The sequence below is a fragment of the Passer domesticus genome, chromosome 2 (assembly GCF_036417665.1).
Source record: "Passer domesticus isolate bPasDom1 chromosome 2, bPasDom1.hap1, whole genome shotgun sequence".
NCBI classification, from domain to species: Eukaryota; Metazoa; Chordata; class Aves; order Passeriformes; family Passeridae; genus Passer; species Passer domesticus.
The window spans coordinates 34,659,465-34,731,553 of record NC_087475.1 but is presented as its reverse complement, the minus strand read 5'-3'; the positions used below and the strand labels follow the sequence as shown (position 1 = coordinate 34,731,553).

At 42.0% G+C, this 72,089-nt stretch overlaps 1 protein-coding gene and 3 long non-coding RNA genes across 4 annotated transcripts; 3 read left to right on the top strand and 1 right to left on the bottom strand.

Moving 5' to 3' along the window:
• Positions 1 to 18,942: 18,942 nt before the first annotated feature.
• Positions 18,943 to 23,686, top strand: LOC135295302 (uncharacterized). The gene is made up of 3 exons (XR_010357346.1): positions 18,943 to 19,345; positions 19,436 to 19,593; positions 21,562 to 23,686. It is a non-coding gene; the product is annotated as an uncharacterized LOC135295302 (long non-coding RNA).
• Positions 23,687 to 25,857: 2,171 nt separating this feature from the next.
• On the top strand, positions 25,858 to 27,686 carry LOC135295300 (uncharacterized). Its single transcript, XR_010357345.1, has 3 exons — positions 25,858 to 26,041; positions 27,104 to 27,174; positions 27,272 to 27,686. It is a non-coding gene; the product is annotated as an uncharacterized LOC135295300 (long non-coding RNA).
• A 1,920-nt stretch (positions 27,687 to 29,606) lies between these two features.
• On the top strand, positions 29,607 to 34,598 carry LOC135295299 (uncharacterized). Its single transcript, XR_010357344.1, has 3 exons — positions 29,607 to 29,872; positions 32,644 to 32,758; positions 33,051 to 34,598. It is a non-coding gene; the product is annotated as an uncharacterized LOC135295299 (long non-coding RNA).
• A 23,592-nt stretch (positions 34,599 to 58,190) lies between these two features.
• On the bottom strand, positions 58,191 to 68,288 carry SHOX (SHOX homeobox). Its single transcript, XM_064411291.1, has 5 exons — positions 67,887 to 68,288; positions 64,562 to 64,770; positions 60,074 to 60,131; positions 59,896 to 59,984; positions 58,191 to 58,436 (listed from the first exon to the last, which is right to left on the bottom strand). The coding sequence occupies exons 1-5, from the start codon at positions 68,158 to 68,160 to the stop codon at positions 58,191 to 58,193; spliced, it is 876 nt and encodes a 291-aa protein (XP_064267361.1). The 5' UTR covers positions 68,161 to 68,288.
• Positions 68,289 to 72,089: the final 3,801 nt, after the last annotated feature.

The window sequence follows — 72,089 nt, the reverse complement described above, 5'->3', positions numbered from 1 at the left end:
CTAACCTTTTAGAAAATTCACATCAATTGGAATGGACTTCAGCTCTGCTCTTTGATCCTGCTGCCACAAACTTTGTTACTTTTCTCCTTGTTACTTTTTTCCTTGTTACTTTTCAGTATTCTAATTCTAGGGATATTATAGGAAAGAAAAAGGCTGGAAGAAATTAATGGAGCTGAGAAAACGCTAGTAGAAACTAAGGAGCCCCATCAGTTGTGGTGTTCCCAGAGGTTTTATAATCTATGTCAAAAGAGCTCTACATGGGAGTGCTTTGAGATCCTTAATCTAGGAACCCGTGCTTCTTGCACCTCAACAGGCACAAGATCTGGATTTGTATCAGCTCTTGCTCTCACATTGTTTTCAGGGTGCTGAGGTGGTAGTTATATATTCTGTTTATAAGCACAGCACACACTGGAGGGTGAGTTTGGTGTTCTCTGGGAACCATCACTGCATGGCAACTCTGTGCACTTGAAAATATCCTCCCCAATTTAAGAAAGGATAGATGGTGAAATGGTTATAGTATCAGTTTTGGGGCATTGAGCGCATGCTTTGCCAAAAACTTCAGTCACTCAGATTATTCCTACACAGACTGCTAGGTCACCCCCACCTCCCTTTCCATTAAAACAAATTATAAGCTCAATTTTCACATTTTTCCCAGCTGGCAAAAGCACAAACATGGCAGTTCTGCTGAAGTAGGAGAGGAGTTCTCATGCAAGGAAGAGACCCCACCACACCTGGGAATGCACTTGGAAATTCCAGATGATGAAAATCTTGCATGCAGGGGAGTGAAAAGTGCTTTTCTCCCAAGCTATCACAGTTAGAGACAAGCTCAGGAAGGGCCAAATGTACAAGGCAAAGTATACTCAAGACTCCCCCTCAAGTTTTCATACTTTATGCACAATTCTACAGTAATAGGAATGCAGAATTACTACTGGAAACATTGTGATATCGAGAAAGTAATTTCTCATTTTCATAAGTAAATTTGGTCAATCATTTTCCCATTAAAGGTAATGCATATCTTAAGAAATGGTAAAAACACCACTGAAATCCAAGAGAACAAAATTAGGTCCGAATCACAATATTTTTAATTTGTCTAGTTTTACATTATCTTAAGTTGGTAAACAACTAAACTTTTCTTAGTTTTAAAAAATATCTATTTCTGGATTTAGATTTGGCATGCCACATTCAGTCAGTGAAACTGCTGCTAATAACAGCTAGTCTCTCATTATTTAAATAAAAGAGTTTCACCATAGTTCATAATAATAGAACAATAAAAGAAAAAAAAACTGTAAAAGTGAGATGCTGCAATTCCTTGGAGGTTATACATGCAAATTGCCCTGAATCTGAACAACACTTCAACAAGAAAAGCAATATTTTGGGACAACAGTTCTGCTTTTGTAATGAGCCTGTAAAATTCATTCCACTGAAATAGCTACAGGTATATTATACCCCATGAACTATTACAAAATTAAACTTCATAAGCAATATGCCAGTGCTTTGTGTGATGCATTTGCTAAAAGAATCATTCAATTTATCATGTTTTCCTGAAGCGTTATGAGACAAGATCTTTGAATAAAACTCATTTCATTAGGCTACCTTGTTACATTGGAAGATAAGATCTACACTTGACTAAAGACATCATTCCATCATGCCCATAATCACCCTACCTGGAGAAGTAAACATTCAGGACCTTAGAAAAATGGCATTGCACTGCTTCACTAATGGTACTAAAGGAATACATTAAAAAAAGGTCCAGATGGACATGGTGAAAAATTATCTGAAAGCAAATTCAAGTGCACAAAAAACTGTTCTGAATGTACTGGGGACAAGTGGTTTAGGCCAGGCATTCACCCCAGCCTGGGCAAATAGCATACACCAGTGCAAAATGGTTAAAAACCAGATCAAGGGTACTTCCTGCATGGTGCCCGCTTTGTTTTCCCATGCCACTTTAAAAAGGATCAAACATTTCTGTCCACCCAGTCCTCACTAGGAGGATCCTGTTAGACTACTTACCATGACACTGCATTTGCATAGCTTATTTCATTAAATACTCCTGAAGGAGATCTGAGTGCTGCTCCAAGCTGTGGCACAAATTTCCTCTGTGGCTTTGGGTTTAATTTTCAGTGCTTCAGTTTCTCAGCCTATTCAGAGGAAACAGAACTGATAATATGTCCCTTGAAGGTAGGTGCTATGTGATATTTTTGGTCATTTGATGCATTTAGATACCTGGAAACAAACAATTGAGAGGTTACGGAATTTGAAGTCTGATGCATTTTTCCATTTTTCCTTTTTTAAAGTGTTATGAGGTTCAACACTAAATATCTCCCTGCCTGCTGTTATGTGAATGAAAGGTAGCTCCAGTGAAGTCAAAGCCAAGGCAGAAGCAGAGCTCTGGCTTAACAAACTACATTTCCTGTTTCATATGTAAAGGTCCTGTGTCGGCCTCATGTCAGCTCACATGGTGTACAATACAGAAAACCTCATTTCCAAAATTTCCCTCGGGAAAGTCAGCATCCCAAAGACCTCTAATGAAACATGGGACAAGACCTACATGCAAAGCCAAGGTGTTTCCAGACAATATTTGGTTCTCCTGTGCCAGGACTCACACTGATGGCCACCCAATAGTTTGGTGAGAAAGCTGGAAATCTCTTTTTATTTTTCTGGCTTACTTTTAAGCCAGATAAATTCCTCAGTCAAGCCTGCTATGCAACTGCATGGCTGTTCTGGGCAGCCCTGAATGGAGAAGACAAAAACACATTATTGGGAAGAAAACCGGGAAAGGTTTTACATGGTTTTGTAACTTGTTCTGTTACAATCTTAAACAGGATTCTAGGTCGATAGTTGAATATGTTCAGAGAAATTTCTTCCATTGCTATTTCACATCTAAGTTGCAAGTCTCCACTTTTTTCAAAAAGCATTTATAATTATGAGGTTTTGATGAGCCATTGTTTATAAACACCACAAATTAATCTGGTAAGGAAGATTGTTTTCTATCAAAAAATTATTTCTGGATTAAAAATTAATATTAAAAATTATAATTTTCTTCAAACTTCTTTCTGCTTGCAATAAAAACAGGTATATTTCTTTTTGGATATTACTATTTTTGCCTTTCCATATTTTTGCTTTTTTCATGTTCTTCCCCTCTTCCTCCTTTATGTCCTTCTTCTTCCATTCTGACAGAAGGAGATAGAGAATGGAAAAGAAAAGGTATCCTTTTTTTTAGGGAAAAATATTTGTGTGGGATACTACTTCTGATGAACATGTTCCTACTTTCCTGCTGAAAATAGGCAATTTTTACTTGTTCTTATGCCTTGGTAAAGAAATAATTTTTAAAAAATCACTCTGATCAGCTCGTGACACTTAGTTTCAGAGCACCTTCATACTCCTTGCAAGGTTACCACCCAGCAAATAAATGCATTTAACTTACATAAGCTGTGGATGTAACCCCAGATGTATTTTTTTTTGTCTTTGCCTTCTACCTAATCCTCACACAAACTCTTTCTCCAGACTGAAGAGTACCTAGCAGCAAAATTTCTCACTTACAATGCTAAGTTACAATTCTCATAATGATATGTGCATTTAATCCTCATCGTTACTCATCCTGGTATTCATGATATGAATTTTTGATTCAATAGTGTATATGTCAGCCTGGGTGCAAATCTGTCCTGGAAATTTTAAATTGACTCAAATTTCAAAATAGCCAGCAAGAAGTGAGCTGTGAGCTTTTTTTTTTTTTTTTTGAAGTCCTTGTTTGATGAGGTGCCTAAAGGAAATGCATTCCCTCTGTACCAGCTAAGCCATAAGAATGCAGGGAGAAGCCAAGGATGAAAAAGCAAGTGAGCAAAGCCCTTCAGAGAGCTGCATGCTTTGCTGATGGTAGAATTTGAACATGGCACAAAGAGAGGGCTCAGGGAGAGAGAGTTTCCCTTTATCCAGGTCGGCTATTGAAGGGTGTCGGGGTGCTATTAAAGGCACTATGTCGACACTGTCCATTTTTTGATGAAGAAATTATATTTTTGCCATAAGTGTGGTTCAGCGCTTTGCTGTGGATTTCTAATAGGGATTTCACCAGGATCACCACTGTTATGTAAGGGACATATTCAGGTGAAACATAAAAGTGTGATCTTTTATGGTAGGAACCAAAAAAAGGCAAATATACAAAAAGCCCAAGTAAAACACAGTTAACTTGCAAAGCACTTGATTTGTTAAGATGGGAATATCACATCTTGACAAATGATTCTATCCTAAAAACCCTTCTTCGGGTGCCACCACAAATGACCACTCTCAACCTCTGAGGACAGGGATAATATCTTAACGTTCACTGATGCCTTATAGACAGCAGGCAGGTCAGGTAGACACATTTTAAAGATCCAAGGTCCTGTCTTATGAAAGGAAAGAAAACATAAACACACCGTAGGAAAGAAACTGCATATTAATTGAGACCTGAACACGAAGAAAAACAATGAGAAAGGTGGTGAGAAATATAACCTCATGAAAATGCTTTCCAGCCTTTTACAAATTACAATCCCTGAAACATTTTTCAGTGATGCTGCACATCCTTACAAGACAAATTCAGCATTATTAACAATAGGTTTGATTTTCTTAGCTACTTTCTGTGATTCTCTTAGAAGCAGTCCATTGACCCTCAGGGTCCATGGGTAACCACTGTGATAGTATAATTATGATTTACTAAGTATGAAGGGAAAAATTTTCAAAGACCAGGGCTAGAATTTCACTTTGTAAATGGAAGTAATAATATTCAAAGTAACACAATTATATCCAAACGTGGCATGCTTAGAAAATGTAGGGACACATAATTTCCTAATCATTTACTATAAATGTCTTTATCAGGAACAAGATCCTGCTACAAAGAATTCTCCTTTACTCTCATACTGAACTCTGTCTGTCTTGTATTCAGCAGTGTTGCATATATACTTTTAAGTTAAAAAACAGCCATATGATATGAGGCCATATCCTCAGCTGGAGTAAATCAGCTCTACTGAAGCAACAGAGCTGTGCTGATGTACACCAGCTGAAGTTCTGGCCAATTTTTCAAAATAACAAGTGCTTTGAAGTGACCAGAGCTACAGCTTCTTAACAACCTGATACTGCAGATGAATGTAAATCTCACAAGTCATTTCAAGTTCCTGATCTCCCATTTCTATTGAAAATAGAGCCATCAAAAAAGTGATGTATTGCATCTCATTTTTATTGTCCATGAGGAGGGTGCACGTGAAAGGAAGCAAAGGGCAACAAGGGCATGGGGCTAGAGTCTGTTTCTGAAACTGCCGAGACAACAAAACTGTAGGTGTCAGCTTACCTCCAGCTCGTGCTGTCTGGCACAAGCCACCCGGCCCAGGTGAAGGTCACGTCTCTGTCACTTGGCACTTCAGAGTCATTTACATCTATATGTAATTGGTTTTTGAGTGTGTTCAGAGGAGCTGGATGGCTTGGGAATTGGTAATAGGATATCAGAGCCTGTCACCAAAAGGCCACTAGTTCAAAACCAGAGCAGTTGTTGGAGCAGCCAAAAGGTGCTAAGTTTCTGCTAGCTGCTCTGCAGCTTAGATGAAATTAGTTGATGATTTCAGCCTGGACATGTGTCTGTATCACAAAATAGCTCTGCTGCTGCAGAGCTGTCAGAAAGGACATCTTGTGGATAATGTCAACAGAAAGGTCAAAGACTGATGGTGTGAGTGTGCAGATGACCTCTTCCTCTCACCCCAAACAGTCAGTTTTCTAGGTGGCCTAAGAGACGTGCTGCTGGAACAACACGGGAAATGTCACCCAGCTGCTGCCCTTGCTAGTAGGCTTCTGGAGGTTAAAGCATGACATCAGACCTGTGGATGTTAAACCTCATGCCTTTCAGAATCATTTTAAAAGCCTGAATGAAGGGCTGTGATGACAGTAATAAATAAACATGCGGAGAAACCTATAACAGGCTTCGAAAAAAGCATTTGCAAAACATGTGGCTCAGTACACCTCTCTTACTAAATTTTGCTGACAATGCCAGCAGGTGCCTGGTGGCAGAATTACTGATTTGTAATTTTTTTCTCCCTAGCATCTATTTTACTGACTGTTGAGTTGTTTTTTTTCCCCTAGCTCTATAGGATTTATGCCTTTCACTAAGCACCTGCTTCCCATATAGAAAAAAATTATTTGGGTTTGTCTACCTTGCAGCAGGATTAAGGAAGGGGTGGAAGCCCAACACACCTATTTAGCTACCAAGAATCCCAGAGTAACAGAAAGCCATAATTAGGCTCCTTGACCTCACACAAATTAAAGGGTGAAACCTCCCTCTGTGCTGCAGAAACGTGCCGAGACAAAGTCATTTTACACTGAGTAGCATCAGCAGAAGCTGATGTCAAGGCTTTCACTATTTTCCTCTCCTTCCAAGACAGCATAGGCTCAGCAGGGAGCAGGCTCACTCCCACCTGCTTACAGATGATAATGCACACACTATTCACAGAAGGCATATGCACATCCCTAATTTTATCCCTAAACTAAATTAGGCAGGTGGGCTAGAAAGACAGCCATCTAGCCATAACACAGAGTTCAAAGCTGGGTAGCTCATGAAGTATATGCCCCATCACTAATTGTGATTGTTGTTAAAGCCAGCTCTGAATTACCTGTTCTTCTGGATCTCCAGCTACTGGTACACAAACTGGGTAGCAAAAAAGCTGATAATGATCTGTCTGTAGGAGTTTCAGTCACCTCTCTAGACTGAAATATGCCTGTACTTGCAGAGGTGAGGCTTTACACTATAGAGGTTCAGAAATAAGACTGAAGCCCTTCACTCCTCATACCTCAAGAGAACTTGGGCACAAGTCAGAGCCTTGTATCTTTTGTTTAAAGTAAACTGTCACCTCTCAGAGTTTCCTGAAACCTCAAAAAATATGATTCCTGTGCCCACAACTGACCACCTAAGCTCTACCACACTTTGGGTCTCAGAGCAAGTAAAAAGATTAAAATATCCGTCTTGTTATTGCCTTGGGAAATTTCCATATCTTTATTCTTCTGTGATTGTTTGTACACCTGCACAGATGATCAAACACTTCAGATGTATCAAAACCAGCAAAAACAGAAACAGATGTATCCTGGCAAAGCAGGTGGGTACAGTTATTAACCAAATCTGGTGTCTGGAAGGAGCTGGCAAGCACCTCTCCTCCTGAAAACAGAAATTAAAATGGTTCCCTGTTTATGGTGACTAGCTGAGTCCAGACTTACACAAAATTAACCAAAAGATATTTAGGAGAGCAAAAGCAGTTAAAACAGTAACCACTGGCATGAGCAGCTGGATCCCATTCCTGTTGAAAGTCCCAACATCAAAAATTTCTACTTGTTTGCCAAGTTACTTACAGGCAGCTCAGGGGCAGATAGTTAAAGACCAGTTTATTTCAAGGGGATTTCCTAATTGCAGTTTTCTGTTGTTTCTGCAACTGGCATAATTTCTGCAGTTTATATACTGTATTGTGAGGTCAACTGTGATGTGGTCACCACATCATTATACACACTGCATAAACATTTGGGGGCTATTGTAAATTGCACCTTACATCATCTTGTTTCTCACTTTTTTATTGAACACCTCCCCAAAAGGTGTCTGAGGGAGGTTTACTAGTGTACTTTATATTACAGTAGTATGTACAGGCTGTTATTATTAAGCACTGTTACTCAAGTGTGGAGCAAGAGAAAGTCCCAGGTCTAAAATTTCACATGCAAGTTTGTTAGAGGAGCATCTTCCCTCCTGAAACTTATTCATGCCACTAAGTCTTCCTCCTGCTGGAACCTTTTGTCCTGTTTGCCTCTTTATTAGTGTGTGGTTGGTGTAATGCCTAGACAAGCCACAAGTGGGGTGTGAATAGAAAATTTTAAAAAGAGGAACTCCCTTTCTCTTTTCTCTGCAGATGTTCAAATATTTGCCATAGCATAGACAGGAGACCAGCCCACCCCACCACCTTGTCTGGTTCCAACCTCAATGGAGTTTTGTCCACAAGTGGGAAACCAACACTGAGTATTCCTCCAGCTCACGATCTCCATTTGCAAATGCTGCAGGTGGGCCTCACCTATTATGAAATCCTGTAACACTGTTATGCACAGGTGGGATTTCCTCATGTATAACCAGGACACAGCTTGTGAGAACATAGTTCTGAAAGCAAATGGAGAATTTAGAAATTGAAAACCATATTTTTCCTCACCGTGGGACTGAGGAAAGCTATTTGTTCTAGATCCTTTTCAAGTAATAAATATATGTTACACTTGTTCAAGTTGAACTCACGGCGATAATACTATACCAAATATTCCATCTAGCTGTGCTCACACATGGTTAAAGGAAGTTGTAATGGTTTTGGCAATGTTTTGTAGAAGATAGGTACAGCATGATAGAGTGAATGGCTGTGCATCAGCTAAGCTACTCAAGCTACTCAAGTCAGCTAGAAATTGGCAGTGGTTTAATTCAGAAGCTATTAGTAATACTATCAGGAATTATCTTTGAATTAGCATCAGGGAACAACATCATGCCAATTCTGAAGGAAACAATCAGTGTACCAGACTTTATACAAAAAAAACCCCCACAAGATTAAGTTTTCCAGATCCTTTCACATTAGTAGGAATGTTGATGCCTTAGGTTTCAGCTTTTATATTTTTTAGATTCTGTACTACCTTAGTGTGTGACTCTGAATTTCATATAAAGTGTTAGCAAGTTCTCTTCACAGCATAGTTACACAAAACAATCCTTTTCCAGCTTGAGAACCAAGGGCACCATTGCAGCTCTCATCTTTAGCAAGAAATATAAACAACAGCCAATTGAGGAAAGCAATCTGAGAGAATGGGACTTCATAACCTGGAGCTGTAACGGACAATTGACCCCAATATGTTAATGGACCAACACTTATAAAAGTGTGAAAACTCGTGGCCGGTCATCCATCTTGTGTCCATCTGGGATCCATCCTGGGTGCAGACATGGCCAGGCTCTTGTGCTGCCCAAGGCGTATCCTTTGAAGGCCTTTCAATAAATACCTACTTCATTCCTTTAACACTGTCTAGCCTCTGTTCCAGGTGAACCTCTTTAGTCATCAAAGTCACCAAAAAAATCTGTTATTCAGGCACTGTAAGAAGGTATAATTTAAAGACTAACAAAGATGAGAATCTAGAGGACAATCTGAAATGAAGGAAGTGCTGAAGGAACTTGAAATATTAGGGAAAAAACATAAGAAGAAACTCAGTAAGGGCCTTAAAATGTGTAAAAGTTCTCCTCTGAAAAGAGGATAATCTCTTCTTCATACTTGTGCTTGAGAACTTACAAATTATGGGCAGAAATAATGGATGGAAGGATCCAAGATCTATCCAGGAGTCTCTTTCTAACGGCAGGGACTGTGGAGCGCCAGAACAGACTTTTGACAAGGCCATGGTGTTAGCATCACTGCAACTTAGATAAACTACACACGAGAATGAGACAGACACCATGGTCCCTTCAGTTCTATTATTTCCTGACATCCCACAGCAGGTGATGATTGCCCAACTGATTCAGCAAACCTGTGGGTTTGGACATGACATGCTGCTCCAAACACACTTCTGCAATAACACTGCCATAACCTACTGTCTCGGACTGTGCTGTGCAGCCAGCTGTCTGCTGGGGGTCTGTGAATAAAAAGAGAACTAAAATTCACATCCAAAAGTCTCTTTGTTTAACAGTAACATTGCATTTAGGATCTAGACAAGATAGATAGTGAGTACAGAAATGTTATATCCATAGTACACAGTGGAAACATTCATATTAGTATGGTGGAGATTTCAAAACATTTGAAAAACAGGCATTGAACCTTTAATACCTGGGTACTTTTCAGAAACAAGCGTCTGAATTGGTTAATTAAATAGTGATTCATAAAAATTGATTTCCAGGATTTTAATTGGATGAGATGTAGATGATACTGAATTGTTTATTGCTTGTTACTAAATTATAAACATTTTGAAGGCTGGAATAAAAGGCTTCTGTCATTCTAGTATTCACTAACACTACCATATATATAAAAAAACCTTCTCCAGTATGAATGGAGAGAATGTGCCGTAAAACATGGTACTGCTGTTATGAAAAAAATCCTTAAATATTAAAATGGACTTCTACACATGGTCTTACTTCTGGACAAGAAGCAGCCAGCTGATATGAATGTTTGCAGTTTACTCACAAAAGAAATAGGAAGTTCCTTGAGCTACTCCTGCAGAGAAGTAACTAACAGGCACAGCAGAGCCTCCTGAGATAAAAAGAAACCAACCCAAACTTTCATATGCAAAACTAATCCAAAATAAACTGTTCTCTAAGGCTTATAAATATTTAACCGTTCCACTTTAAATTACTGCCTATACTTGTTGATTTCAGGGACCTGAGATTCCTTCCAGTTTTACATCTTGCCTTTCTTATATTCCTTTTTTCTTTTTGTCTCTGACTTTTCTACATGCAACATCCACCAGACTTAGGAGAAATAGAATGTCCACAAGAAAGTGCCTAATGTTTTCAGGATTTGCAACTTGATCAAAAGCATAATGAAAAATTTTCCCAGCTAATTTATACCCTAAAAATCTGTAAGTATTTGAAACATTACTCAAATGTTTGAATTACTACATGTTTATCTGAGCTTGTAGGGAGCTGTGCTAGGTGAACTGGTGAGTTTGTGTAATACTATGGTTGTTTCTGTGAATGGTAGTTCATTCAAACAAACCAAAGAGAACCTACAAGCAGATGAGATTTGCTCATCATGCACCCAAATGTCTTTCTTCATGGGACAATACATGCTATTTTTCAATGGTCAATTACATGAAAATAAATACTTTTTATGATCCATGAGACCAATAAAAACTAACTCAGCTTGAAAGATTAATTTCAGTTTTCAAATAATCCCAGTGAAATGAGTGTGAAATACCTACAGATGAAGAATTATTCATAGAAATTATTCAGACAATAGTTTCAAATAACCAGCAAATGTGAGAAAACTGCAAGCTATTAACACACAATTCACACGCTAGAAAAGAGGCAGTGTATGAAATAAATTACTCAAGACAAAGAGTTTTACTGCTGTTTTTTTCCTAAACGGTGCATTACCAGCAGAACTCTTTCACTGATGACTTGAGTTTAGTAGCACACAACTGACAGAGAAAGTTTACTCACACTGGCCTGCAAACTTGAGGCACCAAAATAGAAGTTCTAGAACGTTTTTGTAAACAGCAGACAAGGAGAGACATGTTGCTCCAGAGGACCATTCACAGCATCTAGCTGGGGCTCATATTCTGTTTGATCATCTAGAGAAGGAAACATGAGTCTGTGCTACATATTAAGGACCTAGAGTAAGATGTTGTGAATACTTCTCATAGCATCATGGAGCAGACATTGGAGAAAAGCCAAGAGGGACAACTGTCCTATAGTTGTGGAAGCAGAGAGAACTGGCCTACAAGGATCAGCAATATGCTACCTGATTTTCAGGCAAGCAATCTCAAGAGAAAGTGACACCAAAACAGTAACAAAATCCTTCATCTACTAATAGATAGAGATGTAGTGACTAGTAACAGCAACATTTTCCAAACTGATGGATTTTTATATGAGGTATTTCCTTCCCAGGTCTTCTGATCTTCCATTTTCAGTCTGAAGTTTTCTCTAGACTCTCTACATGGTATATGTGTGTTTGGGAAAGAAGATCTAGTGAACTACTTGTGTTCCTCTGTGCTGTGTTCCTCATGACTCACATTTACCTTGCTGCTCTGGTCATGACTGTAAAAATGGTGTTGGTAGCAATGCAAAGTTCATTGGTGGCACATCTTCAGTTTATTCACCTATTGTTGCTGGCAAAACTATTTTTTGTCTTTGAAAACTTATGATCAGTTAAAGATCATAGGATTGTTTGCTCAAGAAGAGCTGCACTAGTGACAGCATCTGGACCAAATTTCATTAATGTTGTATCACTGAGCTTCATCTATGAAATCACTCAAAGAGGTTGTTCTTCCTCACTTCATCTCTTTAAATGGCTTTGGAGATTGCTGTGATCTGCTAAATAAATCCCCACATTCATCCATTCACTGTTAAGTAATGAGATACTTCCCCTTGTGTTTCAGAGTCACAACAAATCCAGCATGACAAGACTCCGAGGACTCCAGCTCACTTTCCTCTAAAACCCAAGATAATAGAAATCCCTTAAGGCTTCTAGAATTTATGTCTGCTAGTGAAGAAATTTCATGGAACAGAGTTTCAGCATGATTTCAGCACTACCAGACTTGATTCTGTATCTCAGTTTCAAACCTCAACTTTCAAACAGACCTTAAACCTGACATGGAAATTGTTTCCAATTTTTCCTGCATGTGCAGGCTGTTTTTTATTTTACCAAAACCAGTTTCTTCCTCTTTGCTGGTGAGATCTGCAAATGCTTAAAGAGGAACCTAAAATTTGCTTGCCAGGTTTAGCTTAGCAAGAAACAGAGTAGGCACAAAGAAAAAAAAAATCAACCCTTTATTTTCCAGAAAGATTTTCTTGCTTAAACTGCCCAGAAAAGTGAGGACACCCCGTCACACACAGATGGGATTACGGCAAAGGAGATGTTCACAGTCTCCAGCAGAGAAACACTTTAAGGTGTTTAAAGGCACCCCATGAGCACCAGCTGGAGTTTGCAGCAGAGCAGCTGTTCCAGTATGTGGAAAGGGGGATTGCAGATTAAAACAGACAAGGCAGCTTAAGGGAGCATTTGGAGCGTGTTCCCAGTATAGACACCCTTTTTCCACTTACAGCTTCTCCTAGGGAGGGAGAGTGGAGCATGCACTTGCTCCAAAGCCCAGGATGCACTAAAAGAAAGCAGATCAGTGTCTAAAAACTGCCAGCAAGTGCTGCTGCTGTCTTCAGACCCTCACCAGACAGTCATGAGGGAGCACCACACGTGTGTGGCAGACATTGCCCCAGACACAGCTGTTGCCAGCTCCTTGCAAGTGGAAGGCCAGTGTCTATCCTCCAGTGATTAGTAGGGAAAGGATTAAAATGGAAGAAAGTTAATTTAAATACTAAATATACACACACACATGCACACATCTTTGAGAGGGAAGGAAGAGTAGGAGCTTACAGGAATTCTTGTTTTCCCTCTCCCTCTGTTCCTGGAGCAACACGTTACTCTTGTTGGTTTATGTGCTTCTTAGAGGTCAGAAGATGGACACAGCTTGAAAACTCTCTGTGGACAACTGTCCTTCATATATTAACAGGAGCAAACAGTTGCTGACACTGGTTTGTGTTCCCACACCTTGTTTTTGCACCTACAAAGAGGCAAAGCTTGGGACTAGGAATGGTGGCTTCCTAGAGAGGTGGACAGCTGAGCTGGAACACAAAGAAACCTGAGTACAGGCTGAATTCCTATGCCCCAAAGGGATTTTTAATTCATCCTCTGTATGGACCCAAGCTTTATAGTTCAAGTTCTAACTCAAAGCCTGCACTGAGGTAGAGGGCTGAGCTCAGCCTGGGTGGGCATGCGCTCACTGCAGTCCTGCCCATGCTCTGGGAGCTTTCAGCAGGAGCATGGGCCACTTGGACAGGTCAGCCATGAGGTAGGCCTCTTCTCAGCATGCTGGCACCAGCATTTTTTGCATTCTGGCTGGCACCACAATACATTTTGGCACACTTTTAAGGATATAAAGAGAAACTCCACTCATTGTGAACCTCAGTGGGGTCAGAGACAGATGCATCTGTCTCTGACCCCACATGAGCATCCTTCATTTCTCTGAATTTTCCATGGACTAGAAAAAGGAACTTGCTCTCTTCACACCTTTTCCCCTGGTGGTAACACCTCAGATTAACAGAGCTTTTGATTTGCCTTCCCTCTGCTGCCATTTTCTGTCACAAAAAAGCTGGATGTGGCCCTGCTTTGTGAGAACTGATTTGTGAGTGTGAAATGCCAGGATCAGCTCTGTGTCTCTAAAGGAGGTGGAGTCTGTCATGTTTGCTGCAATGTATGAGACAATTTCCCACAGTTAAAGCACTTTGACAGAACTTGGCTCAGGAAAACTGTCATCAACAGAAAGAAATCTGTTTGATTTGATACCAAACTTTTCATCTACTGCATTAACATCACTTTGTCTCATAAAGGCATGCCAGTAGCACTGAGAAGTTCCTGTTGTGATAGATACTATGCAAACACATGACTTGGATTGCCTGCATTCAGGCTTGAAGTCAGCAATCAAAAACACAGCATTAACTTCACAGTCCCAAAAGTCTTCTCCAAATACCACAATGATTTATCAGACTGTCTTAAAACACCCCAAAAACACTCAAGAAATTTCTAGGTATTATGGTCACCCACCTTTCCCATAAAAAGCCGGTGGATATTTATGGGGAGAGAATCATATTTGGACATATTGCATGGCAGCAGTGCTCAGTCCCCCTGCTCCAAAGGCATCCAGTGCTGGTGATGGTGCTCTCTCCATCGCTGTGTGAGTTATGACTCCATTACCAGCCTGAACCTGGAACACCGCTCAGACGGCAGCAATAACAAGACAGATAGGTCTTTATGAAATCTATACTATTAACACTATTTGTTTTGCCACGAGTTGACAACTTTAGTAAATTGCTCATAATTGGCTATCAAGGAAAAACACAGCACTGCTCACCATTATTATGGTATTGATTTTCAATAATTGCTTTTTTGGGGGTGGGGGGAGTGCACATGTCACTGTTGTGCTGTAAGACAGCATAGAAAGAAACTGGCTGTGTGCATCTGCTCTCTGTCTGGAACTTCATTGTGGCATTAAAAAAAAAGTCAAACAATAACATAAAATGTACACCAGGAGAGGACGAAACAAAGATTTATTATTTTTTTCTCTGGCACTACATTTTAGCATTAAAATAAAAGAATGGAATTAACCATGTAGCTAAACACGATGGTAACCCTGTAGGATATTCGTGTTAGTCAAAGGCTGAAATACATTAACATTAAAAAACTCCATAGGGTTATTTTAAATATTCATTAGGAAATTTACAATCTTTGGTGTAATGGTTGAGGACTCCAGTGTTTTTATAATTGGAAGCCAGGCCAGTGGAAAGTTTGTCAGCTATGGGAAAAAAATGTGGCCCAGTTTCTCTTCTTACATTACAGACTCTTGATTATACTCTTACTCTCTAACTATCAATCCCCTGAACAAATCCAGGTACACACACCTGATATTACAGTATTGTTATGTGGTATCACTCATTATCAGTTCGTCTGCTCACTGTGTCTTTTCTCCCTCTTTATTTTTTTTAATGTGCAGTCATGCCCATGGCCCAAGATGTACACTCTTCTCATTTCAGATGAAAGAGATAGCATTGTTGGGAAGAGTGTAAAGTGTCTAATGTCTCTCAACAGACGATTCTGAAAATTATTGTGAATATTTGCTGAAAAGTAAAAGCATTTAACATAAACCCAGGAAAATTACCAGAAATCTTATTTAGAGATGACTCCTTCAAAAGTCAGTTAACATGAGATTACAAACTGACCCAGGAAAAGAAAGAGTATTTCTGACACTTTTATTTTTCTTTTTCTTTTGCTCTTTCTTTTTTTTTATTTATAATTTTTCAGATATAAACTAGCCAAAAGTCATCAGTCCTTCAGTTTTGTAGCCTTCTGTTTCTCTGGACGCAGGAGAACTGCCTGAATTCTCTCTTCCTCACTTTCTTGTTCCATAGATGTCAAACAATCACCATGAAAGACTGGGAAAGGAGAGTTCTGAAGATTTACCCCTCCCAGGAGATCTTTGCCCAGATTTGCTATAAAACTCAGCATAATCTTTGATCTTCCAGTGACTTGTAGTCTTCTCTGTTACTTGAAACCCAGCATTATTATTAAGCTTAAGTAGATTGCTTTAAACTTCTAAAATATTTACTCTCCTGCCTCCCAATGGGATGTTAACAATAAAAAATAGCGAGGGCTTCTACATTTGTTTTTACTTTACATAAACGAATTAAGCAGTCTCTACGAGGCTCGTTTAGACCCACAATAATGTAAACTGAAGCAACACAAAAGAGCCTCCACATCCATGTTTACAGAATAGAAATCGTACAGTATTTGGAGGGGGAGATTTAGATAAGGTGCCTAACTCATCTTTATTCCCTGGGCTGTGAGCAAACCTGGGTAGGCCTCTCTGTTCATAAGGGAAACGTGTGACACTAACAGCTTGGTTGTTTGCTTTTGTATTTTTTTCTAGTGAGTTCAAAGGGACTCGTTTGATTATATCCCTTCCCCCTCCCCCACCCTTCATCTTTCATAACCATTGTTTAATGAATTTTTATTAGAAAAGCATGGCTGCACTTATGAAAAAAGAAAATCTGTCTTTGAAACCAGGAGCAGAGTGTGTTTTCCCTGGCATTAGCCTGTTAGTTTTTAATATCAGGTTTGCACTGGAGTTGACTCCTGGTGCATTTTGGAACCATAAGCCAACAAAGTGAAGCTAATGGGAAAGGAAATAATACAGGAGAAGAGAGCCCCTTTTGAAGTGTGGGCAGGAAATCTGCACAACCCTCTCTCCTCCTCCTCCTCCTCCTTCTCCCTCCTTATTCCCTACCCCCATCCCATGCAGTGTCCTCAACTTCTTATAAAGAGTGACTTTTGCTCTTGGTTTGGTTTTTTTTAAGGATGGAATTGAGAAAAAAAAAAAGAAGAAAAAAAAAACAAAACCAGCTTAATATCAGCTTCTCAATTAGCAAAACTTATAGGAAAAAAAATCCTTCAGGTAAAAAAAGACGAACAAATCAATAAACATAAGGAATAAACTAAGGACTCCACGTTGTAGTTTTGGACAAGGTGAAAGATATTGCCTTCAATCAAGCTAACCACTGCAACATGCCTCCCCTGAAGCCCCTGAGAACCAACAGCATGCACAGGAGAAGACACGAGCATGTCATGAGTGCCTCAGGGACCTACTTGCACTAACATCATGTGAAAACACCAAGAAATTGCCAGGCAGAAACACCTCCAGCTCCTATATGGCATGCTGGTGATGCAAAGCGTTGCCAGATTGCAGTCACAGATTTGGTCACAGCTATTTACTGTAGCTGAAAGCTCAGTTTGGTTTCTATAACTGTGAGAAACCTGGGAAATGTTGGTTGTCCCTTCCCCACTTCTCTTGGTTATAGCTTCAGTGTTTCCCAGAGAGAAGCAGTCAGTAGGAAGGCCTCTAATTTAGGATATGGAGGTTTGCCCACTTTATCTATTCGAAGCTGCATACTTTGTCACAGAGATTTTTGTGACACTTGGGTAAGTTCAACTATTTAACAGAAATTGAGCTCTAAAATATCTTTGTGATTTTGTTTGTAACACTGTAGCTTAGAAAGCCATATTCACACTTTCCTATCACATTAGCACTGCCTAGGGAGGAAACATGGATGAAAAAAGTAGACCATGCAGCACTGGGAATCACCAAAGTATCAAGAGATTTGAAAAAGAGATCATATGGAAAGTGAAAAATATTTCTGATTTTAAAAATGGAATACAGGAATCACTGAATTTTTAGTGTACACCATCCTTCAACTTATATGTTCTGACAATGTAAAATTATATTACAAGAACAACAGATATGTCTAAGAATGTAATACAAAGTGTTTTAAATGTGACTTATGCCAGCAATCAGGGTTTATATTTGGGTACATTTGCCCGAAATGGCATACTAGAACCTGTTTTTATCAATGTCAGAAATCCATCTTATTATTCTGGCACAAACCACCAATACAGTATTTCCTTGAGCCTATTATCTAGGACAGACTCACTTGTAAGTTTTAATGGATGTCACAGCAAAAGCATGGCTGGGACATCACCTGGCCAGTTACTGCATATGCACTTATCACAGGCAGGATAAGTGACTTCAATATATTTGTTGGTCACAGGACGCTGGCAGCGGCTCTTTGCTGCAGTTCGCAGAGGCACCTGGACATTATGATCAGAAGAAAAAGGGTAACTTCCTCCCAATGCCATGGTCTTTCTCAAAACCTGTTTCTTCACAGCACTAACACTACATACTTGCTTATTAGTCTAGGCAAATATCTTCCTCTCCAGGAAGAGAGTTAGCATAAGCTAAGATAACCCTGCTAATTCTTATTTGCTGCTTTTACTGATGAAAACAGAAGGTCAATAGAACAGGGCATGCCAGACTTGCTGAAATTTTCCTCTACCCTTTTTAAGCAGCTTGACAAATTATTAATACCCTGATCCAGTTGCACAATTTTCATTAAGGACTGAACATGCTTTACAGTACAGGGATAACAGAAAAATAGATAACAGCCCATCCAGAAAGTTTTCTAGGGGTACAAAACACTGCACACTTTAACATGCCATGTACTTTAACAATCCTTCACAAAAAGACATCATACATTATACAGGTTCTGTGTGGTTTTTCACATTCAGGGTGCTGAACTAGTATTAATTGCCTTCTGAAGTAAGATGACCATGTCAGAGCAAGCTACCCTAAATTCCTGTTAAAGCTGATGAAAAGAAAATGGACACTTATAAAACCCAATTCATTTCCTCCAAAGACAAAAGTCATGAACCACATGTGATAAGTGCTTATTTGTTTCCATCACCTACAGAGAGAGCATTGAGTAGCTGAGATGTAGATGTCAGGAGAAACAGCTGAGGAAGTGATTCCCATTGCTGGGGAAGAGATCTAAGCAGGTTTTAGAGGATCAGTGGAGGAAGGACACAAGATGCTGGGAGACACATGGCCTGAAAGAGTGTAGTGTCACTGGAGCTGTGACAGCAGAGTTTGATACAGGCTGTACAGGCTCCTTATGCTTTAGCAAATTTATAAAAACTACACAGGCAAACTCCTGTTGATTTTCACATGTGTCCTCAGGGTCAAGCTCAGCTTTAACACACGGAGACAGTGATCCCATGTGCCTCTACTGTGACACTGGCTCAGTTCGTGACCTTGGTGACAGTCCTGTGTGGGACTAATTTGCCCTTCTGCCTGCAGGAACTGTAACCCAGGGGGTGTGTGCAAGTCTGGAGGCAAGGTGCATCATTTGGATATCATTGTGACACCACCAACTTTCCAAAGTCCCTCCTCCAACCAAGAACATCTGAAATACAGGAGGCAGAAAAATCTAACCATATGTCTTGGCAGTTTTTTCTGCCATGGTGGGCAGTCACTCCAGCCAGACCCTGAGAGACAGCAGCCAGAAGGGATCCCTGGCTTCTTGCACATGAGGCACGAAGGCATCAAACTTATCATTAGGGAGTAGCTGAGCTTCATCATGGAGTTGTTTGTCCCTCTCATTGACTTTACTCAGAGCCTCCTACTCCCACAAAACCACAGAAGATATGAAGATGTCTTGACATCCCAGTTTAAAGACCACTGACTTAACAAGGTCGTCTCTTAATGATTTCTGTAGGGTTTGGGCTTCATTAGAGAGAAGCATAATGAGCTCAATGCAATCTCCTGTCTTATCCACCTCCAGTGTATTGGTCAGATTGGAGCCAACAACTGTGACTTCACATCAGAGGCATTTGCAGGGTGGCAGCTAAGGAGCTACCACAGGAGATTAAGAACTTTGACAGAGAGGCTGGGCAGTCCCTGTCCATGCTGGCCATGCTTTCCTGGCCCACCTTTGAGAAGGTAAGTACTGTTTTTACACCTCATATAGTAGTTTGTGTGAGTACTACAGAATTATTTCTGGATCCAAGGCTGCAACCACGTGTTCTTGTTAAGATCCTGCAGAATTAAAAGCCTGTTTGCATGTGTTATTAATAACATGGGAGAGACCACATGCCACCATTCAAGGCACCATGGGGGTTTGGGCACAGGAACTAGAAGACCTGCATAGAATGTGAGGCAAATATGTACCCATGAGCATCCACAAGGGAACAGTGCTCAGTGGCATGAGACATTTACCCTCAGGAGGGGTGCTGAGAGGAAAATTGCGCTCAGAACATAGATGTGGTTCCCTCAAACTGAGGGACACAGGTTGGACCAGCTTTCTCACCACATCACAGAGTGATACAGAGTGTTACATCGCTGTGCTAAAGAGCAATCTGAAATTACCTTATACAGTTTCTCTGTGCCTTAGTCTCTCTGTGGTATAAAGGAAGTAATAACTGTTCCCACCTCTCCCTGATGCACAGTCACTCACATTTCTCAGGGAGGTGAGCCCTGAAAATTTCTCAGCTGATAATCCCCGAGTAGTTGATGTGAAGTTAAATAAAAGACTGAGATGGGGTCAGCCTGCTTCTTCTCCACCTTTCAAAGAGGGCTGATGAAACAAGTGGATAAATAAAATTATGTCAGTCAAACAGGGCCTGAAGGTTACCTTGGCTGAAGCAGTGGCATCGTCTCAGAATACTAGTCCAAAAACCAGTTTATTGAAAAGTGGTGAGGTAAACCCCATTGTTCCACATTTTTGGCCCCAGGAGGCTGGAGCAACCCTCACCTGATGTAATTTTAAATTGCTTGGCAAATGCACTAAATAAGAGGGGGGTTTCTGCACAAAATGAAAACTTATAGAATCCCTTAAGAAAAGCCAAACCTTAAACATGTGAAAGCTTATGAAAAATTAGATGATGTGAAAAGTACTTTAAATCAAAGCAGCAGGTAAAACTGGAAATAAAGTTATCTTCAGTTTAAAATCTCTATGTACCACATTGATGGTAATGCTTCATTTCCTGCAGACTGTAAGTAAATCAAAGCCTACTTTGGGTTTGCATATCTGTCTAAGATCTCATCTCTAAGAATGTATTATTTTGGCATTTCCCACATTGGAATTACCTCTGGTCCGAATTTGGGTAATAGAGTATGATAACATATTAACAAGTAATAAGCATGAAATTTTTATCCATTTTAAAATGTATGACTGAGAAAGAAAACAAACATGTTAAAAAGGCAGCACTTTAAAAGTAATCAGCAAAAGAACCAAGAAAACAAGACTTAGGTCATACAGGAAAAACGAAAGAAAAGTATAGCTAATTGGTGGCACTTGTGTTGAGAAAGAATGTAAGAAAAGCTGCATACCTATTCAGGAAAAGTAAAACAGATGTGTGAAGTGTCTGGCTGAGCTATTGTTTTAACTTTGTAATCTAAAATAGCTGACTTGATTTCATTTTAACAAGGGATTAGTTTAGCAGACAGTTTGGATTAGCAGCAACATATATAAATAAACATGCTACTCTTAAATACCCAGTTTATAAAATGCAGGACAACAAGAATCAGAAAAATGCTAGTCTCGAACTTTGAGATTACATAGCCAAAACACATGCCCATTCCACAGAGACAAGGAATTAGCAAGAGCCTTCACATTGCATAATGTAATACAAGAAGTATTTGTGATTATGATTTCACTGAGAAGCAACTCAAGCCCTGCTCTAGACCCTAATTGCAGAGGATTAACAAATATTTTACACCTAAGCTATTTTAAGAAAAAGAAGGATAAGCTCATACCTTGCTTTTCATATGTGAAGGAACCTGACAAAAATCAGAAATTATGGGTCAGGTATTCTATTACAAAATGCATGTTGCTTCAACCACAGGAGAGGGGGGGAAAATACTATCTGCAATTTGAAAACCCCCTTTCCTGACATGTTTTTCACGCAGCAGCAGAGATCTGGAATCACTGATCTGAGGAGGGAAGGTGTCTGTGCTGATAACAGGAAGGGATGAGACTGGCAGAAGAGCACTTCTCCTCCAGCGTGTTCAGACAGCCATCCATCAGTCTGAGCAATCTCAGAGCCTGCACTAACTTTTAAGTTACAAACATTCACAGACATTTGGGGTTTTACACGGGATTTTGCATAGTCTCTTCCAGCACTGCCGAGCCGGATGTGATTCTAATGTCACAGTGTTTGCTGTAGCAGTCATTTTGCTACCATCTGTTAGAGGTCAACACTAGTACGGGTTCTTTATTTTTTTAGGCCACTTAAGTCAGTAAAGGCTTAAGCTGGCTACTGATTCCAGTGCACTTTGACTCCTGCCATCAGGCTGAAAGTTTGGATGTACAGAATCACGGAGACCATTCAGCTACAGAAGATGGGTAATATGCTCCCATGAGTAACAACTGCCTAAGGTGTTACAGGAGTTTCAGTCCTGTCCCCAGATTCCTGCAAGCTGTCTGTAAAGATAGCCATGCTGGAACAGTCTTCCTTGGGAAAGTGTACATCAAGGTGGAAGTGTGTTGTTCCCCACATCCATGATGAATAGGCTGAATACAGCAGAAATTAATTACAGCAAAAGATTTAATCTAGATATTAAAATCTGTTCTTATGTTAAAAATGCAGAAGTATTGTAAAAACTTCATAAATTAAAGTCTGCAGAATGAGTTACATGACATACAGCTGTGGGGAATATCTTAAGGCAGAGCCTGGGCTGTATCTGAGGTTCCTTTTGTTTTTCATGGAGTAACAGTATCTGAATGAATTTGTGTTCATCAAGAATGGATAAACACATTGACTACTCACCATCAGATGTATGGCCGACAAAGCCTAATGTGTATTAAATCCAGAGAATTTAAAGGATTTCCAATTTAATCCAAGAATCTTTAGCAAGCAATTGCATCTGTCTGGAAACATATCTACAAAAGAGAGTTCATGAGAGAAAAATGTTGCAGATGCAGGAAAGCAGACTACTGAAGAGATCAGATAATGTCAGACATAGAAAATGTATTTTCTAGTGAGGTAAGTTGCAGGTAAATGCACAAGCTTGCAAAGAAAAAAGGCGTGACAATCACAGATTCATAGAGACACTTAGGTTGGAAAAGAACTTCAAGATTGTCGAGTCTAAACTTTGACCTGGCACTGCTTGTCAACTAAGTCATAACACTAAGTGCCACATCCTGTCATTTCTTAAACACCTCCAGTGATGGAGACTCCATGACTTCTCTGGGGAACCCTGATATCATTTGAATTTGTCTTCAGCTGCCTTTGTTCTAGCTTGTTTAGCTGGATCAGACATTATCTGATTACCAGGTAGCTATTGCACATTCTGTCCATTTTTTTGCTAAACCTCTGTTTAATCTCTGCTAGATTTTCATAATTGTTTAAGCTTATGTATAGAGTTTGTGTGGCCATGTTTTGGTAGAAGGGGTACTATAGGGGTGGCTTCTGTGAGAAACTGGTAGTATTTCCCCATGTCCAGTGGAGTTAATGCCACCTGGCTCCAACATGGACTTGCCACAGCTGGATAAGGCTGAGCCCATCAGTGATGGTGGTGGCACCTCTGGGATAACAGATTTAACAAAGGGGGGAAACTGTACAAGGGCAACTGCAGCTAGAAAAAGGAGAGAGAGTATGTGAGAGCAACACTCCAGGGTCAGGCACCCAGGTCAGAAAAGCAAGAGCAGGAGAAGATGCTCCAGGCAGAAAGGCAAAGATTCCCTTGCAGCCCATGGTGAAGACCATGGTGGACCAGATGTCCCCCTGCAGCTGATGGAGGTTCATGGTGGGGCACAGGTCCACCTGCAGCCCAAGGAGAAGATGCACACTGGAACAGTTTATGAAGAACTGCAGCCTGTAAGAAGGTCCCACATTCGAGAATTTTGTGGAGGACTGTCTCCCGTAGGAGGGGACTCAGATTGGAGCAGGGGAAGTGTGAGAAGTCCTTCCCCTGAGAAAGAAGGAGAAGCAGACACAATGCGTGGTGAACTGACCACAGTTCCCATTAGCTGACCATCTGAGGTGCTTGACAGAAGGAAGTTGAGAAATCAAGAAGCAAAGTTGAACCCAAAATGAAGGGAAAGTTAGGAAGAATGTGTTTAAAGATTTGCTTTTATTTCTCATTATCCTGCTCTGATTTGATAAGTAATAAATTAATTTCCCTGAGTCAAGCCTGTTTTGTCCATGATGGTAACAGGTATTATCATCTTTCCTTGTCCTCATCTTGACATAGAAACATTTTCTCCCACCAAGCTGGTGAGGGATCAATAGAGTGTGTTGGTGGGCACCTGGTGTTCAGCTAGGTTTAACCCACTTGACCATAGGTAATCATATATTTTTATTTAGATATAGCAACAAGTAGCTATCTTTTGTAGAATTAAATATCTATAAACTTAAGATAATGATGCAGTATAGAAGAATGCTCGATAGATAACAGAAGGGACATAGAAGATACTTTAGCTATTAATTTATCAATGGTCAATTACTGATCATTAACCACAATTCTTAAACTGTGACAGCTCAGGCAATTACATGGCCAAGACCTTTCTTCCCTCAGAGCCATGGTGGGGAGATGCTGCTCAGGTTAACTGGCCCTCGTGAGGCTACTCAGCTCTTCCGTGCACCACATATGCAATACACTCTAAGAGCCAGCATCACTCAAACTCAGACATCTCAAGTTAGTGCCATAAGTCAATGTGGCTCAAAGTATCACAAGAGCACTTTTTTAGAGCTCCCAAGCCACTTATTTGTAATGGTGGGGGCTTTCTTGGGAAAAAAAATTGTTGTTTGGTCTCAATTTTTCCAGAACATTTTTTCCAGAGCAACTGCCTTGTTAGGAACTTCCCAGATGCTACCTAGTGTCTCCATGAGGAAGGTTGGGTTCTTGAATCTTTTCCTCTGCTGGTGACAAATCCCTATTTTCATTTTTTTAACAAATCCTTTCAACTAAAAAGGAGGTAATGTCTGTGTATTCTCTAGAACAAGGAGAAGCAGAAGACGCATCAGTAATTTACAGTCATCTGTCTGTCTTTGGGGTTTTTCTACACATGAAATACACCTAACCCAAGAGCACCAAGAAAGAGCACATAACTGGAGACAGCAGGAAATTAAAGTGAGCCCTCACCTTCTCTCCTGTGTCTTGGCCTTAAGTGGCACAACCTAAAAGTGTCTGGAAACACAGAAAGCAGAGGGAAAGAAAGTTTTCACTACTCCAGTACATTCTGCCTGAGTAAAGACTGTGAGATGTGTCCTAACACTACTTTAATTAAAATGCAATATCAATTTGATTTGAACCACCACTTTTGATACAGAACTCAGCAACTTTATGTAGTAGGCTTGAGCAGAGATGAAAAATTAATGTCTTAAATAATTTAGGCATCAGAGAGAGTCCCATGACCATAATATAAACATATTGATGTTGGCAAAAAAACATTTATTATTAATTTTGCATAAGAGGTACAAAGTTCCAGGTGCATTTCCTATTTCACACCAACCTTTGCAGACATGCAGAGAGCTTAATAGTATTTAGAACTTATTTATTTGTATTAATTTACATTTATGTTGAGAAAAACAAAAATTATACAGAAGAAGGAAGGTTGTTCTGAATATTCCAAGTATATTTGGACTGAATGAGTGCTCTTAATAAGTTTTCAGTGCTGCTGCAGTAAATGAGTAGGTGTTTACAAGAATACAAAAGATATTAACTAACTATTTCTGGAATTGTCATGGCAATGCCCCAGATTTCCTATAAAATCCTGAATAGGTACTGACTAAAATGTCATTTTCTCCTGTGTTACCTAGAATGATGAACCATAGAACAAGATTCTGTACAAAATATATAGGTATATGTGTATATATATATACGTCTGTATGTGCATGGAGATATTGGAGATATATATATAGTAAGTACACATCTGCATGAATTTGATTGTATTTTTGTTGCTGCTAATGGTCATTTGGCAAAAAGTCATTCTTGCAGTTTCTTCATGGTATGAATCTTTGAGGGGACTCTGATTTTCTGAATACTGCAACTTTAAATGAAGAAATCCCTTTGCCTACCCTCATTTAAATTCAAACACACTATTACAGTAAGTCACTGTGTTTGCTCAATTCATGATCTGGGCCCAAATTTCCAAACAAAGATTTTCAAGCCAAAATTTTAGACCCCTAAATTTAGAGAGGAAAACAGCATCATTATTATTTCCTTTTCTCATCCAGCATTTCCCTGTTCTGAAACAGCAGAGATGGAGGCAGAGCAGAGGGGCCGGTTCTGATGCCCAGCTCTGGCAGCCGCAGGACGCGGAGCAGGGAGGCTCGGAGGAGGGCGTACGGCCATTCCTAGGCGCCATCAAACCACCGGGACTGGCTCCAGCCAGGGGAGCAGGATGAGACTGCAAGGAGCCACAGCTGGACCTCCTGGAACTCAGGTACTGCCTGAACAGTGCTGCCTTGCCACCACAGTCACTGAGGCTGCCGAGGCTCCAGCAGGGACCTGGAAGGGAAAGAGCGAGAGGCTTGACTGGAGCTGCTCTGCACAGCCCAGCCGGCCCAGGAGAGCTGTTCATCCATGTTATGTGGCTTGTGTATAATAAAACATAGCTCACACATTTTTAGATCATCAGCTGCAGTATTAAAACAGGCCCCTTGCTGAGAAAATAAATACAAAAAATATGACTAGTGGAGATGGCATAATTATAGAGAACTGAGACCAAAATCAGAACTGTCCTTTCTTTTTCTTCCTTTTTTTTTTTTTTTTTTTTTGACTAATATAATTAAAGACTTCCTCAGCATGGACACAAAGGGAGTATTTAATGTGAACTTTAAAAAAAAAAAAGAGCGAGATTTAAAGGTTTAATATACCTTCAGGAAAAAAAAAAGAAAAAAGGCAGTTAAAGATTTCCTAAAAAAAATTAAAGATCCACAAATGGCTGGTGAAACTCCATCAAGCAGCTGGAACTTGTTAATAGTCACACTCTCCTGTGACCTGAGATGCAAGAATCTACCCATGAATTTTTTACAGATATCCTTTAAAACAAGTGTTGGCTGATATCACTGTGGTCCACTGGACTAAAACTTTCTGAAGACATTGTGGCACCTAGAGAAAATCAAATCTCCTGACATTCAGGCTTCAGAAAAACACCTTTTTTTCCATTTCTTTTTTTTCTTTAAAAAAAAAAAAAGAAAAGGAAAAAAAAAAAGAAAAGGAAAAAAAAAAGAAACATTTAATCAGTAGCAGTGACTCAGTATTAAAAAACAACAGTACTCTTTTCCCTCTGCTCTGCACATATGGTTCCGCTGAGAGACCAGAGTTAATGAATAATAATAGTGGTTTCTTCACCAGCCTTTGCTAACATTGATATTATATGAAAAAGACTATATACAAGAGAGCAGTTTTCTAAAAATACGGACCCAAAACACCTTCTGAATCTAAAAAAGCCCCAATTTGGCAAGGTGTTGTAAAACAGATCCTAAATGTCTCTTAATTACAGATATCCAGAAGAAAAAATGCTGAGAGCCATGCTTCCAGGCAATGACATCAAAATATGGATTATGTATGTATGTAAGTATGGACTCAGATTTTCATCACAAGTTATTGGGAAGAACTGAACGTTGCATTAAACTAAGGGTTCCACTAAATCCTAGTACTCGTAATTCAGAGATATGCAGGAATAGAGGCCATGCTTTCCTGCAGGATTCTGTTCCAATGCAATTGGAATGAAGAGCCTACTGTGGACCATCCCATGACCTGTCTCGTCATTCTGCTCAGCTCCACACTTCTTTCCCTACACAGGAAGAAAATAGCACATGACATTTCAAGAACACTCATGCACCGTGAGTTGACTTCAGATGAGGTTCTAGCAGCCTTTTTGCAGTGGCACTATGCAATTTAGTAGGGCTTATTGTATAAGCTGGAGGACATCACCAACCCCATGAAACCACCTGGCTTCTGGATTAGAGCATATTCACCTTGAGGTGCAGGTGGAGTGAACACAAAACTCTTGGTAGTGGCCACCACACCAGCTCCAGTGGTGATGTCAGCACAAGGATTGAGGACACTGTGCCTAGTCTGAAGAGCCCTTGCTGAGAAAAGTGATTGGGTGGTCTTTAATAAATCTTTGCTAAAGTAAATTCAGGAGTGGGATCTTGTTTTCAGAACCCCCCCAAAATATATTCAAATGTGAGGGAGCAGCAACATATAAATTTGCTTCCTGGGTCATTACTTACTTGCTGGACACAAGTTCAGATTCTCGTCATTCACCTTCAAAACACCACAGGATCAATGTGCTGTGCCAGCCAGGACACTGGAACAGCCAAGTCCTTTCATATACTTAACTGGGGTAGGGAAAGCCATTTTATGTCCCCATGGCTCTGCTCCTTCATTAAAGAGATCTGGTGGAAGGAGTTATAGCTTTAAGCAATTCTTCTCCTACATTTTGTTGTGCCTTGCTCTCAGTTTGTACAAGGCCCAGTAAGTATTAAAATATAAGCACAGCCGTAATAATAGATATTTAAGAAAAGGCAGCAGCTCCATGGCTGCTGGTGTTGAAATATTCACCCTGAGATCTGTTTATTAGCTCTGCTCACCAGCCTCCCTACTATTTGAGAGGTTACTATAACACTGTGCCTATGTGAGAGAAGTCAGGCTCTGATCTGGACACAGATCAGCCTCCCAGAAAGTCTGCCACATTTGTCACAGCCCAGCTGTCAGTCTTCCCAAAAAGGCTAGGGACTGGAAAGATACGAAAACCAATTCTGCTAGGCCCTGCAACAGGTTATTCAAGGTCAAATCAGGGTGGTAATATGAGGAAATGCACTCTGCTGGAACTCCTCCCGTGCCCATTCTGCAAGGAAAACTATGGTCTTTAGGGCTGTCATTTTCCTTCACAACCACTAAATTCAGACAAACATTTTTTAAAAAAAAAATCTCAGAGAAAGTTAAACTAACAAGCTGTAAATAGGAAAAGGTGTTAAATTATGTGTGGCCTCATTCTTGTGCTCCCCCTGACAAACAAAATGTGGCCAAAAGAGAATTGCACACCATGAAGTTGTTAAATTTCCCTTGGACTCTGTATTTCAGATTCCTCAGGAAGGAGTTGTTAGTCAGGATATGTCGGCATGCTGTGTGATAGAAGCCATGAGGAGAAGGGAGAAGAGGGATTCTCTTCTCTCTGCATGCACACACACACACACACAAACACGTGTGTACACACACTGACATTGGAATGAATGAGCCCATTCATAGTAAACACGCGTTCTATTGGTTTATTAGGCTTGGAAGCAAGTCACACCATCTCAACCTGCCAGAGTTAAGTTGTACATACCAGAAAAATGTCTCACCTGCAATACCTGTCAGTCTGTTCATATTAATGCAAGTCTTACAATTTCTACTGTCCATATACCAAATCCTAAAGGCCTTTAGCAGCCCTGAAAATGGGTGGGAGGATCTGGACAGAAGGACTGAGGTACCACAGTCACTGGGACTCACCACCTCCTTACGAGGCAGGCAGTGTTTCCCGCAGGAATGACTGGCAGTGGGAGGAGGGACATTCCTTGAGGTTCCGCTTTCAGATACTTCTCAGAATCCCTCTCTCTGGGTGGGTTGGCATCTCCTCTGCCAGCAAGAGCAAATGGCCTATGTCCCAAAGGGTCTTAGCTGATCAATCATAGGTGGAGGGCAAGTTGCCTCTAGGCTGTCTTCTGGCCCTCAGTAGCTCTTCTCTCTGTGGTCTTCAGTGCTACTCAATACCAGAGGTGCTGGGAATAATCCTCTGTCTGCATCCAGCTGTCTGTGTGCTGCAACAAGAGCCTCACAGTGCCCTGCCAAGCTGCTGAGCCTTTGAAGGCACAGCCCCAAATACCACACGTTCCATTCCAAGGCAGAATGTAACGACAGCTATAATTAAAACCGTTATTAACACAAACACATGAAGTCATAATAATAACTAAACTGTCCAACAGTGTCCGAGGTGGTGCCTCACTTCCTCTGGAAGATCAGACCTGTTCCAGTCACAAGAGAGGACATCTGCTTCACCCAGCTAGTTCTTAACCTGGGGATCTATTGTCTAAACACACGGCATTTGTTTCCTGTCTTACACACCGCTTTTCATCCATCTTCTAGACAGAAGTTCACTGGGACTAGCAGATAGCTGGTGCAGTTACTTTATTCTGGCTGGACACCAGGTGCTCACCAAAGCCATTCCATGCCCTCCGTAGATGTACAAAGGAGAGAAAATATAACAAAAGTCTTGTGGATACAGGTAAAGACAGGGAGAGATCACTGACCAGGTACCATCATGGGTGATACAGGCTTGACTTGGGGAATTTTTTTTCCTGTATTATAAATCAAATCAGAGTAGGATAATGAGAAAATAAAAACTAAATCTTAAGACACCTCCCATAACCCTCCCTTCTTCCTGAGCTCAGCTTCACTTGCAATTTTCTCCTTCCTCCTCAAGGGGAGGACTCACCACACTCTTGACCTCCTTTAGGATGGGGTTCCTCCCACAAAAGAGAGTACTCCATAGACTTTTCAGTGTGAATCTTTCACATGAACTGCAGCTCTTCATGAACTTCTCCAGCATGGATTCCTCCCACAGGGTGCAGTCCTTCAGGAACAGCCTGCCCCACCACGTGTCCCCCCACGGCATCACAACAGCAAACCTGCTCCACTGCAGGCTCCTCTCTTCTTGGGTCCAGTGGTGCTGCCAGAACCCTGCTCCATCATGGGCTTTCCATGGAGTCACAGCCTCCTTCAGACACCCTGGGACCCTCCAGGTTGCAGGAGCACAGCTGCCTCACTGTGGTCTTCACCACAGGCTGTGGGGGAATCTCTGCCCTGCTGCCTGCAGTACTTTTTTCCCCTCCTGCACCACTGTCCCTGGTGTCTGCAGAGCTGTCTCTTTCACATAATTTCACTCCTCTCTCCTGAGGAGTTGCCCCTGTACAGTTTTCCTGCCTTGTTAAATCTGTTTTCCCAGAGGTGCCACCACCATCACTGATGGGGCTGGCCTTGGCCACTGGCAGGTTCAGTGAATCCAGCTGGCATTGGCTCAACTGGACATGGGAGAAGCTGCTTCTAGTTTCTTACAGAAGCCATCCCTGTAGTACCCCTGCTACCAGCACCTTGCCATGCAAACCCAATACAGACAATTAAACCAATATTGCATGCTCACATTCATGTATAACTAATTCTGGCCCATTGGTGTCAAATATGGTGTATCAGGGAAGAAAAGGTCTTTGATGTCCATCATCAATTCCTTATCTGTATCATCCAAAAAAAATCATCTCACAGGAATCAGAATAATTTTAAGTACACAGTTTGTAGTGTTCTGGTTTGGACTTTTTTCCCTTAATCTCTGTAAATAATCTATGTCTGCTTTACCCCAGCCAGTTTTTTCTCTGTACCATCAGTACAACACTTTCCGACAACTTTAGTTCTGGCATATGCAGTACAACATAAGAGCATCTTCATTTAAGTTCAAATTAACTCTCCTCTTTCTGCTACATTTTTTTTTCCTTAAAGAACTTCTATCAAGCTCTGTGACTACTTTTCACATACCTTTTATTAACTTAATAGTGTAGTTCGTGAAACAGGATTCCATGCAGGGGTAGTAGCTCCCCTTGCACTGATAAGAGGGAATAAGACTAAAATTATAGTAGCAAACCCAGCTCTTCCCTGATAAGAGGGAAGAGCTGGGTTTGCTACTATAATTTTAGTCTTTATTACTTTGTGTGGAATCTCATCCTAAGTATTCAGTCTGAAACTCAAGGTCCTTAGCTCATCTCAGAACACAGATTTTATTTTTATTTGCAAAATATACTAATGTTGAACTTCAAATAATTGGAAGAGCAAGTCTGCATCTCCAAATCTCTTCCACGTTCAGGTTCAATTTACAAATCATCCATTTGTAGTTGAAAAAAATAAAAGTAAGCTGTGAATTCTCTGGAGTGTTCACAAGGTCATTTTCAGTAACAGCAATAAGTGGTTTGCAGTCGATTTCAGCTAATAAAATAGTAATAGCTAAGGCCTCCCACAACTAAGACATGAAGTCTTTTACAACCATTCCAAAGCCTCCTTTTCTATCTGAGCTTATTAACTCTCATTTCCTGTTAGCATCTACTATTCATAAACCACTGGTCTCTAGCTGTGACCACTCTCCTTCAAGATTGCACTGAAATCCCAAAATACTTCTTTGAAACACCTGTGGACAATATAGTTTTGGGCATACCATCCTCCCAAATTAATTCCTTTTACTTCTTAGACTTTTTATTAAGGTCAGGCAATGTCATTGTGTAGGAGCATTCTCTATTTATTTATTCAGGCAGCAGTATAAGGCACAATTGTCCTAATGTAATCCATCATTCCCAGAAATCTACTATTTCTTTGTCAACTGCAGTGGTTTCACTGTTACCTATATGTCTTGCCAAATAACCTTCTTTCTCAGGTGTGTTATTTATGTTACAGAAAATTTACATTTTGCTGGCATCACACTAACCCAGCAGCTTTGGTTCTGTTCCAGGATGCCCAGAGCTTCCAGCTATTCTCTTCCAACATTTCAGTTTCTTTTAATGTTTTTCCCATATTAAAGTATCTTCTATGGTGCCCCAATTTCTTCTGTGCTATCAAAACTTTTTATTTTTGTTATACAAATAGAATGCTGAGCACAACGTAAATGGAAGTCTGAAGAAAAAAGTTTTCTCAACAAGACATGGAAAACTCATAAAACATGTGCTCTGTTTTTCCAAAGACTTTCCCTGGAATCCTGCTGATACATCCTGCATATAAAAAGATCTGGTATTAGACAACCAGAAAATTGTCCCCTAACTACTGTGACTTTTTTCCTTTATTCATATTTTTTCAATTCCACTTGTCTATCCAGACAGAAAACATTCTGTCCCTATTTTTCTCTCTAGAGAAAAACTTTGTTAAACAATGAAGACTGTACTCACAGCTCACTCTCCTGTGCATTTCATTATTGTTGGAGTAATAAACTCACCCTTTTTTTTTTTTTTTTGCCTCTCCCTTCAGAGGAATGGAATATGAATAGGAAGAGGGACTGGAGGAAGGTTGACTCTCTCCTCTGATGTGTGTTCTGCTCAAAGACATCTTGTTCCCTAGTCGGTGTCCTCTGATGCTTCCTCAGGTACACTATCCTCCTGTCCTCTCTCATGAGCACATTGTCCTGATGAGAACAAAGATTCGACACATTATTTTTTCTATAATTAATGCTCTTCTCCATAAAGTTAATATAGACTGTATCTGTCCACTTTATTTACCCTCATGTTAACTTTAGTTGCTATTATCTTACCCCTGTAAACCTCCCCTGACTCTCCATTATCTGCTTCTTGTCAGGAGGATAACATTATTTCAATCAACACACCATCATGTGCACCAGTATCCAATTTAAAATGAATAAATGTCTTACTTGCTTTCAGGGTGATAGTCCATTCATCTTCTGATGAATTGCTCTTATGAAGAATCCCCCAGAGCAAACGGTGCTGTCATTGATCTGCTGTATGCTGCCTCTTACACGCTATTTCACAGTGATGTAATCTAGTGCATACCTTCTTCCAGTTTATGGCTTGTGCTCTTTTCCACACAATCTGCAGTCCCAGATGCTGCTCTTGTAGTACTCCAATTATAGCTTCATCAAGCATCTTTCTTTGCTCTGTTTTGGATTCTCAATTATGTCCTCTCCTTTTTTCTGAACTGGGCACCTGGTTAGTTTGACAAACTCTAAGTACTTTGTCAAGAGTTATTCCATGATGTTCTGATGATTTTTTCCAGATCCAGTTACAATCCCCTTTGTAATCAGACTCTTGCTTCATTAAATTGTGAAGTTTTCTCTTCAGGTACAGACTTTAAAGGTTATGAATTTCACCTTCTTTTTTAATACAGCCTTCTTTAAAATATTTAAAAAAAAAAAAAAGTATTTCAGACTAAAATAGGCTGAACACTTTCACAGCTAATTCTGACTGCCTAAGTAACTGGAAACCAAAGGAACCTCTCAGGACTTCAGTACAACCTATTGTATGACAGCTATTATCCTTTAACTGCCTTCCCTTTTGTAAGCAGATAAAGAGTATGGGGTCATTCACATCTTCTGCTATCCCCCACTCATCCAAAGTTTGTCTGCTGTGAAATTCTTCATTGCTTCATTATTCCACTTGAGATGCTTTCTTCCTTCGTTTTTATTTTCAGCATCATCAGTTACGTCCTGGTGATTAATTTGTGTACAAGAAACTGACCTGGTATCTTGCCCGCTTCCCATTGCTGTTGACAGCTGCATCACTTCCAGGGCTCTCTACCAGATTGATCGTCTGGGACCCGAAGCCTTTACACGCCCTGTGGCTTTCCGGTGCAGTGGTTCACAAGAGCCACACTGACAAGGCTGACACCTTGAAGGAGTTTCTAAGGCACAGAGGTTGCTTTCCTGCCTCAGGGGATTATAGCGCCTGAAGCCATATTAACTGTTGAACAGATTTCCCCCTCAGATACTAAGGTTTCTCACAGCCGCTGGATTTGTCTTCTGCCCAAACCTCACAGAATAAGTTTCCCAAACGGGGAAACATTCCTCTTTCTCAAAGGTCAGTTTTCCTACAGTGAAAGACATTTCTCTTCTTCTTTCTAAACTCTCAGAAGAACTAGATCTAGGCAATCCTTCCCATCATTTCCTGGGTGTGCAAGCCACATTGCACAAGTTTCGTAAATCTAACAGTTCTTGGAAGGAGTGGATCTGTTACATGTGCATGGGGTCTGCACACATCCAGTAAACCTCCTGCTCTCAACATGCACAGGACTTAGAACATCTGGTCCTAGATCAGTGGTGCAGTAATAAATAAGAAAGACAAATAAACTCACACCTTTGGTATAAAAGAGAAGCAGGCAAACACCAAAATAGATACCTCAAAGTGGGAAAATATCACTTCCCTCTGTTTGTCTTTGACTACATCTTTATCATACACTTCATGGAAATCCCAGGCTTGCTGCTTCTATCTCACCCTTGTTCAGGATGACAGATCTCTGAACAGGGCTGAAACTGCATCTAGGTCCAAGCAGGTTGTCAAACATCTGCAAATCCATTATATATAAAAGCAGTCTTCAAATTCCATGTGGTTAGAATTGCCAAAAGACAGAAGGGCATCATCTGGAAAACTTGACACAATGTAGTTTTAAGCAGAGCCAGGAGAAAGGCAAAAATAAAAAGGAAAATTACTTAAGCTATCGCTTGTCTTGCTTTTTATTTTTGAAAGATTTTGAATGTGTTGTACACCTCATTGATATGCAAGTAAAAATGAGAGATCCATATGAACACCATACATAGGCTTATCTGCAAATTTTTAAAAGGTCTGAGGCTGCTTCAAGAGCTGGCACAGTGAATAACCCTGCAAATTTTTGTCTTTTTGTCTCCCAACCACATAAATAAAGCTGTTTCTATATAATTACTGGGAAAGACGCATCTTCAGCCCATGAGCTCCTGCCAAGAGGAGGGTTGTACAGAGATTTTGTTAAGGCTTAACAAACCAAATCTGAATTTGAAGTTAGCCAACAATAACACCTCTACCAAAAGATTTAGTGAATTCATACCTTCATAATCACTTTCTCCAGGTTTTCATGACATCTGATTATGACTAAAATCTTTACAATCAATCAGAAACATACACCAGGACAGTGGAGAAATTCATACAAAAGTTTTCATCTCATGCATTCACAAATCAAATGCTTTATTAGTAGCTGCTACTACAGCTTTGTTCTCCCCACTATAAATTCAGTAGGATTTACACATAAGGACTAATCTCTCATCTGTTTATGGAATATTCACATCTTTCAGGGAAATAAACTATCAGACTTAGCCAAATTTTCTTTCTCCAAATTCCATGCTCTCATAATCCCTGCAGAGCTACAGATTCCAAGTGCTGCTATTATGGACCAATGTGAGGCCATCCTTCACTCAGATTCAGGACTCTGGAAGCACTTTTCTTAATCCAAAACAAGAAGTCAGATTAAATTTTTCCTCCCAACCCTGGGCAAATCCATCACTTTAAACCCTCACAGCTTAAAAGTATTAAAGTTTTGAATTTGGCAGTGTTCTCCTGAGTGAGTGAGAAAGCTGATTATTTCAGGTTGGAACTGCATACGCTATTGTGTCCTAACAAAAAGAGAGTGGTTTACTGACATCATTCAAGGTACACTGTGGTTATGCTGGCTGAAGATATAGCCATATATTTAGTACCATTTCAAGTAATAAAAACTTGCTCACAATTTTTTTTCTTTTTTTTTTACTTAACTTGAAAAGTTTACTGGCTGGTCACACGTGCACAATTGCAAAATGACTAAATTAATCTCCCAAATGTCAGTGTCAGTTCCAAAACATATTTGTCATTAAACTGAGATGGCACGTGATCATTTTCACTGCCAATGGACCATTTTAGAGACTGAGTGAAAACAGGATTACTACAGAGACTTCCTCATCTACTATAAGCAGTTTAAATACCAGGATAATTTGTATTCCTTCTTAATTATCAAAACAAATTTCTGAAAAGTCTTCAGCTAAAGGTTAGAGACACCTAAAAGGAAGCTTAAAGCTTTGTCCATTGCTTTCACTATGAAATATTTCTCACAGTTTGGCTTTAGAAGTTTTTTAAAAGTAGACATTGTATTACACAGCATGGAAATCCCTGTATATACTCTAGTGGGGAAATCCCTAGTCCTACCAATCCTACTATCACCATCTAACTCCTAGCTTCAGAAGAGTATAACACTTCAGGAAGTATCAAAAAAAAAAAAAACCAAAAAAACCAAAATACTGTATGATCTGATCCTTTCTTCTCCATAATGCAATATCCTTAACAAGAGAGTTTGGGGTCCAATCTTCTCAATTCAGAAGTTGCAAATTATTCCTGACTGTCAAAGCTGGTAATTGTAATATATAGAAAGCAGTGACTAACTAAAAGTCCTGTGACCAACCTCATATATAGAATGAACTGCCTATTCAGCACAGGCCTTGGCTCATTCAGCAATCCCCTCTGAGATGAACCTGGATTCATGGGGCTGGTTTTGATCAATACCAAACTTTTTCTCCACCCTTGCTGGGTTTCTTACAGAAAAAAAAAATACCATGTCTCCCTAAAGGTTTTACTCATTAAAGGATTTAAAGGACTAAGAGTTCCAAAGAAATTTCTCATTAAATACAATAGATTTAGAGGTCTATGACATTGAAGCTTCATTTGGCCATCTATCAACTTTTCATAACCTTAAGCACATTATCTTGACCAGCAATGTGAAATGTGAATGAACTAGAACACTGACAATGGTGAGCCCCAAGAGATAGAGAAAAACAGGAGGTGATGGGAAAAGAGCTTGCTGAAAAGAGATCTAAAAGAATAAATAGAATTACACTTTCTAATGTTGGCAAATAAGATAAATGGACATCAGCATTGCAAGTTTGATTATCTTTGAGGTTAGTAAAGCAGAATTTCTACCAGGAGGGAAGAACTGTCTCTCTTGTTCTCAGATAATCATATGTTAAAATACAAAATACATTACATAATAAGGGAAATTAAATGGCCTTCCAGTACTGAAACTATGCCTGAAAAATTACTTATATCTGTTCGACCCTTAAGGTGATTTTTCTGAACATCATGATCATAAGTGGTAGCTCCAGGAAGGGACGTAAAGTTACTTCTAATGAGGCTGGGGCCATGGCCCATGTGATGCATATCAGAGAGAAAGAATGGTACGGCAAACCTGAGGAAAACAAGTGAAGTTTTGCTTCCATTGACTAAATTGTGTCTTCTTAAGTCACGTCATATTCCTACTCCAGTCAGTATGATAGCTAAAATCCAGCCCTAAGGCAGTGGGTTTTGTTAATAAATATGTGGATGGTCTGCAGCTGGCAAACTGACCTGGAAAAGAATACTTCAGTCAAAATAGTCCAAAACGCTCCTTCGATCCATAAGTACTTCAGGAATTTCCAGCTGAGCCTTGGTTTATTAAAGGTATACCTAGCTCAACAGTCTTGCTAGGCAATTCATACAGTTTGCTCACCTAATCCTTTATATGAACAGAGAATGGTCTTCAGACAACAAGATAGTTAAAAGCAATAAGTGTGGGGTTTTTTCAATCATGACAGTCTGCCCTTACTCACCTACTTTCCTGGATGCCTCTGAAGCACCTCTAAGGTATTCCCTGAGTCATACATGAGTTTAACAGAGTCTTAGCAGCCCAACATTCTGGGAAGCATCAGGCCAGGATCCTTGTGTACTAAAGCCAATATTACAAGCAGTGACAATTCCAGTGCTCCTATAGAGTGGATCCCACTATGGAAGGAGACAGCATGCAGCCTGCGGTCTCCTCTGCCACTAGGAGAAGCTACTTGGCTCATCTGACCAGTGGAGTAAAGCAATATTGGTTTAAGACATATGGAAAAAACTAAAGTCAGGAAAAGTATGATTTAATAAAAAGTGATTTCTAGAGTGCCCGTTACAGATGCACTCAGCTGTACTGCATAAAATGTAAGGAAAGGTTCCAGAATGTTGTGCTTTATTTAGTTTTAGGTGTTTCTCAGCCTGCTGGATTTCTCAGTTCAGGTTTCTGTTGCTTTAGAGATTCCAAATTATGCTTCAATTTTTTTCTTTCTTATATGAATTCTTTTTTTTGTTTGTTTTTTGTTTTTTGTTTTTTGTAACAGAACAGCTTTCTTTCTACAGTAAATAATTTGCTATGTTCATCAGGAGTATGACAGATGCTTCATTACTAGCCTCATCAGCTTGAGAAGGTGGGCTTTTCCCCATCAAAGGTTACATCTACTAATACAAAAGATTTAAGCCTTGTATCTGGCATTTATGTCATTTCCAGGAATCAAATCATATTTCAGCCACATACATGTTGATCTCTTGACCTTGAGGCTTTATTTACAAAAATCAATGGTTTGTTTATGACTTTCAAGCATATGCTTTCCCTCAGAGGAGGCTGATGTGAAGACTATGATGATCAGCCAATGTTGTGTCAGTGTCCTACCACCCCACCCATCCAACAGTGTGTCACAGTAGGTGTCTGTAGTTGTGTCTTCAACCATTCCCACGGTGGGTATACTGTGTTATCCCTGGTAAACACATCTTTTGATAACCCTAGCAATTGCCTTATAGCTCTTGTACATTTCCATATTGCCTGGGAGCATGCTTAGTGGCCTGAAGCAGATCTCTCAGGATGCTATTTTGTCTCTGTCTCAGTTTCCCCACCTGTAATATGTATTATATTTCCTACTGAAGGATATGGTTGTCATTAATTTTAAATGTGTGTGAAGCATTTTGAAGATGAAAGGTCTGAAATAGCATGCTTTTTCTCAAGTTTAGCTTAAGCAAAATTGAGAGTGTGGAGAAGGTGGTTGCTTAACTCCAAGCAACAAATAAGAATCACTACAGCAATTGTGAAGAGAGGCATGCTGTATAATGAAAAAACAGGTCCCTGATACAGATTCAAGTAACAGTTGGAATTATATTTTCATGATATTTGGAACCACATTAGTGCATTGAATGCAAATATTCATACTTTAAGTAAGAGGTTGTTGGTTTGTTGTTTTTTAAAAAAAACCACTAATATAAACATCCAAAGAACAAATTATAATCCATATTCACAAGATAAGCTTTTTGCATTTTTTATTAAAGTTTCTACACCTTTGATAAACATCACTTACAAAATCAGAAGGAATACCACTGAATGTCATTGACTAATCCTATATCATGTGTCATAGCCAACATGATCAAATTCCAGGAGTTAGTCATGGCGCAGTGACTCTGGAGTGGAGATTTTGATAAAGACTCAGATGCCTAAACTTAGTGGTTAACATGGCTACAAAAGATCAAGGTGTCAATCTAGTCACTGGAGAGACCTGTGGCAAAATAGCTGCCATTTCTGATGCTCTGGTGTATCCTGCAAGGTGCCAGATATCCTGCTGGAAGTTCCTTCACGTGAGTTACATCACAACTCTCTTGGAGGTCTCAGGTACCCTATAACATCTCTCTTTGTAAGCAAGTCAGTCCCAAGCATCTGTTCTAGACTCTGTTGAGTGAATGAACTCATGTGAGCGTTGGGCTAACACAGAAATATACACTGTCAACACCTACATGGAGGGCAGGTATCCCACTCCAAGCTGTAGCCAATCTCTGGGGTTTAACTATGTTATTGTTTACATAAACCAGCTTTCCCAAGCTATGATTGTTTGGCCTTTGTTAAAGAATTAATGGAGTATTCATATTAGCACAGGTCCTGGGGACTACAAACCATTCCATTTATTTTAAAAATTGGATCTTTTAACCAATTCCTCTGAAGAATACTTTTGATATTGCTAGAGGAACTGTATGAGGCTGGGAGAGTACAGGGGACCCAGTAGGCAGTTCTGGGAACTGCTCTTCAGTATCTTCCTCTGGAAGAAATGGCTCTCATCCAGAGGAAAAGGACTTCTGTTATTCCTGCAATTTCAATGAGAAAAGGTCCTTTCTGTAATCACAGCAGAGGCAAAAAGGAGCTTCCAGTCATTCTTCCAGCTGCATAGCAAGAAAAGTAACCTCATTCCTTTGAAACTTCCAACAGGGAGGCAGATCACAGCATAGGTGGAGTTAAAAACCAGAATAAAAGCTTTTTGTGATATGACACTGTCTCTTAACTGCTGTCACAGATATTGTTAGTACGAGGCAAAGAGAGTTATTTTGTATCCTTTTGTAAAATCTTTATCAATTTCTCTTGTAATAAAGATGTGTTTTAGGCAAAGGGAGATCAGCTTTAGAGTTCTGAGTGACATGCACCTAACAAGTTCTTTAAGATGCGTCGCTCTCCTAGCAGTGTCACTGGCTCCAGGACAGCAGGATAAAGTTTTGGGAACAAAGCACAGGAAACCCGCCCCTCGAGCGCCAGCTATTCACCCAGTCCCACCCAGCAGTGAATTACGACATTCATCTCCTGCTCTTCTGCATCAAGATACCTTATTTTGGACTAAGAATGTGCTTGTTGGATGTCTAGTGATACCTGAAAGTAACCATAATTGAGATGAACAGAGCTTCCCCACCAGCAGAAAAGAAGGAAGTGTGAGAAAATTATAGGAAATGAGAAAGAATGAGAAAAATCAGTGGCAAGTACTGACTTCTGCCCAAACGTGCTTACTGGAGCTCAGTGGTCACATTATTCAGGCCAACAGAAAAACCTGCAGAAAAATCATCAGAAAGATCACAGACATGCGTTGTGCAAGGAGAAGTGATGACATTTGCCCCTGAGGTAACTTTTTCTAGATACACAAACACCCCAGAGCAAAGCACTGAAGTACTTTCCTACCCACAATGAAATCCTGGGTCTTATGTCCAGTGTAACCCGTTTTTCCTCTAAAAGTCACAAATGCCATATTTTGTAGATGGATCTCAGAGAATGTAAAAACACGTTAAAATGCTTGTGCAGAGAGTTCCTGAGTGTGTACCTGTCTGAAGAGACTCTAGAATGAGACCTAACCAAGGAAGTGCTATAAGAAAAAAAACATTTGTTACATTTGCCTGATATGTCATCATATGATTAATTACAATAACGAAGTAAGATCACCCTTTATTTCTTACTCATCTCTTTTGGGGGAGGCATTGTTCGAACAACCATTAGACCTAGGATAACTCTCAGCCTATCACACATTTTAGTAGGAGGTCAGAAATCTCCAAGAACAGCATTGCACAGGAGCTGCTGATAGCTCCTCAAATGCATAGATTGTTCTATTTTTGATGATATGCGTATGTCAATCTCAGAGCAAAATTGAGCCCTTAGGGCAAAATTCTTCTCTCAGATCCACACATCAATGGGAGTTCCCCTCATGCAGGAAGAACAGACTATTGGAGGTGTGAGCTGCTGTGTAGGTCAGGATAGAAAATTTTGTCTGTAGTGTTTATTCCTGAAATAGTAAATTTAAAATATAAATATAATTTTCTGTAATAGAAAAACATTTGAACAGAACCTAGATCTGCCCTACCAGCACCACAGAAAAACATACCACATCCACAAATAAACAAATATTTAGCTCTAGAGTTTGGAGTGAAAGAGAAGGTAAAATTATGTCTTTAGAAAAAATGAATATATCAAATTCTTCCTCTAAATGGTGAATCTCTTCAGAATGAAAACACTCTTTGTTATAACAGACTCACTGGGGACAAGGTGCTTCAAGATTCCTGTAATCCTTCACAAGGTGAGAAATCACATTCCTAGTGCCTTCAGGCCTTCACAGGCTGTCTGGGCACATATGTGAAGGAGAAAAGCCTCATTCCACCACGTTCACCATGAAGCATGCCCAGCATATAAAATGGGATTCCTTTGTCCGGAGGGGTTGATGAGGAAGAAGGATCACTAATCTAGAGTAGTCACTCAGGAGCTCTGGTGCCACATTCCCAGTTCTCTACGGGCCAACTCTGCATGTAAATTTTAGGTTAAACATACTAAAATATACATGTACAAAGAAAGCAGCCTGTCAAGGATTTAGGTTTGGAACTGCTGCCAAAGTGTGTATCTGAGCCAGGTCTGTGTTCACCTTACACATGCCTATCCTTGAATGTTTCTTTAATGATAAAATTAATCCCTTCACAGTGAAATGGTACAGAACCTATATGCCCTTTTAATTCTTAATTCTCTCTGATTTCAATTTTGAAAACTAACAGCTATTAAAATAGTGTTTAAAAGAGTGAATTGGGGCATATATCCTACAGTAACTCCCTGAACTGGTGTGAATTTCACCTGAAAATTCCAGGCTGCCGTTGTCAGGATTTAATGCTGGTGGTCTGATTCAGTCTTTCTCTCTCACTTCTGCTATTTCATCTCTTTCAACATCCTCCTGCTTGAAAACTTCACTACTCATTAGTCACTATTGAGATCATTAGCATGCAGCCTTGGCTCTCCACAACTACTATAAACAAAGATATAAAGTGCTTTCTCATGTTTCTTGCTGCGGTTTTGGAAGCAGTGTACATTGCAAGAGGATAAAGGCACCTACAGCTCCAGACAGATACAGTACAAGCAAAACAGCAGCCAGAGACAACACCTAAGGCTTTGGAAAAATGTCATTATTTTGAATTATTAACAAGAAACAATCTCAGTTAGAAACTCCACTAATGTGCCTGTAGGAGCCACATACCCCTAACACAAATGTTTATGAATTAGGTAAGCTTTCAACTACTAGTTAAATAAATATTCAGCTATAACCCATTCTGCCTGTGGACATATAGCTAGAAATCTTTGTTATCCTGCTAGAGACACCATGGATATAAAATGGTAACAAGGACAGCTATGAAAAGTTTGTATTCTATTTCCACTTGAGAAATGTCAAACTTTATTTTTGTTAGTGTCTCTCTGAAAAATATTTCTCTGGCAGTTTTTTGACCATAACCTGAGAAGAATATTTAATTGCAGGAATAATCGCTGTTGAGTATCAAAATTAACTTAATACTCATTAGTTTGACTGTGGCAATACTTCTTAACTTGACTCGTAAAATTTGTGCAATGAATTATTGAAAAGCCATTATTGAAATAACCCTTTATTTTCTAACATGGCTGCTTGTATTTCCCCATTGAAACATAGCATGCATCTGTTGCCATAGATACCATTATTTTCTAAAATAAACATTACTTTTTTCCTCATTTCTACATCCACATTAAAAAAAAGCTAAACTATGACACCTTCTCAAATCATATGTAATGCGGGCAAAAAAAGTGTATTTAAATATAATCTTATTAAGGATAAAAATTCATCTTACCTCAACATGCAGACATTTAAGTGACATAAAAGACGATAATTCTCAAAGTTTATTAAACCAAACATGGCATGCACATTTGCAATCTTTACAGGAGTCACCTTTTTGGGACACTTGTCATTGTGTAAAATATGAGAAAGAGAAGTTTCACTAAAAAGATTTGGGGGGACAGGGAAAGATTTATATGTAAAGCAAGTTTCCCACAGTGTGCTTCTTTTACCTTTGGTGTTCTCAATGTGGTCTCTGAATACTTGGAAAGGAACCTTCTATTCCATGGCTGGGTTGAATATGGGATAATTTTATTTGCTTAACTGAGCAGTCCTTTTTAGCCTTGTTCTCCTGCAGCACAGCAAGTTTGGGTAATTTTCAAAAGTCTCATGTACGATTTCCAAAAATAGCACTCAGACTTTAGAAAACTGTCCACAGGGACAAATCTTGTCATGTCCATGCTACAGTAGCCTTATGCACTAGTTCTGAAGGAAACACGGTGGCAAAGAAAGTATCTTATACTTCTAGCAGTAGGGAGGAAACTAAACTTCTAGAGATTGCTTGTCTGTCAAGTATTATACATGCAAAGCAGGTGGAAAAAGGACAAAATTCAATAACACCACAGACAATAAGACGAGTCCAAATGTCCATACGACTGAGTAGAAAAAGCATCGTACAGGTTTCATCCTGGTCCACTCCTGACTATGATCAGACAGACATGCAAAGATAAAAAATGCCTGTAACTGAGACCAAAAAAAACCAGCCTGGAACATGGAGGATATAAATCAGCAGCTTTCTTGCATCTTTAGTAGAACCACAGTGGAGTATGCAAGCAGCACTCAGCCTTTATAGTGTCATAAAAGACATGTGGATATTCTAAACATTTATTCTGCTTTTTAAGAACCCTTCCTCTCAAAGTACAAGCAACAAAGAGCAAAAGCTTGAGAAGGAGACAAATCAATCCTTCTCAAGAGAAGGCCAAATCAATCCCCAAGCACCAAAGCAGAGATGTGCCTTGCAGCATACCTCAAAGGACAAGGGACTGGAACGATCTTGAACCACTTTAGGAAGTAGGTCCCGAAGGGAACACCTTGATAGCAGGCATCTTTATACAATGGAAGGTTTTCAGGGTAATCATTCTTTACTGACCAATCAAAACATCAAGAGAGACTTGGACTTTATTATAGGTGAGTCTAGAGACACGCAAGGCTTAAAATACTGAAACCAACTAATCCAATATCAACAGAAAACAAACAAACAGTTACTGTTGAGAACAGGATGGCTACCAGCAAGAGACTCTAACATCTGGGTCAACATAAGATGAACTGTATTTGCAATACATTATAGTGTTCTATAAGAGTTTACAGATCCTAGCTAGCATTACTCTCCCTTCACATAGGAATAAAGATATCTAAATCAAGGAGGTATATCTTGCTAGGCCCTACAAACTCCGTAGATTACAGTCCAAGTGAAAGGTTGACACTAGACTAGCTTGTGACCTAGCTGTGCTGTGGTGCATAACAGCTATGGCTGTTACTTTTCCAAAATTCAGTGTTGCTCTGGCAGTGAGGGACTTCCATCACCATTTTTGAGGAGACTGAAAACTAATGCAATCTGGCTTTATCTTATTTATAGAAAGACCACTACAGATTACAGTTACCAAACAAAACTGGTTCTAGAGCAAGTATCAATATAAAAGGAATAAAGCAACACCAAGTAACTCACTCTGTCACCCAGAGAGGCATTGATAGGCTGGAAAGGTTGGCCCATGCATACCTGACGAACAAGGAAAAGGACAAGATGTTGCACCTGGGTTGGAGCTATCCCAAACACAAATAACAGATGGTTGAAGAATGGATTGAGAGCATCCCTGAGGAGAGGGACCTGGGAGATGTTCACTGGTGAGAAACTCAACATGACAGTAACACAAGCTTGAAGCCCAGACAGCTGAACACACACTGGGCTGCTTCAAGGGCAGGGTGGCCAGCAAGTCAAGGGAGGTGATTGTCCCACTCTGCTCTGGTGAGACCTCACCTGGAGTGCTGCATCCAGCTCTGAGGCCCCCAGCATAAAAGGGATGTGGGCCTGTTGGAGCAAGTCCAGAGAAGAGCTTCAGGAATAATCAAGGAGCTGGAACATCTCATCTAAGATGACAGGCTGAGAAACTTGGAGTTGTTCAGTCTGGAGAAGAGAAGGTTCCAGACAGACCTTATAGCCCTATCCAGTACCTAAAAAGGGCCAACAAGAGAGCTCGAGAGGGATATTTTACAAGGTCATGTAGTGAAGGGACAAGATGTAACAGCTTTACACTGAATTCATTTAGACAGTAGAAGAAAATTCTTTTCTGTGAGGTTGATGAGGCACTTCAACAGATTTCCCAGAGAAGATATGGATGCCCCATGCCTGGAAGCGTTCAAAGCCGGGCTGGATGAAGCTTGTAGCAACCTTGTCTAGTAGAAAGTGTTGCTGCTTATGTCAGGGAGATTGGAACTAGGTATCTTGAAGGTCCCTTCCAACCCAAACCATTATATGATTCTATGATTCTGTGAACTAGGAATGCAGATAAATTAGAGCTATTAAAAGAATCTGAGAGGAACTATCACTTGTCAAGAAGAGTAAAAGGCATAGACTCCAAGGTAAAGTGAATGAGGCCCAGAAAAAGACATTTACAGTATCAGGCCTAAGAACCTGCTTTTTCTCAGTTCTTCAGATGAATATAATTTTGACAAAGAACTAGTATTTGCACACTTAAAGGATATAAGTGATTTGAACTCAACAGCATCTTCTCCCTTATCTTCCATTATTCCTGTTTATCAAAATTTCTCCAGATCTCACATTATCTTCTAGAGTATAATTTATTCAGGGAAATATTAATGGTAAAAATATCTCTTCCCTCTTCTTCTCTGTGAATGAAATGCTGGATCCTTCTCAAAGAAAATATATTAGACACCATTCAAGGCCCAGACATGACTTGGTTATAGTATTAAGGATGAAGGGACAAACAGTGGAAAGGCATTGATACCTGAATCATGTGCCTCTCTGATAAACAGAAGGGGTCCCATGAGTACAGCATCCTAGTTCAAGCCCTGGCTCCCACAGCTTCTCCAAGCTGGACTTCCAAAGGCATGGACATCTATCAAAAGCAGCAAACATGCCTGCCCATCACTAGCAAATGAAAGGTATGCACCCCTGTGAAGTAAAAGTCTCAAATGTTAAAGAAAAAGTAGCAGGATCCCAGAAATACACATTTCCTGAAAATCAGACTCCATCCTAATTCTACCATACTGAGAAATGGTTCAATACTTTATGAACACTACAACTTTCCTTTTATAGCAAAGACAGTAACTAAAGGAGGATCAATAGCAACCTCTCTATTAATAATGGCTGGCATCTCCTGTTGTCATGAACAACAGACCTAAGGGTCAGATGTACAGAAAAGTCTGTTCATCCGTAAATACCCATACACATTAAAAATCCTTGACAAACATGGTCTAAAGTAAATTAAATTAGCCCTTCAAGAAAGCCTCTATTTGTCAACCAGTGACAAAACATTTGTTCATTTCACCCTCTAATGCCAGGTTAGAGTTTGCACATCTAATGAAGCCACTTTAGATTGGTGCAGCTTCTGTATTTCCAAGATGTTCCCCTTGCTTTGAGCTATTTTAGCTTCTTCTTGCAGCCTTGACTTCTCTACATCCTGAACATTTATATATTCAGCACTAGATCACAAGTGATGATGGAGAACATTTCACAATGCATGGGTCACACTGGAATACATCTGGATGTGCCGAAAACAAAAGGGGACTGGGACAAATTTTCCCAAGTAAAAATACAAATTTGTCTAAGGTGAATGCAGTTTGGTGGCCACAATTATTATCTGTGAGACTTTTGTATCCCTTAATATTGCACACAGACTCAGGCTGCACTGGAGCTTATGTGAGCTGGGAACCTGCCTCTTAACTGATGTCTAATCAGAAGAGGCTGTAAAGCTCTTTCCCTCAACCTTCCCTCACAGCAGTGGGCTCGAATCCCCATAAAATGGAATCTTCTGTACATTTGGTGTCAGTGAGCTCAAGACCCCGTCGTATGTCCCATTTGCCCAAGTCCTGTAAGCCTCAGACACCATGACCATCTTTCTCTTCTTATGAACATAGGTTCTTTTGTGACTCAAGTGACATCTATACTGCAGAAGAGAGTCCAGTGTCCCAGTATTAAGGGTTCTACAGTGTATGCTGTCCAGCTTTTTACTTTTGATTTGAAAAGGGATGACTATAGACATGGTGTGTGTAAACGTTGAAGGAAAAAGTTCTTAAAGCTTAAAAAAAAAAGCATTCATTAAACAGCCAAAACTCAGGAAGTGCCACCATTGGCATTTACTGTGCAATCAGATTCTACTCCCATGTGTATATACATTATGATACAGTCTGTAATTATAGAATTCTTTTTTTTCCACAGGACCCCAGCTTTATTCAGTGCACAGTGCTCAGTGAATACAGCATTTGCCAATATTTCTTTTATCCTCATGCTTTATTTACTGCACATCCTCTGAACATTGCATTGAATATAGAGTTACTTGTTGCCTCATGGGTTTTGTGCTGATGCTCCCAAAACTAGTATATCAGTGAACTATAAGGATTAATGAATTTATGGTCACAATCCTCTTATGTACACACTAGGAGAGTGTCACTCCTATGTACACATCAAGAGAGTGTCATTAAACCTATTTTATAGACTGAAGCAGAAAGACACAATGATCTGCCTGATGTAAGACAGTAAGTCAGGGGTATATTGCATGAATCTACACTGCCACTTAACACTGGCTTCTCCCCTGAAGTCCCAAACCTACATCACTTGTGTTAATTAGAGTCACAACAATCAACACTGAGCACTTCTCTAAATCATATTCTGATCTTGTGACCTTAACATCCAGAAAGCCACACATTCAGTGATATCCTGGAAATGTCTGGCTGCCTTCAGTGTATCAGCCTGGAAGTCTGCAGCAGGCTAGATCCACCTGTCCTGCAGGATCACTAATTGTGCAGACGATAAACTTACACCTATTGCCATTTTCCCTCACTGTCTACATGCAGACACCTACTGACATCTCAGGTAAGTGAAGAATACTCCTGGAAGATGTCTTCCCTCTCTGCACATCCCAGTTCATTCCTTGAGCACAGTTTACCTCATGCAGAAGCTGAAGCAGAGGTTCTGTGACAAGAATATACATGGTAGGTGGAATCGTAAGAGACTGCTTCATTAAAGACTCTAAGGCTATGTATGTGGCAATTAAATTCAGTCAAGTTTTGAGGGATTTGGTTTTTAAATTTTCTTGTATAAGGGCATCTAAATCATCTGAAGAGGCCTTTTTGTAATCAGAAAGAGAGGAAAATTGGAAACTTCATGAAGTCTAGGTAGTCTATTGGACAAAGCTGATATATTTAGGAAAAATTCAAATACCATATTGAGCCCCACCTAGGAAAAACAATTAAGACAATTATTTTCCAAAAAAATCCTGTAGAAAAGCAATTTGCAATTTAGTGTACTATAATACCAGAAATCACAGTAGGGAAACCAGCTAGATTGAAAATCGTAGTGGAAAGGTCATTTGCCTGCTATGCCATCAAAGTAGCATCAGCTACAGTCTTGGGCTACACTTATGCATAAGTAATCCATGTCTGCCCTGTTCTGCAAACTATTTTCCTGGGATTAAGAGCTGTAACTTTTCAGCAACTCCATCTGTTCTGATAAAGTCAGGAAAACACAGACTGTAGAGTCCTGTGCTACATATTAGTCACTGAGTCATTATAAAAATAAACCTTCCGCTCTGAAGAAAACAAAGTAGTGGAACCACTGTCCTTTGTGCAGAGGAGGACACACAAAGGGAGCATGAGGAAGAGACTTGTCGTGGAATTGGACATGTTTGCCCAAAGAGAGATGTCTACAGAGGCAGTGCCTACACCTGAGCTAGTCTTCTAAGGCACACCTTAATAAACTCACCAGAGGTCTATTTGCTTAAAGTATCTGCTTGCTCCCACTGACAAGTTCTGATGTGGCTGGCTGAATTGGAAATATCTGAAGATAAGCAAAATGAAACAGATGCCTAATTTCTGTAATTCAATCAGGCTAGGAAGGGAGCAAGCCTCGCAGCCACAGAGATCTGTCAGGTGCCAGGCACACACACAAGCAGAACACGAGGCACATGGAGAAATTAAATGTGGAAACAGAGGACCTGCAGCCCTCAGGCTTTAGTAGAGTTTGAGATGTAGCCAAGAGTCCTGTGTTAAGGTTTTGGATGTAAGTGCTTAAATTCCTCTGAAGTCTAACTTTAGAGTGAGGCATTAAGTCCCTTTTTTTGGATCCAATTTTCTGACCTTGTATTTTTATAGCCTCTTGGTAGCAATTATAAACCAGCAATTAAATGTAAGAGTAGGATCATTACCCTTAATCATATTGGTAATGAAGTCTGAGTATTTGATTCAGGGAAATGAAATTACATACATTTCCTTTTGTTCTGTTACCCAATCTCTAGTAATTTACATGTGGTCCTTGAATGTAGCTCTGTCTTTCTGTGGTTGCTCCTGCAGACTTGAGTATACAGATTTCTCTCTAACTTTAACTGGACTTTTAGATATGCAGGCAATATTGGACTGAACCACACATACTGGTAAAATTTCCAGAGTCCAAGAGTATTTATGCCAGCAGATACTCAACCCTGCTTCCTGTGTAGCTCCCCATAATTTTCTTTTCAGATGTTTCAGTTCAAAAAATAAGAGTCTGAGAAAAGCTACTCAGGAAAGAAAGGAAATTTTACTGACAATTTGTGAGGAATTCGTTACTGTGTTTATTTTTATCCAATTAAATTTAGAGTGATCTAGAGACTGTAGCCAAAAATGCCAGTGGCTATAGGGTCAAAGTATAAATTTTTTTGAATTAAAAATAAATTTTCCTGCAAAGAAGAAGAAAAATATACCCAAAGACAAGAGAGAGGAAACTTCCCTCAGAACTGTCAATGATTTCAGAAAGCAATACATACATGTAGCCACTGGAAAAAAACATGCTAATTAATGAAAACGGAGAGGAAAAAAATTCTCTTCTTAACAAAAAAATTGACGAAAGAACTTATCGCTCTTTTCAACATGTAAACTGAAGATGAATAGACAAAAAAATAAAATAATTAAAGCATATTTGTTCATAAATGGCTAGTGGACAGTCTTCTGGTGAAGCTAATCTTTCAACACACACTTCTACACTTTGCATTTTTTTTCTGGTAACTTACAGTATGCACTACTGACAACCATGTATCTTTGAGCTACAAAAAGGAAGGATTAATTTTCTTATAATAGCCTGCCTCTTACATAGTTATTGACAGGAAAAACAGAATGTCAGTTTGTGGTGCTGGCTTAGAGAAAAACAGTAATCATGATGTGGGAATATTGCACCAACTGCTTTCCAGTTATGTTCCATGTCAGAACTCCAATAAATGCAAATACTTCCAGAAAATGCAAGGCTGGAAAAGACAGATTCTGACTTCAGCATACACAGCCAGCTGCAGACAAGAAAGAGTAAAGAGATTCTGGGAGAACTTGTGGGAAGGGCTGGGATACGAAACCACCCTTTATCACAAGGCTGATAAAGTTTAAATGTCATTTATGTGTCAGATAACCTGACTTTCAAACAGGACAACTGATTTTCTAACCTGACTCTTGTGACTAGTGTGGAAGTTTAGAACCTTCACAGACCTAACAAAAACTTCAAACCAACATAGTTTTGCTGCTGATGATGAAACAAATGGCACAGGGGAGCAAGAGGACACCCTAAATATATTTTTCAAGATCAGAATGCTGGATTACAACTATACAGAATAAAACCATAGGAGAAGATTACATCTAACATACCAACAAGCAGGGACATGGAAAACAATCCTAATCACCTGAAAAACAAAAGCTTGATGTAGTGCCTTTCCTATTGATTCGAACAGACAACAGATCAGAGCCATCACATACAATCCCTAGGACGTTCCACTTTGAAGGCTCCTTTATTCCACCTGACATCAGGGAAAAATTATTATCCCTTTAAAAAATAGGATACCAAACAAAATAAAACAAACAAAAAAAATTCATATTATTATTAGGTGGGTACAAAAGTAAATTCTAGTTAACCATCACTAGGCTATAACTTCCTCTGTACAATTTGCATAAAAGCCAATGATAGGCTTGTAAATGAAATAAAATGACTACAGAATAAGATGCACAGCTTTGATTCCTTGCAAGAAGAAAGTGAATAAGGTGCTTGAAAAAGTATTAAATACAGAAGAAAAAGCTCTGTTTTAACAAGGGGAAGTACCTTGTTTTTCACATTCCCTTTGGTAGTAGTTGTTCTGAGTATTCGTTAACACATGACTACAAATATTTATAAGTTTATTCATATCTCACTTTTACAAGATGTACATTCATATCATGTGATTCAACATAATACACTCCAAAAAATGGAACTCAACATGTCTGGTGAATTCATGTAGGAGCATGCTGGCGTAATCAAGACCTAAAGAAAGGTTGTTTGCTTGTTTCTTTTTCTCTTCCACAATAGCAAAGGGGTACAACCTTTTAAGACAAGTTAGGTTTGAAGGTTTTTTGTTTGTTTGTTTCATTTTAGCAATCCCTGAAATGTCTGTAAATCAGACATGCTGTGAGTACATAACCAAAATAATGCTATGGTACTGCAAATCATACTGGCTGCTCATACTTCTGCAAAAGCAACAGGGTTTTAAAATATAAAAATAAATGCAAAGCATTGTCAAATTTACACTCAACATAATTAAAATAATACACATTTAGAATTTTCAAACAAAAAATAAATAAAACATCCACATACATTAATACAAAGAGATATTTGCCTGTCTTTGATGTAATTAATACATACCATAAGCCTAGATTTATGAAAGTATTGTCTTTCAATAAATATCTTCAGCTTCAAAATCTGATATTTTCTACATTCTTCAACTGATTTTAGTTATATATCAATTTCCAATATAAGGTGTATGTACTACATTACGTTTCAATTATTTATTGGAAATCAGCAAATTTACTAAAATTAGGAACCAAATTTTAGCATCAAATCCGTGTAACAGAAAGAATTTGAGGGCTATCTGGCATCATACCCCTTTTGAGAATGTCTCAAACACTAAAGCCAGTGGCCTTCCACTGACCTGGCTAGAAAAGCCAGCCAGCAAAAATAACCAATACCAAATTAGCCACAGCATTACATTGACAGGGCCCATGCTGTATCTTTTAAAGAAGTGACTTAGAGATGCCATTTTACAAGCACGAGGCATAAAGCAGAAGGCTCTCTTTGCCTCTGAAGGAGATCACATTCTGCAGCACATCGCACTTCTTTTTATTTTTTGTTTTAGTTTCCAAGCAATACCAGGCCTCCTCCAGCCCTATCACGTCTAACTGCAATCAGTAGAGATTTTCAGAGGACCAAATGAGAAGCTGGTGCCATGTTATCCTTAGCTGTTTGAAAACTCTTTTGCCATGAAAATGATGTCACATCAGGGGCAGAAAACAACATAATGGGGTGAGAAGGTTGCTTACAGATGAAAAGTGGGGCACTTCAACCATCCTTTTTAAACGGGAACACAAAAAATTTCCAACCATATTGGCTGTGTGCACTTTATAGAGTTGTGTAAAATTAGCAGTAACAAGGACATCACCTGGACCATTAGATATTAGATATTATAAAAATAAACACATTTCTAAGAAAAACGTGTCATTTCTTTTTCCTATACTTTAAAAGCTTTCCTCAGACTGAAGGGGGGGAAAAGCCTGCTATTTCCAAAGCAATAATGCCTCCAAAAACTAAAATTACCTGGTTTTAAAAAAAAAATTATTTCGCCTAGCACATTTAAACAAGCAGAAAACATGCATATTTTTTCCACAAAAAAAAAAAAAAAAACTATAACCTGGGCTTGCCTTAGGGACCTGGATTTCTGTACTACTACATGTCTATCTGATTTGAGTCAACAGTCCCAATGTGTTCATGTTATGTCAATTCAAAATCATGTCTTATTATTATTTTATGGGCAAACATAGGGCTAAAAGATATAGTAGATAAAGCATGCAAAGAATTGACATCTGTACACTTGGTCTGTGTGAAAAATTTATAGTGGGAGAAGTTGGAAATCAGAGTTTCCTAGCAATTTGTGCATGCTGTTGGGAACTTGGAAATTTGGTTTTAGTCTTAGCACTGACACAGCTCGGCCCCATTGAGTCATAAACAAAATTCCCACTGACATACCGGGTCAGAGAATTGGACAGTAACTTCATGTTCTGTGGAAATAACTTACAGGCACATTCTGACACTGCAAAACACATTCAATGTGCCCTTTAAAACTTTTGCTGAAGTCAGATACAGAGTTTAAATTTCAAGGAGCCCTGGCTATGTAAAAGGTTGTCTACCTCCACAAAGCTCATGTCAGATTATGATCTGGGGGATGCTGCTACATTACAAAAACAAAAGTAATCATACTCAGTTATGGCAATGGGTGATGGAACCTGGCCCTTCATTTATATGCCTTAATTTCTACAAAAATGGGGACAATAATGGGTGAGGATTAAATAATAGACATTTATACAGTGCTTTGTAAATGAACATTATATAAGTGCTAAGTATTATGATATTAACCAAAATGTCACTACATCTATATGATGCTACAAAGCAAAAAAACTTTCAGTATAATTTTTTTCACATATTTCCAAGTCAATAAAAATGAGCCATGGAGTCAACTGTCTATTCTAGTACAAATGAATGAAGTATTTGACTTATTTGACAGTAAAAAAAAACAAAACAGAATCTATTCGTAATCTATTCTTTCCATTATAAAGGGGCCTATTTAAGGCATGATGCCTTTTTTATAGTCTTGCTTATAAACATCATTATTCATTTGGCATTCATTCAAGTTATTTTTCAAATACCATACAAATCTTCTGAGAAAGATTCTTTAGCAATCCACATATGCTAAGGATATTCTCCTCCAAGGAAATTCTGCTCAGTGGCTGCTGTTCTGATGATCTTGGAAATCTCACATTCTCAAATCAAAGATTACACAAAGATCAGGCTGGATGATGGTGGACAGTAAATGAGGCTTGGCATGCCTGAGAATCTCAAACAATTATGATACTTTTAAACTTTAATAAGCACCTCAGGACCATCACTATGTTATCTTCAACCTCCAACCTACTTAAAAATACAATTAAAAACAAAAACAAAACAAACAAACAAACAAAAAGAGACCACACATTACAGAGATGGAGTAGATGCTTTGGTCCAAATCCCAACTTGTATGGATGTCTGGAGCTCCCCATGATGAATGGAGCCGCAGTGACTTACACTGAGAGAAAAGTACAGTCATGTGCATGGTAGGCCAGGTAGGATGCCTCATTTCTTCCCAGTGATGTAAAGATGACAAGAAGAGAAGGTCACCTGTGCGTATCATCCAAAACAAGGCAAAGCTTTTACACCCCCACTAATGCAATCAGCCCATTCAAGAAAGCAAAGCAGAACCAGTTTTGGCAACAACCCCTGCACAGTGCAGCTTTTCATTTCCTTTCACACTAAATGAAAAGCAAGAGCAGCATGAACCACCTTGGTAGATTCCCAGCAGCACCCTGCCCCTCTCCCCAGGCTGAGCTGTGGTACCTCTTTCAAAGCATCCTAAGTTGATAAACCCTGCCACCTTCTTCCCTTCTGTGGTAGAGAGCAAGACTGTCCTTGAGACATTCATTGAAAGCATTCAGAAAAAAAAGTAAGAATGTTTCATTCTGGAAAGATGTATGATACACTACCAGCCTTGTTTCATCTTAGCAGGGAATTGAATTCATGTTGCTGCTGTATTTTGAATACCACAAAGAAGTAAAATTTCTGAGAGAAATGTACAGGCATTTTTTGCTCTCTTTGTATCTAGTAGAACAACAAAGGCAGAATGTTATTCCTTCCCATACAATGTGGATGCATACTGTATGTGTATGCTGCAACACTTTGAGATGGGTAGCACTTCTCAGCATCTCACTTGCATGTCTGAGAAAATTCACATCCCAACCCCACAAATTCAACAAGTTCACTCTATGGAATTATTCAAGAGTAAAAATTACTCTTTTCTGAAAGTCCTGCATTAATTTGCAGGACTGCAAAATAGTAATGTAAGCCTCTCTCAAATCCTCAGAAGAGGATTGGAAAGGCTGACAATTAGATTAGAGATACAGATAACAAGCAGTCCCCATGATAGCTCTATGCCTTTGGTCTTCAACACCATGTATCTAATTCTCCTTCAATGGCTGTGGGTGTCCAGTACACGAAGTTACTCACTTTAGCCTAAACCATCTCTGTACTAATGTTTATTACTTTTCAGATCTGCATTTTAGAAGTGCTAGAACCACTCCAAATATTTCTCATTCTAGCCAGAATTTCATACATCATCATGAATAACATTTTACTTTCCAGACAATGTTTTGTTTCAATAAGAAATTGCTGGTTGCCTGAGATTTAGTCTGTATTGCTCAGCAACAAGTATTCATATCCTACCTTCATATTTTGGCCTTGCTTTAAAAAGGTACTAGACTTTCACAGAGAGGTAAAAATGGCAGGCAACTTTTATCAGCCTCAGCAAATCCAAGACATTAACTACTTCTCACATAATAAATAGAAGGGAAGCGGCACAATTTTGACATTCCAGAAATTTTGTATGCCAGAAAATATCAAAATTTGAAGGAGAAAAGAAAAAAAAACCAAAACACAAAAAAGAAGAAAAGTCTAAAAATTTTCCTAAGCATGAATTTTTGTCCTACGGTAATATTTGGATTTGATAAACATCAGCAAAAGCCAAAACTAGTAATGGATTGCTAAATGAGACATAAAAAGCAGGCCTAATAACGGTGCTATTCAGAGGATAGCCTTCCATCAACACAGACCTTGGTAGTAAAGGCAACAAAAAACTATCTTGTTAGATGAAGACAAGACCACTATTTGTACCTTCCTCTCTCCTCCCCAGCAAATTTTTTTTTAAAAAAACCCAAACCAAATTAGAAGTGAATAACAGAAAAAAAGTAAAACTGGGGAGGAGGGTCAATAAACCCAGACACTTTGGTAATACAATTTAAAGGACTTCCCTGCTCTCCATCCTTGCTGGATTTGTAGTAGTTTCTTTGCTTAAGCATTAGCTTAATACTTGGTGTCCAAATCACAGGCAAAAATTAAAATGTCCAAATATTGAACTTGTCCTCTTCTACAGAACACTTCTCTGGGTTGTTTTAACTTGTTTGGGTTTGTTGTTGTTTTGCTTTTTTACCTAAAATAATGTGAAAGTATAATACAGATTTTTCAGCTTGCTTCTGAGAAATATGGCACATTAAGTTGACTAGAAATCATAGTATCTACCTTTTCCCATATGTGATACATATAATTTTATCCATTCCTAGAAGACTCGGACTGTCATTTTGGCAAGGAGCTGCAATGCACCAGTCTGAGTATAAAGGATTTAAGTTATGGATCTTGCAGAATTGGTTAATAACGGAATAAGTACGCTATTTTTTTTCATCTATAATATTTACAGTATTGCACTTTACTGCACTTAATTGCATTTCACTAAAATTAATGCTGCATCAGTATTATGCCTTAAAACCATATGTCCACCTTTGTGATATAATTCATTCTTTCTACATCCTGTAAATCAGTGAGATTCTGATTCAAAGATCTAGGCATTTGGGGCAAAAAAATGAAAAATTGACCTGTTTCTATGGCACAATACATCTCTTTGAGTTCATGTAATTCTGGCAAACAGGTGCATTTCTTATTGTTCCCATCTTTCAAGTTATCACTAACAATTAGTAAGTTCTAGTGTCTCTTTTTTTCTCCTTTCAAATGACATAGCCATTTGAGACACACACTTTTTTGTTATTGCTGCCCTTTTTGTTTTTAGGAAAGAAAAGAAGGAAAATAAAAATCTGCCTTGCCTCAGATCTGAAATTCCACATTTAAATTCAAACCAGTTCTGCAGCAGCAGCAGCTCCTCAGTGATGGAAGAGATTCATGGCAGTGAAATAATACTGTTGGCAACAAAGAAATGTCATCTTTAATGGAGACCAGCCCCAAGGATTTATTATTTATTATTATTACTATTTGTTTTGTTTAGTTTTGTTCTAATATATTTCTGATCTTCAAAACGTGTTTAGTTTGACACATGCACAAGGTAGCAAAACTGACAGCAGCAGATGACGTTATGCCGGAGCGATCACTTTTGCCAGGGTCAAAAATCCAAAGTGTCCCCAATGTTCACAGATTAACATAATTTAGAGATAGTTTCCTTTTTTTTTTTTTCCTCTTTTTGTGATTTTTTTTTTTAAACTCTCTTTTCTCTCTCCTCCCACCTACTTTGTCCTCCGAGGAGTCTCTGACTGGCGGGTGCGTGTTTGCTGCTCGCGTCTCTTGTGTGCGGGGCCCGCGGCGGGCGGAGCGTCCCCCCCGCGCCACGCGGCACCTCCCGGCCGCCGCGTCCCTGGGGCCGAGCGGGCGAGCAAAGCGGCGCTCGCACACCTCGGGGAAGGGGGAAGAAACAAAAACAAAACAAAAATAAAATAAAATAAAATAAAATAAAATAAAAACGAGATAAGGCGGCAGGGCGGCCGGAGCGCCCGCTGCTCGCCCTGCAGCCAAGGAGGAGGAGGATGAGGAGGAGCGGAGGGGCAGAGCGGCGGTCCGTGCGGGTCACACGCCCGCCCGCCGCGGGCACCCGGGGCGGGGTGTGATGGGGGGCTCGGGGGAAGCGTGTCAGAGCCCCAGGGCCTCGGCGTGCTTGCGGGCCTTCAGCCGCAGGTCGGCGATGCTGGAGTTCTTGCTGTTGCTCTTGGCGGCGGCGGCCACCACGGCGGCGGCGGAAGCGGACTCGGCCAGGGAGGCGATGGGCAGCCCGAAGGGCGGCGGCGGGAACATCAGGTAGGGCGCGTGGGCCGCCAAGTGCGGGTGCAGGTGCGGGTGCGCGTGGGCCACGCCCTCCAGCTGCAGCTGCGCCTGGACCTGGGCACAGGGAGCGGGACACACACACGGCGTCAGCGCCGAGCCCGCCGCCAGCGACACACGGCCCGCCCGCCCGCCCGGCCCCGGCCCCGGCCCCGGCCCCGGCCCCGGCCCCGGCCCCGGCCCCGGCCCTTCCCGGGAGCCCGGCGGGTGAAAAGAACAACTTGTGAGCGGAGTTTCCCCCGCAATCAGGGCGGCAAACCTCCGCTCCGAGGGCACAGAGACACGCTTAACCCACCTCCTGGTGGTTTTAAATATTTAAATAAATAAATAAATAAATAAATAAATGCTGTCCAACGCACGGGCGCCAACAAGTGCTAAATAGCTTTTTTTTTTCCTCTTCTTTTCCTTTTTTTTTTTTTTTTTTTTTTAGGAATGTTTATTTATACCTTGCTAAAAACTCTTTGGCCGTGGGTCCCTTCTATGCCCGGCTAGTGTTTGCTTTGGAGCTTTCTAGACCTACACAAACACGTTGGGTTGACTGAGAGATTTCAGCTTCGGGTAGGTTCGGGGAGGAGTGGGGGAGAGTTTATTTATGTATTTAATTATTTTGGTCCAAATATGTCTTTTAAAAATCAATACAATTAATCTGTCAGCTCCACGTGTCTCCGAGACGGAGAAGGTGGTGGAGGGTCCCTTTGGGCTGGAAAAAAATCAATTCCCCGATTAATTGACCAAAAAAGAAAAAAAAAAAAAAGAAAAAGAAAAAGAAAACACTGAGGGAGGGAGAGTTACAACCGGCTAGGAGCGGGAATGGAATTTCATCGCCCTCGTCCCGGTTTTCCCCAGCGGCCTTCCCGGGGTGGCTGCGCCTCGCTGGGGCACGGACGGGGCCCCCAGCGGCGTCGGTGTCTGCGCTCCGCCACTGCCCCTGTCCCCGCTGACCATCAGGGTGGCAGAGCAGGCTCCCCACCTCCGGGGTGGCCACATCCATCGGAAAAGGACAGGTCTCAACAGCGCGCCCGAGAGTGAGGAGGGGAACTCCAGCGCAAGGGTCCGCATAGCTTTTCCCCCTCATGGTTTCGCCCACCGGGTGGAAGAGCCTCGTCCCGCAGCGCTCTGCGGCGCCAGGAGGAGGCCACAGCCCCCGGGGCCGCTCGGACCGAGCCGCTCCGTGTCCGCAGAAGGCACTGCCGGGCCCACCCGCCCGGGAAGGCGATGCGGCCCCGGGAGGCCGGTCCGGTCTCGGCCCCGGGAGGCCGGTCCGGGCTGCGGGTGAGTGCCAGCCCTCAGCCCCGCCGGCGCCTCCCGGGGCCGCGGGACCCCCCGCTCAGTCCCGAGGAGCGCTGAGCTCCCGAAAGCTGGGCGGGGGCTCCTTCACCAAGTTTTACAGCCTGTTTTTAATACGTGCCAACTTCTATATAAATGGCACTTGTAAACGTGTCCGGCTTCCTCCCGTGCAAACGAATGGGGGTGGGAGTTTACTGGGGGAAAGTAAAATAAAAACGGAGCTAACTACCTGTTGGAAAGGCATCCTCAGGGCTCCCATATTCACATAGGGGGCTACTCTGCAGGCGTCTAAATGGCTGGCGGTTCCCAGGATCACACCTGCGGAGAGAGACAGGGCCGGGTGAGTGGCGAAGGCGCCCCGGGCTCCGAGGCCGCCAGCCCCCGGCCGGTCCGCACCCCTAACCCACCTTTGTGCATCTGGTTTTCCTGCTTTCGGCACTTTGCTCTCCTGTTCTGGAACCAGACCTGTTAAAAGAAAAAGCAAACAAAAACAAAACAACAAAAAAATGGAGGTGGCCTAGACAGCTACTAAGGGAGCATTTTCTCAGGAGCTGGCGATGGAGGGGTGAGGCCAGTGGCTGCACAGCTCTGCTGAGGTCTCCCCTCGGGAGCAGCCGAGGGGATGAGCTCGACCCCAGGCACAGTGAGCCCCTCTCTGTGCTGCTGAGGGGCTGTTCGGGGGGAGGTCCTGCTCCTTGTTGTGGTCCCTTAGTTGAACCTAGGAGTTGGGAAGCGCTCTCGCAGAGGGAGAAACCGGGAGCCTGCCGCTTAGCACCGGTCCCAGAGGACCCCGTGTCCCCTGGGCAGGCAGTGGCAGTCTTTCTGCCACCCGTCTGGAGCGACACTTACAGTAAGACCACCCGCAGGACGGATGGGACCCTCGTACCCTTCCCAGTCATCTTAAACAGGCCGGGAAGAGCCAGCGTGGGCCAGGTCAAGCTCCGGGGTCTGGCTCCCAAGAGACTGGAGCTCCTGCCCTCTCCCGAGCTGGGCTTAAAATCGATGATCTCTGACAAGATGCGAGACACTCAACTTTCGCGAAAGGATCTGAATCATTCCCCGTTCCCTAAACGTTAAAGAAAACAAAATCCGCTTCTGCAGACTTCTGGCCAGACAAGAGCAGCATCTTTTGCAGGCTGGGATGTAAAGAAGTGCTCATGCCCCTACCCGAGGAACGTCTGTAATTCGATAATGCTTCCCCAATTCCAGCCGTTCTCACTCAAACAATCGAAGAACTTTGCAGTTGCCACTGCTCTTCCCGTGCCTCTTTTCCAGGGGCATTTCAGACTTTCATTACTTTTCCCCTTCTGCCATGCTCGATTAACAGCTCTCCCCAAAACCTCATCAGAAACGCGGGCCAAAATATTTTGCGGATCCTTATCTTTACACCAAAACCTATCGAATATGGACAAACATTGACTTTCACCGCTGATAAAATCTTGTGGCTAAGTAAACACCTACAACCTTTGATGTTCTTGCACTTGCCAAGAGATCATACGGTTAATTAATACTAACTGCACTTCCTACATCAAATTTTCCCTTCAAGCTTTCTTCAATTGCCTTAATGATGGTCATTTACAACGGAGTAATTAGTGCAAAGAAAGGCTTCCGAAGGCATTAATTACCTCGGGTACCTCAGTGATTTTCTTAAGTAGGAATTGGCCTTCTCTGATTCAGCGCAGCATTTTTCCTGCCTAGGGTGTCTGTGGGGGAAGCGCGCAGCGGGCGACTGCGGAGCGCAGCGGGTGCGGACAGACCGACGGACGGACGGGCGGACAGACAGACAGACCCACCCACCCACCCGCCAGTCCTGGTTCCTGTCCCTGACGGCTGTGGCCAGCGCAGCCCTCCCCGCGCTAAGCGGGCATCGCTGCCGCCCCGCTGCCCTGCAGAGCACAGCGCGGCACAAGCCTATTTCCCCCTACCAGCAACACGCAAATATTAGCAACATGCATCGCTTCTCCTTTTAACTGGACCGTTAGGGATTTATACACATCTACAGATGTATTTGAATATGAGCATGCAAAATATTATCAAGCTGTAGCGACAATAATACATCTTTTTTTTACTGTGGTAAATCCTTGCAGGAAATCTCCTTGTATGTATTCCCCATGCCCCCCCACCCCCGCCTCGACAAAGCAGTGTAAATTGTCAGAAGAAATTTAAGCAGCGTTTAAACAACTTCTCTTGCAAATCAGAACATCTTTCAAACAGAAATTATATTTAAATCCGGAAAACGAAGTGGTCTTTCCCTTTAGCTACGAAAAAATAAGGTTATGAGGAATAAAAGTGATGAATTAGCCACTGCATTAAGCGATAATAAATCAGGCTTGGTGTGATTCACGATCAATTCCAATTAGTCATGAATATGCTAAGTAAAGCACAGTACACTGTTTTAGACAGTTATTTCTTCATTAAGGATCACTCAGTGATTTCTTTCACAAATGCTCTAATCTGATTTCCTTTTGATTTCCATTAGAGACAGTGAATAATGACATTTAATTTAGCCCTGCACCATAAACCCAAAGATATTTGTTGTAATTGAATTACTGCCTGCTCCTCACTATGGTCTCATAACTTTCAATTATAACCCTGACAGCTGGGTGATATGAGTTTCCAGTACAACACTAAAAATAAAAGGTTAATAAGGACTAGCTACCATAGGAGCTTCAATTTATTTACAGCAAATTTCCACGCTAAATTGAAACTATATCCTTTAACAGCAAGGGACAAGAGGTTCAGATAGGAATTAGAGAACAATTCTGAAAGTATTAGGAGAAAAAAAAAGCCAAAACCTTTCCCTTTTCTGCCTTTTTCTTTTGGTTTTTTTCTGCTTCTACTTATTGATGGATAACTCTCTTCTTATTTCTTAATTAATTATCCATTTTTCCTCTTTTTCCTCTTTATATTTATTTTATGAATAGGAATTTTTTTAAATCCACACAAACCTCTTTTATAAAATTAATAAATATCTTTTTTTAAACATCAGTCATAATCTCTTCCTGATTTTTGGGGAGAATTTTTTTAATTCTCTGTGTGTGTGCTGTTTTAAGATCCATAAGCACTTGAAGCACCAATTTTCCTGTAACTATGAACATCCTGTTAAGGTGCTCCTCAGTAATAAAGTACTTGAAAGAAAGAGTGCAGAATTCAATTACAAGTAATTTATTTTTATAGAAACAGTACATCAAGGCCTTGGAAAGATATTACAGAGCCCAAGTAAGAAGATCTGGGAAGATGACATAAGAGTTGATGTCCCCTTCAGCAAAAGTTTAATCTTTTCATTAATTTATATGGTGTGGTTAGATCAATCTTCCAGGAGAAAGTAGGCCAGCAGCACTCGAGCCCCTGCAATATTCCCTGCAAGCTGCCATTCCTAAGGCATATGCCCAGCACCATCCCTTGCCCTGCTCGGTTTGTACTGAGAGTCAGAGGAGCTCAGGGAAGAATACAACCTCGAAACCTTGAAAGAAGACAAAAAAAAATTAAAAAAAAAAAGTAAAAAAAGGAACTTAGGTACTCCATTTATTTCAGGATTTGCCTCCAGGAGACAGTTGTTTAAAGCAAGGTGGTGGCTTGCTCGGGCAAATGCTGGCTGAGCAGTGTGCTGTCAGCTTGCCTTCCACGCTGAAGGAGGGGCTCAAGCAGACCCCTCTCCCTGCTCCAGCTCGGGGCTGCATTTCTCCACTTCCCGCTGTGCCTGGCAGTGAGATCAGGGCATGGAGGCCTCATCTCTGCCCACAGAGCCATACCCATGCCTACCCATGCCTACGTGTAGCTACCCGCACACTCCTATGGGCAGGTATACATATACATGGGCATCTCTCATCTCCAGGGTGTGAGGGTGTCTTGTTCAGTGCAGGGGCTGCCTTGGTGACTTTTTCTCTTCTTGAGTTTTAGTTTGGTTTGTGTCTGTTAGGCCAAGTATAGAATTTTAATCCAAGAAGAGATTTCCTTCATCTTTCTCCTGCTCTGGGTGTGCTCAGAGAGCCACAGGTTGATCTTATTTTTTCTAGGTAGATTTTTTGTTAATTATTTTTATGTTGGGTTTTTTGTTTGTTTGAGGGATTTTGTTTCTTTTAATATGACATCTGCTTGTGGAAGCATTCCCTAGTTGGCTTGGGGGAAGAGGGAGTATTTTTCCTCTGCATCAAACTGAAAATCAAATTTTAAAATAATCGATGTGGAGCCACCCAAACAGACAGCTCTGGTGGCCCCAGGACTACAGCAACCCGGATCTATTTTCAAGATTTCGAAGTCTAATTGGCATTTAGCTGTCTCTGAAGTGGGATGGGAGGGACGGGGGGAACCTCCACCAGATGGGGTGGCATGCATTCATACGCTTGCTGTGCGAATCAGAGCCGGCACCTTTCCCCCGGCTCTGGCTAATCCTGTCCCTCAGCACCCAAACTGTCTAGCCTTATTCAGGCGATTGTTTTCTGGCCTTTTTCCTTTTTTTTCCCCCCTATAATGGCCCCATAATAGAAAAAGCGAGAAGAAAATAAGGATTAAGGGAGAGTAAATGGCACGTTTGCGGGGGGGGGGGGGGGGGGGGGGGGGGAGAGAAATTTAAAAAAAAAAAAAACAACCAGTTGTTCAGTTATTAGAGACTTGTCAACACTATCACCAACCAACCACCTACCCCACACACATACAAAAAAAAAAAAAAAGTTTAAACCACCTTCCTAGGAAACGCTAGACACGGGCAGATATTCCCAGAGCAGAATAACTGTTTGGCAGGACAGGTACAGCAGACTTGCAAACAGCTTTCCCATCACACGTGTCACCTCTGCCTTCACCTCCCCGTTCTGCATGAAACGGGGCACTGTGCTAGGATCCGCTGGCAGTTAGGAAAGGAGGTGAGCACGTTTCCAGGAACAGAGCCTTTCTCTTACCTGAACCCTAGCTTCAGATAGTCCCAGCCTCTGGCTTAGTTCCTCCCTCATGAAGGCATCCGGATAGTGAGTCTCATCAAAAAGTCTTTCCAGCTCGTTCAGCTGCTCTAGTGTGAAATTGGTTCTGCTTCTCCTTTGTTTAAGCTTGGTCTGTCCGTCTTCATCTTCTGACTTCACATCTTCCCTCTTCTCTTTGCATTCGTAGATCCCTGCCGGGAGGGGGAAGAAGAAAACGACGCTGAGCCTCCCCTCGCACCTCTTCGAAATTCTCTCACACAGGGGTCTCCCTCCTCCCCTCTTCGTCCCCAAACTCAGCACAACTTGCGGGTGCAGCTGATGTGGGGGTAAGAGGGCCCCGGGCAGACCCCGGAGGGGCGAGGGGTGCTGAGCTCCGCTACAGGCTCCGCGCCGGGCAGGGGAGAGCTGGCCCGAGGGCCGGAGGGAGGGAGAGAGCCGCGCTGCCTTGCCTGTCTGGTGCCCTGTCAGAAAAACTATACAGATACATTTAATTTTATTTTCTTTCCAGGGTTAGGAGGAAGCCGTGCCGCTGGTACGGGCAGTTCGGGGAAGGGGGTGGTAGGAAAACCGCCGGCCCCCGATACCTCCAGGCAGTGGGAAGAGGTGGGGGATGGGGGTTTCTCCGGCGACGTTTTCTCCCAAAAAGGGTTATGCAAGAAGCTTCCTACCTCTGTCATGGTGAAGCCACGATGATAGTATTTGTCTCGTAAAAGAAACTTTCCCTGGGCTTGAGAGAGAGACCGCCCGTCTCTGTTCTCCTTAGCACCCCTCTTTCCCCCAAAATACCTGCCAGCGGGTCGAAACCCCGGGGCAGGCGGTCCGGCCGGGCCCTGTGCGGGACAGCGGGCTCCAGGGCCATGGGTCACTCGCAGCCCCTCCGAGACAGCAGGAACCCTCCCAACCTTTAGGGACTCCAGCGGGGCTCGTGGAGAGCTTGCGACCAGAGGCAGCCGCTGAGAATGTTTGTCCCGGGCACAGGGGAGGCTGTGGGGGCAGCGGTAAAACAGTTCCCCTTTCCTGTCTTGGGTAGGGAGACTTCTTTTGCTTTGGCATATTATTTCCTACGTTTTATTATTATCATTGTCTCCCCTTTTCCTTAATGTCGGGAGGCCTAAGGCACTGTCCTTCTTTCAAACCCAGCTAACGAAAAGAGGAAGAGATGCTGGAGCGAGGGACAGCACTTTAGGCTGAACCGGTTCCCCGGGATCCCCTGCCTGCCTGGGGCACCCCGCCGGGTGCGCATCCAGCGCGGGCACCAGCGGAGTCCCGGGACGAGCCTGCCCTGACTGCCTCCTTTGTCGTGCCTCACCTTCTGGGTGGTGTGGATTTGGGGAGAGTTGGATCTGCGGATGATGCCTTTTTCCTCACCAAGTGCACAGGTATTATATACATACATGCGTATGTATACACACACAGAGAAATGTGCTCATGAACATATATTAACCTATATACTTAGGAGCATCCCAAAATGCAAATTACAAATTGCAAATCGTAAGTTAATTAAACGTAATAAAGCGTCCTGAACTGCATCTGGGCTTAAGTCAGGCCGGACCCAAGCCGAAGCATTCGTTTTCACTTCCAGAATGAAAACTGCCCCTGGCCGTGATCGTTCCCCCGGGCTCCGGGGCTGATACTGGCTGCATAAAACTTTGGGAAGGGTCTGGCCTCCGGATGAGGATATTCACCGGTTGGTTTTACTGGCGTTTTGTTCTCGTTTCTCCTGTAAAGGGAATCCCTATGAAAAGACGAGGGTGCTAACCCAGCAAATGCCTAGGGAAAATCAGGCGCGTTCAAAAGCTGTCTCTTTTCCGAGGCTACAGCATGTCCGTGATAGGTATAAAATATTAACTAGCATATCGGTGGGACTGAAATCACACGCCGGAATCAGTTGAAATTAGACTGAAACCTGGCATGAATTTAAACTGTCACAAGCATCTCAGCTCTTTCCAACTCCTCCCTTCCATCCCCACCCCCAGCCCCTCTCCGTAGATTAGATTAGCTAAACATACAAGCCAGAATTTCGATTCACGGGGAAAAATGGAGAGTAGTAGAGGGGGTTTTTTTTCGATCCTTCTCATTCTATTTATAATTCCTGAAGCTTGCCCTGCTTTCATTTTTTTAAAAGAAAATCATCTCCTGTATCGAATGATTCCCTTAAACTGAATCTTCTCGTTTTTCAATCTCTCGACCAGAGAAGGAAAATAAGCAGAGCTGAGTGGTACTGGCTTGTGCAGAAATATGGGTGCACGAATACGGGATTATACCCCGTTCTTCTGTTTGGGGAGCAGGTAGAAACGAGAAGGATATTAAATAAGAATTTGCGCTGTAAATTAAATCTCCCGGTGTTATATTAAACAAGATCAAACAGTAGGAAACAGCTGAAAGGCTGGTTGTTGTTCCCCAACCTATTAACCGGTTTTTATTACCCCAAGCTAGCCAGTAGCTCCCCAGGCAGGTCCACCTGTCTAACTTGCCTAGAGACACTTTCTCAACTTTCTAATCCCCCCGTCCTTTTAATTCTCTCCTTCCCCTGCGAGCCTGTGCGGGATTTTTAGTTGTGTTGGTTTAAAAATATGTGTGTTTTTTAATTGTCGTTGCCGTTGTTGTTGCTTAGAGAAGGGATGGCGTTTTCCCCTCGGTCGGCGGGGTGCCGTGCTGCCTGGCCCAGGTGAGAGGGCTGGCGGGGGACCGAGAGACCAGCCGGCCGGGTGGGCCGGTGCCTCTGTCTCACCGGGCTCCTCTCCTGCTTCTCGTCCCCGCCGGTCGGAGCCTCCGAGTAGGACAGGCTGACCGACCCAAGACTAAATGTCCAGAGAGAGCCCTCTCCCCTCCCGCTTTCTCCCAGGACAAGCAGCAGCATCCTGACGGCCCGGAAGCAGGAAGAACAGGTCTCCTAAGGCATTAAAACTCCCCGGACAAGGTTTCTTCGTACAAAAACACACAGATAGAGACAAAAACGTCTGACGTGCTGCGCTGCCCCCTTTCCCCAGGCGAGAGAACGCCTAACGCACCGGATCGATTTCGGATGTGAACGGGGGCTGGCGGGGGGGCAGGACCGAAGTTGTGACTTGTTTTTCGCGGCTACGCTCACGTTATGCATGCAGGAGTACGTGTCCCTAAGCCTGCGTTCCCGCCGCCGCGGGAGGGAGGCAGGATGCGGGAGGCGATCCCGCTCGCCCCGCCGGGGCCGGGACCGGGGCCGCGGTGACCAAGTGGCCCCCGCTGCCGAGAGCCAGCGGCGGCCGGGGAGGGGACCGGGGCTGGCGGCGAGGAGCGCGGGGAGGAGGGCTTCCAGCCCTGCTCTTACCTTCCGCTGTCCTGCCCGTGTTGAACTCCTTCAGTTTGTCCTTGTCGCTCTCTACGTGGTCTTTGAAAAGATGCACCGGGCAATGGTTGCTGCTCTCGGTCATGTCCTGCAGGTTAGAATCAGAGTTTCCAAGCTCCCTAGAGCGAGCCAACCCACTCTCCAAAACTTCCCTGTACGTGATCGTCTCCTTCTTGTTGCCGCTGCCACTGCCGCTGCTGCTCTCTTTGCTTTTCTGGTCAAAAGATTTGGATACAAAAGCCGTAAGTTCTTCCATGGCTGCCCGGTGATCTTATCCACAGAGATCCACTTGTTTTCAATCGGAGATGTGGCCGTCCTCCGCACGCTGTTTTTGCACGTAGAAGATGGGCTGTATAGGGTTAGATCACTCCTGCTGTTATTTATGCCTTTCAATTTGAGATCACACTATTTATACATGGCTACCTCAGCCCAACCCCCAGCTCTCCCTGTCTCCAGCAATTACTGACTGCTCCATAGTCGCAGGCGGACTCCGAGCAGCTATCTCCCCCACCTCAGTCCAGCAATTGGCTTTCTTTTCATTTCATCACTCTTTGGCATCTTTGCACCTTGATTTAGGGAGGCAAAGAGGCAACAGCGAAAAAGAGGGGGGGAGAGGGAGAGAGAGAGAGAGAGAGAGGGAGGGAGACGGAGAGAGAGAGGAATAAAAGGGAGGGAGGGGGGAAGAGGAAAACATGAAAATAGGTATCTACATTCTGTAAATGGGTTGCAGAAATGAGAGTCGAGGAAGACTTAATTGATTTTAAGGACATCCTGTGCGTGGCAACACTGTGAATAAAAACGGACCCACAGCTAACCAAATAACTGAGCTCCTGCAATTAAATGTATCGCTGTCAAGAGGAAAGGAAAATGAGTGTTCAATAAAAAAGGTAATGAATAAAAAGCCGGAGATGTGCATTTTTTGTAATCATTGGAAATTCTACCTGATTTGCTATTTAGCTAATTTCTCTTAATTAAACAGTCAAAATAATCGGTGAAACAAAAATGCTGCTTTAAAAGTGTTGCCTGTTCTGGCTGGCGGTGGGTGGGTGGGTGCACGGAGGGGGACGTGTGCTGCAGCTAAACAAGTTGCGAGGTGCCTCGGAGGTCCGTGTCGGTGTGTTCGGAGGATTTGGAGTGGGTTGTTCGGCTGTGGGGTATCCATAGGTAGGGAGTCTCTCCAGATGTATGTGAACATTGCAGGATCTGTCTCCTTGTTTATTCTTATTATGTTGTCTGAAGGTACTGTAGGGGGAAATTAAAATCTAAAATGTTTCTCTGGATATCGAGATATCCTGCTGCATGCAGCAGAGGGATTATTTGTTAACACGGGAGTGTGTACAGGACAAATAGAGCATTAAACCTTTTTTTTTTTCCCAACGAAACGTATCCTGCTGGATTTAACATAGAACTAGCAATAATTTCCCCACCTTGATCTTGGTAGGCTGCAGTTATTTTTGTTGTTCTCCTGGAATAATTATTATTCTGTGCGCTTGAATAGCTGCCTGAAATTCGTCTCCAGATAACAGCGCCGGCATTTCCAGCGCCTCTCCGCACCGTTTGATCCCCATGCGGAGCCGACTTCCCAGCTATTTATTTCTGCCTCTTCTCCTCGGGCTTTAACGCGAAGGGTTATTCGGTATTTGGAGGAATTTTGTCTTCTGGTCGTTTGGCTTTTTACGTCCTTCTCGTTCCCCCGCCTCGAGTTTGAGATAATCAGAGCTCATCATCACGCCACCCTCTGCTCTGAATCGCAACCAAAGCAAGCTCCTTGTTGGAGCAAGGGGCCATTGTTTCTTTTCCGGGGGAGTGTGGGACTGTTCTGAAAATTAGCAGAACATTAAAACACTAAAAATACGTTTAATTAATCCAAAGGTGCCCCCAGCACCAGAGTTAACACTTCCACAGGAGGAGGGGGAAAAATAATAATCGAGGAAGCAATTAATAAAGGGCTTAAAAAAAAAAATCAATCTCCCCCTGTGCGAATTTAAAATGATTATCTAGCGGACAAGGATTGATCATTTGATCTCGGCACTGCGGATATCCCTGACATTTATTATATTGTCGTGTCTCGGTGGCATCCTTCCTCCAGAGTTCGTTTAACAAGTGAGGGAGCGGAGGAAGCCTTACAACTTAACAAACAGGTCTTGTCATCGCAAACGCCAATCAAATCCGAGGCTCTAATGTATATCACACGGCACCACATAAATAATAAAGGCAAACGATAGACGGGGAAGTAACGTATGGCTGAGGAAAGATCCCGGCACGACACGCTGCTTGTGCCTCTCTCAAGCAGTCTGCGCGTGTAAGGGCTCGCAGAGGACAGTTGTGCAGGCTGGTGCGTGGTGCGAGGTGTCACGGACACGCGGGGCCACCGGCACTCACTCCCCCGTGGGAGAGGCTCCCTACCGGGGCTGGCCGCCCGCCGCGGAAACTTTCCCCATCCCTCGGCTCGAACGGCACCGATCCCCACCGTGCCCAGTCTCCCTCTGCCTCCCTCGCAGCAAGCAGCAATCAAGGATAAATATTTACTGACTCCGCGTCCCCAGCGCCGGAGAGGCACGGCGCGCGTCGGCTTCCCCGAGCTGCCGGAGTTCGCCCCAAGTCCGCCGGATCCCCTCTCTCCTCCCTGCCGCCCCCGTCCCGCTCTCCTCGCCGCAGCTCCCCCCTGCGCCCAGCCCCACGCCTGCAGCCCCGCCACGCTCCTCCCGGAGCCCCCCGGGCGCCTCCTGCCACTGCCGGGCTCCTGCCCCCGAGGACAGGGGCAAATCCAAGCCTCCTCAGACAGACGGGGGGGAAAAAGCTCTCTTGCCCGCTCCACATCCCTCCCTCCCTGCTTCCCAGCAGCGCCCGGTGGAGAGGTTGGTTCGCGCCGCTTCCCGCGACGCGCGGGGCACAGCTCGGCGGGGCAGCCCGCGGGCCACCGGGAGCCCTCGACGGCAGCAGGGAGGCCCGGGGGGAGCCTTGCAGCCCGGGGAGACTTTTCCTCAGACTCGCTCCGAAAGAGAAAAGCGAAACAAAGCGCCGGAAAGGGAAAGGGAGAAAACCGGGAAAATAATAAAAACAAACAAACAAAAAAGGAGCAGTGCAAAGCTCAGCCCTCCCGGGGATCCGGCCTGCACCCCGCGCCGCGGACCCTGGCGGGGCAGGCGGCGGAGGGCGCAGAAGCTCGGGCATGGCCGGGCCCCGCCGAGCAGCGCGGGGCTCTGCGGGGACGCGGGGCCCGTCCCGTCCTGTCCCCGCGGCAGCGAGCGGCGGGAGGCGGGCAGCGCCCCGGGCCCCCCCTCTCTGCGCAGGGACCTAGGGCGAGGTGGTGCAGGTGGGAACAAAACTGGGGGGGCAATTTTGTCCTTACTACAAACTTTGACGGCGGGTTCAGAGAGGAATTACCTTCATTGCTGCTCCTGATAAATGGGCTGGGGAGGAGGGATGCAGGGAGGGATAGAGAAGGGGAGAGAGAGAAAGCGAGAGAGAGAGAGAAAGAGAGACAGAGACAGAGAGAGAAGGAACTGCCGCCCAAACACCATTCCCTAGCAGGAGCGGAACTCCTGGGACCCTGTCGCAAACCTAAAAAGTCACCAGCGCTCCTCGGAACTTCCCTCTGCCCCCGGCTCACCGCGGCACCCTGGGTACCCCTTTGCGGTGCCACAAGCCACCCCGCTCTCCCCGAGCCCCCCTTGCAGGACCGGCCGTCCGCGGCACATTGAGGGCTGTCCCGACTGCCCGGCCTGCCGGCTCACCTGAGGGCACCATGCCCTCAAAATCCTCCTCCTCTTCCCTCCCTACTGCCCTGAGGCAACAGACAGGAGCCCTCTGCCCGTCTGGGGGTCCTAAGTGGATAAAAGGGGTGGCCCGTTTGTTCTGCCCCTCTTCCTTTGCCCACCGCCGCCCCATCGGGGCTGATTCCTCCCCACGGACCCGAGCCCGCCCCCCGGCTGCCCCCTCCCCAAAGCCAGAGGGGGCATCTGCGAGCAGGGCAGCGGAGAGGAGCGCTCATTTAGCGTGGTATCAATCCATGTGTTAGTTTTTAATTCCTCTTTCAAAGGAAGCTCTTGGCCAGTGTGGTTTTTCTCCGAGTTAAACGAGAGGAATAATCATGAATGAGTTTAAACGTTGCATTAGCTTTAAGCATTTCCGAGGCAAAGTATTGAATTTCATATTTATAGGAGGAATTTACGTTTGTACATT

What these genes read in the sequence shown, in the direction of transcription:
- SHOX (XM_064411291.1), bottom strand. Translation starts at nt 68,160, where the DNA reads ATGGAAGAACTTACGGCTTTTGTATCCAAATCTTTTGACCAGAAAAGC. An exon ending in TATCTGAAGCTAGGGTTCAG is followed by an intron (nt 60,132 to 64,561) that starts GTAAGAGAAAGG and finishes TTCTTTTAACAG; the next exon opens with GTCTGGTTCCAGAACAGGAG. An exon ending in TGAGGATGCCTTTCCAACAG is followed by an intron (nt 58,437 to 59,895) that starts GTAGTTAGCTCC and finishes CCCTGTGCCCAG; the next exon opens with GTCCAGGCGCAGCTGCAGCT.